The 59,394-nt window shown below is 38.5% G+C and overlaps 2 protein-coding genes and 1 pseudogene across 2 annotated transcripts; 1 reads left to right on the top strand and 2 right to left on the bottom strand.

Annotated features, from left to right (window-relative positions):
* The first annotated feature begins 9,226 nt into the window (after positions 1-9,226).
* On the top strand, positions 9,227-11,709 carry LOC131242011 (protein TRANSPARENT TESTA 1-like). Its single transcript, XM_058240364.1, has 2 exons — positions 9,227-9,634; positions 11,308-11,709. The coding sequence occupies exons 1-2, from the start codon at positions 9,227-9,229 to the stop codon at positions 11,707-11,709; spliced, it is 810 nt and encodes a 269-aa protein (XP_058096347.1).
* Positions 11,710-16,851: 5,142 nt separating this feature from the next.
* LOC131242308 (7-deoxyloganetin glucosyltransferase-like) lies at positions 16,852-21,067 on the bottom strand. Its single transcript, XM_058240878.1, has 2 exons — positions 20,542-21,067; positions 16,852-17,859 (listed from the first exon to the last, which is right to left on the bottom strand). The coding sequence occupies exons 1-2, from the start codon at positions 21,038-21,040 to the stop codon at positions 16,925-16,927; spliced, it is 1,434 nt and encodes a 477-aa protein (XP_058096861.1). The 5' UTR covers positions 21,041-21,067; the 3' UTR covers positions 16,852-16,924.
* Positions 21,068-24,643: 3,576 nt separating this feature from the next.
* On the bottom strand, positions 24,644-30,916 carry LOC131242306 (7-deoxyloganetin glucosyltransferase-like; annotated as a pseudogene).
* Between the last annotated feature and the right edge of the window lie 28,478 nt (positions 30,917-59,394).

Here is a 59,394-nt window from a genome sequence, read left to right on the forward strand (position 1 = left end):
GGGTCATGTTAGGCCAGGGGCCAGAATATGGGAAAATTTTAAGTCATAGGTGGCCCATACTTTGTAACCACGTATTGGTGATAATTCACAGTGAAAGGACATTTACAATAAATGGATTGCTAAGAGTTATACATGAGATTTTTTTCTAAAATTTATAATCTTACCCTTTTCTCTAGTCCAAACTTCCACTGTCCGCACTCCGCAACCTCACCCTCTAAACGAAGTGAAATTTGACGGGTGATTCTTATTTTATGCGCTCTTTCCGTCGCTCAAATTTGAACCCTGATCTCTCAAGGATGACTAGATTCTCTTTTAATGACTAATATATTTCAAATTTCCAAATTAAGATTCGTACACCTCTGATCAACAAGTTACCGGGTAGTTTGCACCTAAACTCTAAGATCTTCATGATGATCGGTTTACCATGATGTTTACATGGCGTGTTTGGCAGATCCAAACATGACGGATGGTCAGATAACTTGTTAAAAATAAGGGGACTTGATGGTTAGTACTCTGGCCATGTATGTTAGTAGATGTACGGTCAGTTTCGTAAATGGATGGTCATAAGGTGTGTTTTTGGAGTGATTAGGGGTATGACACGTATACTATTAGATTCGAGTGACTTGTTCACATGTTTAAGTTCCTCAAATTATAATTCTAATGGTGGGTTAAGCATATTCATCTGGGGTGAATAAGATGAATGTGTCAGAATCTTGATTTGATAAGTGTACTGACAGATGTAGAGGTCAAGTAGCTGATTTACTACGATCTAAGGCTGAAATTCAACGTGTACGGTTAATTTATGATAATTAGGCCTGGTATAAAATTCCACATGAAATGGATCATGGGAACTATGTGATCTAGAATTCAGGGGTCTATGTTAATGATATTTTCGTAATTATTGCTAATATAAGAGTTTTGTGAAATCTAATGGTTCTACATGGTCCTATACCCATTTCTAAACAATTCTTACAAAAAGACTTACATCTAACTCATTATAAATAAAGAGTTATTCACCAATTTAGTCAAGGGAAAGTACGTATATTAGACCATATGATCAACAGTCGGATGACTTGATTTATGGATGAAGATCATTCTTAATTGGTCTGATTCATATTGGAGGATGGATGTAGGGTTAGGTTGCCTACATAAGTACTGTATATGTGTACATAATAGGTTAAATTCATAGTAACACTCAAGGACTGAAACGTATGGAGTGTTACACCTACGGTCCCTCGAGCATTTATCAATTTTACTGAAGTTCTATTTTTTAAAATTTCATACCCCATGCAAGGAATGGTACTACTGTCTTTTTAATCTTGTCTAAACAAGTGTTTTTTTTTTCCCTATTGGACTATGGGGACCTTCCCATGCATATAGCTGGATCTTTAGTCTTTACTCATTGATGTAGAGCGGGTTGTAGATACTTTCATGTCCAAGATGGATCGGAGAAAGCCTGATCGGAGGCAGAAGTCATCAAGACTGTCAGAACCTTAAAGCCGACATATCTCATAAATTGAAATGAGTTACTCGACGCACCATATATGATTTTGGGTAGGAGGAGCTATTTTAGCCAACCACCCATGCCAAATTTGCAAGTCATATCGATGATTGAATTCCATGTTTATTTCCATTTTTATTACTTTTAATAAGTTTTAGTTTCATTATAGCTCTTTAACCATTGGGCTTTAGGAGTTGTGTCCAACATGAAAAGTGTTTAGAAAAATTAAGAGAACAACGTGGTTAAGCAATGTATGACACTTACTATAAATAGAAAATTTAAGTTATAAATTTCTAAGAGTTTTAATTGTAGTTTGATTCAAAAACTTCTCCCGGCTTAGTACCCCTTTAAAGGGTCATGAACTCGTTTATCTAATTCATCAATCAAATTATGAATTTTATAAAATTCATTTATATATATTTTTACTTTTTTTTTCCCAGTGGATTTGAGAAGTCCATGTGAAGAGTCCAGAGAAGCTCCATTCGGAGTAGTTATCCTTGTGGAAGAGGAAGATGGTGATCGACCTCATCATGTTCATTCCTACATCACCCATCTGGACCATCCATTTGGCCCAGACCACTTTTATTCCTCTGCAGCATAAAATTAACGGCGATCTAACATCCCTATCCATCCAAAAGTCAACTCATCTTCCACGGATGATCATGTCCATCTATTTTTGAATGTCACTGGCTAGATAGTTTGGATTAAGTGACTAGTATGATCTTTTAAAGGATGGTAGGAAGAGCGGACAAGCCCAACGTAGGATCCAGATTAGAGATGTGGATGTTAACAAAGCCCAAATGCAACTATGTGCATGGGAATGTTCCCGTACCCTCACGGGATCACTGCTCTGTATTTTACATAGAGAATGATAACGTGGTCGACTGCATGGTAACTCATAACCTAGTTGATTGGAGCTAGCTACTTTATTTCAATGATTTTGAGCGTCCATTTTATAAGGCCATATATTGGATGGTCAGAATGACCCGATTGGCATGATTTCTTCATAGACCTAATGAACAGTCCAAAATCCAGATTGGTCAGATTAGATTGGACTGTGAAAGTGTCCCACCGAACATAACTATCACCATGTAGTCAACTATATAGGCAGCCTTCTGCAAAAATTTCATGTGTTAGAAATCTTTTCCGTGCAAAAGGTGGGCCATAACATGAAATCACCATGCATGAAAATTTGTCTGATTCAATTGATGGGAAGGCCACATTGAACGTTGAATCAAACCATCGGCCCAAAAATCTAAAAACATCTGGCACAAAAATCAAGAAAAGCTACCTATCAGATCACGGGCCACACCTTTTAAATATACACGTATAGACACATATTTATACAGGGATCCGTAATTTAAATATAGCTAGATGATGTTAAAAGTAGCTAACTCTTGCACGCTACTACCTTATCTTTGTTGGGTCAACTGCCATTTCCTATCTAATCAGGTGGACCACCTGTCAAGAAAGGGGATCATGGTTTGGGACCATGGGCCAGGTCTGCACCCTTTCTTTTGGGACTCTTTTTCTTTATTCCCTTTTTTTTTTTGTGGGATCTTTTCTTCTTTCTTAGTAAATTATATTTTAAGTTGGCCAGATTAATCACCCTGGATGGCATCAACGGCTAGGATCATGGCAATTAACTATAATATCTGTCCACGTGTATCTTGCTTATCCATGTGTCCATGCTAATGAATTCGTGTACGTGTGATGGAAGGGGTTCTGCGTGCCGCATGCGGCAACGTACGCAGGTGTGTGTCATTCCGGCCGTTCCTCAGGTGGGGCCCACCATGGATATGCCTTGGTCCGAGAAGCAGGCGGTTGGTTTGAAAAGAATATCCAACATGCCCTACCTATCATGCACGCATGGAGGGATTGCAACAACGTAGAGCTCCGGTGTTTTTAGAGCACTTTATAATATATAGTGCTACTACTTTCATCAGGACCTTTTATTTATTTATTTATTTTTATAAAAAAAATTATTATCTGACACACGCGCACACACCCCCATACACTCACACCGTAGTGGGATTTCACCACCCATGGGCACTCGAACCCTGGACTGGGTGTCGAAACTCTTGAGACACTTTAAGACAACCCAAACAGTCGATCTTGGCTGTCCATCTGATCTAGGTCACATTTCATGGGCCACCATGTAAAGCTGACACACAATTGAACAATTTTAACATCGGATCAATATCCTATAAAATGGACGGTTAATATCATTACTTGAAAATAAGCCTACTCACCAATTCGAGCCATCCATTTGTTGGGCCAGTCTTAAAACCATGACATAGATCCCATCTAGTTGTTCAGTCTAACACGCCAAATATCCAACTCAAACCCAGGCAAAACTGGTGAAACGGAGATCCTGACCGTACACATGGTAGCCCTATAGGATGAAGGCAGATCAAAATGGAAGGCTATGATTGTCCTATTCGCGTGGTTTTTAGATTTTTTTTTTTAATTATTATCATTAATCCATTGGCCATCTAAGATAGAGCCCACTAAGCGACGGCCCTGATCTACACGTGGATGGTGAATGTGTGTTGTATGATGATATTATGATATTTATGGGGTCAAAACCATGACACGTGGACTTCTCATGCAAAAGGTCCAATGGGCTTTTAAGGCCCAGACCAACTAGTGCACAATTAGCGATGTGTCACGTGTGTATAAGATCCAACCCATCCAAAAAAATGGCCCCACCATGAGGGTCCACTTTGTCAAAGATTACGCCAATCCACTCCTCAGGTGGGTCACAAATGTATTTCAGCTAAACTCATTGATTGTATTTATAAGTGCATGAGTAGCATCAATCACACATTGCCAGAGTATCAACCTTTTTCTCCGTTAAAAATGCCATTTTTTGGAACTAGTTACATATTGCCCTAACTCGATCGCCAAATTGTGGTGAATCATGTATGGCGAAGATCCCATACATGCTCTCCAATCTAAACCGTTCATCTGATGGGTCCGTTGTTGATGGAACATAGATCGAAAGGCACAGATTGAGATAGCGGATGTTTTTCTCTTAATAAGCACACACCTCTTACTCAATACTTCTTATCACTTAACACAATCAAATCAACAGACTGGGCCTTAGTAAGTTCTGTTGGGCCGATCGAGCGGGCTTATAAACGTCCAAAGCCCGTTATTGGGCTGGCCCAATTCATGTTCTTATTCTGGGCTTCGATCCATTAACAGCCCTAAGTGCAATAAGCTGGCGCTTGCCACAATAAGCATATTTTAAACCAGAGGAATGGGAGGGTCCTGCTCAGAAATCATACATTTTTCTGACCCACACGATTCCTTAAATGTGGGACCATGGTATGGTGATCCAAACCATTTATTTGATGGGCCATGATGTTGATAATGGGCTCCCTTGGAATATCCCAGAAAGGAATGCTTTTCGGCAATCATTTTTGTTAGTCTTTTCACTAACCTTTATTTCTCAGCTATTCATCTACCTGATAGAATTGTTAGGTTTCCTCCTTTAACAGTAGTCCATCGGATCACTGAACAATGGGTCCTTATGCACAGGACTGCATGTTTTAACGAACTGCAGTTTGCGGATGAGCAGATCTTCTCAGCCATTCCTTGACCAAAGTGAAAGATTATACACAGGTGGCTGCATGCAAGTTCCATGCAGGTCTTTCTTGGGTGGCAATGGGTCCGGTTAGGTTTGGCTCGGACCTACCCAACGACCCATTATACCGTAGCCTGACCTGACCCACTTAAAATTTCATTAAGTGCAAATCTAATTACTGAATACAACCTCTTTAATTGTAATTGGGTCAAGCTTGACTGATTGGCATGACCACACTCAGGTTTAAAAGTGAAATATAGAAATAAAAAGGTGCACCGTCCCTTCTGAATTAATGGACACATACAAGCCTACAAGCATCATGTGTATGTATCTCTACTCATCATCTATCATTTTATTTTATTTATTTATTTTTGAGCTAGGTTAGGCCTGCTCATCTGGCCCAACCCAATGCTACATGGGCATGCAGGTCGGTTTGGGTAGGGTTCAATCAGAACTGGCTCAACCATTTATTTAAATGGACCACAGTTTCTAAACCAAGCTTGACCCACTGCTCGTATAACATTGGCTCGAGCCCTCCTCAGAAGTGGGTCGGGTTATTCGACCCGCGTGTAGTAATATGGTGCAAACGCTGACACCAAAATGCGGTAGTAAGCAATTTCCAAGAATAATCCGATCTCGACGCACTTCTTTAAACGAATTGGGTGGGCCCCACCATCCTAACGGGTTGTATTGGTCCCCACTCATGATAACCGTCTCATTGGTATTATTAAAATGTTCTTTGAATTTCGGTGTGGGGGATTGCAGTTGAGCATTCCTGTCAAGTCAACGGAGTATAGACTACTATCTGTGTTGTAGAACATTCATTAATTTAAATGTTGATGGCTCATCCAACGAACGGGTGACATAAATGTTGATCAATCCAGACCATCAAAATATGCTTTCCCACTATAGTAAATATAGGTAGGTGTTGGATTCGGATGGTTGTGGATGCTGTTAAAGATTGTGTGTTCTGGAAATAATAGAAGAGGAGGAATAAATCAATGTAGAAAATGAAACTTGGACCTGATTGAGCTGAAGACTCATGTGTGGGTACGTTCACACCCCTTTGCTGTATCAACATGCGTGCAGTGTGTTATAATTCTACTGATGTGGTCAGTGTGTTAACACACTCGCTTTTTGTTTGCATTGGTAAAAATGATACTTCTAGGTTTACATATGGATCCCCACATCATTGCATTTCATTTAGGATTAGGAGTGATCGTAATGAAATCCATTGTTACATATCTATCCTTGTTTGGGTAATCCATTTGGGATTACAAATAGGCGCATTAACTTTTTCGGGCTTTGATTGAATCAGGAAATAGGTAATCCACTCTCATACATTCTTGTCAGTTGTAATCATAAGCCAATAGAGATAAGAGCAAGCCTCAGCCCAGTTGGAGTCCCATGTGCTTCAAGCCAGGTTTCGGCACGACCCCAGGGTCCTGTGGTGGACCAGGGCCTGAGTTATAAGATTAGATTTAAGGAATGCCTCTAACTGTCCAGTTTGCGGCCATCAAATGCATTGCTAAAAATCAATTGAACAGCTAAATTAAACTGGCAAAACCAAATGGGTAAGATTATAACAGCAGTGGTTTTTATTTTTATTTTTATTTTTTATTTTTAGAGGGGCTAAGCTCATGGTTCTCTCCAGTCCTTTAAGTACTGCAGCAGGAAGCACGCTATGACTCTTTTCTTCTTCTTCTTCTTCTTCTTCTTTTTTAAAAAAAATGGATTACAAGTGAAGTTTTAAGAAAAAGAAAAAGGAGAAAACCTACAGCAGGTTGTATATGATCAGCCCTCTGTGCAAAAAGAAGACCTTTCTGGAACAGGTGGACCCGGCAAATAAGTTAGATGGTGGCGGGTCCAACCTATGTATGGACGGATGGAGATATTTATACTAAAAGAAACTTCGATACTCTGGCAGAGTGTGATGGATGATAAGCGGGCACTTGGAAATTACTTGAAAATTGAATAAGTGGGATGCCAGTAACTCAAATTAAACTGTCCAAATTATGGGTCCCAGTTTAGATGCGTCATTGACAAAAAATTTATGGCTATTTCATTTTCTGACCATCGGATTAGTTGACATTTATTGGACGTTTAAAAACGAAAATATCCAATGGTCATATTTCAACAAACAAGTGTACACGGAACAGAGTTTAGGATTGCTCCACCAACCTTATTTTTTGAACTGTAACTTAAACGACACTTGGGCTCCTCAATTTATTTTGTTTATATTGAGTTAATGCATGTGACGTGTATAATTTCTGAGGGCCTGTGTATCAAGCCTCGTATGCTGCAGGAGTATATAAAAAAAACCCGCTCATGTATTCACCATGTAAGCATGCACAATGTCGCTATCTGCGGAGATAATCCCCGCCTGCAAGTCTCGTGTGGGAATGATGAGGCGATTCGCGCGAGGCGACTCGCTGCACAAGCGTTCACGAGGCATTTGTGTGGCGGAATCCGTGCCATCCAGAAGATGGGGCCTATAATGAGAAAGCAATGGCCCCAAAAAACTAAGAAGTTATGATAATAAGTTGGGACAGGATGTAGACCGTTGAGATTTTACAAACCATACACACTTCTGGCTTACGTGTTACCTGCTTGTTTCGAGTTGCCGGAGTCATTTTTATGCCAGGGCATGTTGAAGGTGGACCCACCATATGAATGGCCCGGTGTACGCCAGTGATGAACATGGACCCTTCAATCCCTAGCGCGAATCGCTCTAGGACTTGTGTATACTATAACGGCCATGGTTCTGATGTGGTGGACTTGCCAATCTACGAGGCGATGGCCCACTATTTTAAAGGTGGGTAGCCATCGGTTCCAAAAGGAGTGAGTTTGATCGAGCAGCACCAATTGATGAAATGGCTAACGAGGTGGTTGTACTTCAACCAACACATTCTCCAGTTTTCTTCAACGTCTCCACAAAATATCGGGAGACACTTCTCGTTCTGTAACGTGTAGGTCGGGTTTGTAGGCGGATGGTCCATCGATGGTGGGGCCAACTAGATCCATGGCATTGATTACTGAACCATGGGACCCACCCGTCCAAATGAAAAGCCCAAAGCGACTGGGCAACGATTGGACGGCTAGGATCTTCCGACAATGCTGGCGCACATCAGAGCTACGGTCCAAGTCAAACATGGGCCTTATGACTAATCATTTTATTCTTGTCCTCCCATGAATTGTGGCAACCATGCATGCCACATGGCATATATTCATACAAATCCGGACCGTTAAAATGGTGCCCATTCATGATGAATCACATTTGACGGACGATCTTAAGCGTCTGGCTGGTGGCCATCGAACTAGTGAGAAAATGGAACTTTCGATATCAACAAGGGAAACCAGATGATTAGGATAAGGTGATCAGTGAGATTTCTACCTACATTTCATCCACAACGTAACCCATGATTTGGACGGTCTGGATTGACACGCAAGCGTGCTGCTCGTCCTGATACAAAAGTGTGAGGAACGCACATCTCAGCGTACCCGGAATTGTACATTTCTCGCTTGGCATTCAACCCGCGAGATATCTGGATAAATAATACCTATCATCTATATCTCGTGGTAAATACCTATTATCTAGAGAGAAGCGAGTCGGAAAAAGGGCCGCATATCTAAGCTCTGCTGTAGTAGGCTGTATTACGGAGAATAGGTTTTGATACTCTGGCAGAGTGTGATAAGTGATACACAGGCGCTTAGAAATTACTTGGAAATTGCGTAGTTGCATTAGTTGGAATAAAATGTCCAAATAACGTGTACCGGTTTAGATCTATCATGAACCAAAATTAAGCTTTTTTTATTTTTATTTTTTATTATCCCACTATTAGGTTAGTGGAAATGGAAAAAATAAAAATAAAAAATCCAATGGTCCTATTCAAAAAATAAAATAAAATAATAATAATAAAAAATAGGATTATTCAGTCATTCTGATTTTGGAACGTGACTTCAGCGATGGTGGCTTCCATGACATAGATGGTTTAATTCGAGTTAATATTTGCCACATATACAATTTCTGAGTGCCTGTGTATCATGTGTCATTCTCTTCCAGAGTATTCAATAACTTTTATATATGAGACCCTGGCAAAGATCAAAAACCACTCATTCTCTTCGGTTGGACCATGGCGTCCTGGGAAACTTCATGTGGCACAAGCTCCTTAGATTCTCATCGAGACACTGAGTCAGGAAGACTGGTTAACGAGTCACCGAGTCTCTTCTCCGACTCAACTCGGCACTCCATCGAACTGTTACCCTTGCTAAGCTGCCTGGTTGGCTCATCCCCACCATCATCAAATCAAGGAAATAAGGAGATACTGGAAGATAATGGCGATTATGGAGATGCAACGGTCGCATTGCACATAGGCCTACCAGATTGGTCGAACGAGCCCACCGAGTTGAATGAGAAGAAGGAAGGGATGGTCGCAGCTGCCCAGTATTGGATACCGAGTCCGGCTCAGATACTCATCGGGTTCACCCACTTCTCATGTCCTGTTTGTAATAAAACCTTCAATCGCTACAACAACTTGCAGGTGGAGTGCTACGTTCTTCCCTCTCACAATCTTCATAGGTGTGGTACCGTACCTTTCGCATAAATGTGTCTACATGTGTCAGCATGACACGCGTTGAGAGACCTGGTCTTTTGATCAGGTGGGCTCCATCATTATGTGTCCTAGGATTAAAAATAACCGCCCTGGCGTACCTCACGTAGGTACCTACTGAAAATCTAGCGGCAGGTAGGTGGAACTTTCATAAAATCCACCTCGTCTATCATTTAATCCACCTCATGTTCAATGTGTAGCCCAAAAAGCATGATGATCTAATACTGAGGTAGGCCACACCATAGGAAAGTTGGGTTGGGACGTCCACCATTAGTTTTGTGTAGGTCTCATCGTGGTCTTTGGATGCCATCCGATCCATTCATCTGATGTGCTTCTAAGGGATAAATGGATTACCCAAAAATCCCATTATCCTAAGATTCAGGTGACCCGCACCAAGCGATTTTTGAGTTTTTTTTATTTTTATTTTTTTTTGTATAATTTTAATATGGGTGAGTGTTGAATCAGCCAGGATGAAGGCCAAACAAGGGCGCGGATTAGGTACTACCCTGCTTGTTCCGAGCTTAGGACAGGCTGGGCTCCAAGGGGCCGCCTTGATGTATGGATTTCATCCACACCGTCCATTCATTTTTCCATACCATTTTAATTTATTACCCAAAAATAGGAAAAATCCAAGGTTCAAGTGGACCACACAATGGGTATTAAATTCCTACCATTGAAAAAATCATGGGGGCCATGGAAGTTTTAGATCAAGATGAATTATTATTATTTTTTCACTTCATCCAGGTTTATATGACCATATGAACATGTTGGATGGAAAATAAACAACACAATGGGCACTAAGAAGGTTTCAATGGTGGGTGTCTTCAGCACCGCTGTTTCCTATGGTGTGGTTCACTTGAGACTTTGATCAGCCTCTTTTTTTTTTGGACAATAATCTAAAATAATATAAAATGGATGGACGGTGGGGATAAAAGTCAAACATAACGGTGGCACCTCAGTGGCCTCTTGGAGCAGCCTCCGCCTGTCCCCAACTCGGAACAGGCGGGGGTAGCACCTAATCCGCGCCCGTCGATTTCGTGCACATTAGACCGTCTTCCACGTTAGAGAAAGTTACACCGTCGGGTACCTATGCCAGTTAGCAAAAGTTTTCCACAGACAAATCAAACTAATTCCACTCGTAGGTTGTCCTACATGCACGTTGAGTTCTGACCCTGGTTTGTCTGTTCTTTAACTGTCCAAGACCGACCACCCTGATTTTCCCGTTACGACAGACTCATTGTCAGAATGTAGTGGATGGCACTGCCCACAATCTGAAAGATTTTAACGGTTCCATCTCAATCCAAACTGTCCCCCGTGCTGTTAGTACCCTTTTTGTTTTTGGTCAGGCTAGTTTTTACCATATGCCTTACGGATGGATTGGATGTGGGCTCTACATCATGGTGGGCTCCACGCATTATGAACTTTTGGAGGAACCGGTTCCTTTCGCATTTGCATTCGGATTCCTGCCTGCCATAAACCATCAAGGGGGGAATTTTGGAACACAATCTCCTGCATGCGTTTTAATGGGATCAGGCCATCTTCATATAGTTTCTTCAACAAGATCGTCCGTCATTGCCAATGGCCTGGATTTGTTTGTAATGCAGATGCACATGTGGGGACATGGGTCTCAATACCGGAAGGGACCCGAGTCGCTGAGGGGAGCTCAGCCCAGGACCATGTTAGGTGTTCCATGCTACTGTTGCGCGCAAGGGTGTAGGAACAACATCGATCACCCCAGAGCAAAGCCCCTCAAGGACTTTCGCACGTTGCAGATACACTACAAGCGGAAGCATGGTGCGAAGCCATTCATGTGCCGCAAGTGTGGTAAGTGCTTGGCTGTGAAAGGTGATTGGCGGACCCACGAGAAGAACTGCGGCAAGCTCTGGCTTTGTCACTGCGGCTCTGACTTCAAACACAAGAGATCGCTTAAGGACCACATTAGAGCATTTGGGTCGGGTCATGGCTCGGTTTCTCCTGCTGCCCAGGGTTCCTTCAATGCAGAATAGTGCATTTGAGGATGTTGTACCTTTTCTATTGGTATTTACTATATTAGTTCATTGTGCTGTGGAGTATTGGTAACATGTCGTGGTTTTGTGGCTTCAAACAAATAAACTTGGGTGTTTTTTTTTTTTTTTTCTTCTTTTTTTTCTTTTAAATTAAAATTAAAATTTAGTCCAATGGTCTTATTTAATAAAAGAATTGTCCTCGAATCAAAGATAGGCTTGTTCAACCAACCTAGTTTTCATATAGTGTTACTTAGACTACGGTGTGTTCCACAATTTAGTCGGTTTAATTTGGGTTAATTTACACCATGTGTACCATTTCTAAGAGCTTGCATATATCAAGAGTCATACCTATTGGAATTTTGGGTCCATGAATCTACACAATGCCCAGTTATGTTCAAGAATTTAATGAGTTGGTATTTTAGCCTAAGCAAGTGGATGATTATTTAACTTGACATGCATTTTATGATATTTATGCATAGATACTCATTTCTGCACATGTATATTTGGACGATGCTTTTACTATCTTACTTGTGCTATATATGAACCATGATGAGTTCACTAATTAGCTTGGCTAGCTAATGTTGTTTGAATAACAATCGTAAAGAGGAGATCGAAACAACAAATTTGAATTAGATGCTAAAGAATAGGCTCATATGGTGGATAACATGTAGGATCAGTGGTTGTATTTAGCGAAAGATGAATTAATTGTGTTGAATTAATGGAATGTTAATATGAATCGTTATTTAGAAAATTAAATTCTTCCTCGTATATATGATAGTTAAATACTACTACGTTGCAAGTCTCTTAACTATTTTATTGGATGATATTAACATTATGAATATTGAATAAAGTTTCAAATGGATGGATTTAATTGATTGCATGTTAAATAATGTGGTTTCAGGTTAAATAATGTGATGGCAGAAAATTGTGAGAATGTATGGACTATGTGAATGCATGAATGTTAGACTTGGATGCGAACTTATAATGCATTTAAACTATGTCTCCTTGCAATTGTATGATTAGTTTGTCCATGTACACTTGTTATACGAGACAAGGACCATAATTCAAATACGAACGTGCACCTTGTATATCCAAATTATGGGGTGTGACAGAATCTCTAGAATGGAGGAGCTTCCCTAGCATAAACCTCTCTCTCTCTCTCTCTCTCTCTCTCTCTCTCTCTCTCTCTCTATATATATATATATGGATTGAATGGCTTATAGTACGGAGAAACAAGGTCCCTCGGGTCGGTCTGGTAATTGTGTTTTGAGAGCTTTGCTAGGGGCACACGCGTGTGAAATACAGCTCACGTACACTCCATACATCTCTGCCACCACGGCACGTATGTCTGGTATCCAATCCGTCCATAAGGTTGGTCTGAGCTTTTAAATGTTTATCAAAAATAAATATAGTCCACCGCTGATTTAGGTTTTAATATTGGAGACAGGTAGATGGATTAGAAAACGTCAGCCGTGTTTTTGGCATACGTGCGTTGTTTTGAAAGCCCACCTAACGAGTAGATCAACTCGATTTTGGAGTAGTGAGCGCGACAACATCGTGGTGCCGTTCTGATGGATGGATTGGACGTCTGACCCATATGTCATGCTGGCACGTGTGATATTATATCCACTGTTTCCTGTAGTGTGGTCCACTTAAACTTAGTATCTGCCTCATTTTTATGCATCATGGTGAGTCCTCACCTTGCGACCGGGTCATCAGCCGTTGCTAATTGGCCACAGACCGGGTCACCACGATCTGCGTTCATAATATAAGTGGGGACTCAGAATTTTTCTCAGCCATTCATAAATGGTCGAGGGTCATTTGATGAAAGCTTTTATTAATGTTTTAGGCAATCAAAGGTGGCCCAGACCATGGATGGTGAAAGTCGATAATCAAGTCATTATAGTCCAATTTATTGGACAGACCCGATGATTGTGTAAATTAAAGCGATCTTAACACTAGGCCAAGCCACTTTAAAGCCCGTCTGATGTATGGCCTGGATCATTCACACATGCTGCTACATATATAGGTTATCATGGATTCTAGATACTTTTTGGCTGACTGTGGAAAATGGACTAGGATGCCATTGTCTGTGGATACTTTTTTGATGATTGGGGACGATGGACTATGGAGCGCCAACTATCCATTTGAGGCTCATCAATTAGATGGATTATTATTATTATTATTATTATTATTATTATTATTGATGTGGCATTTTGTAAAATTAAGCAGCTACGTGTGTTCAGTAGACGGACGATCAGGATCACTGATCCATGTTTCCATTCAAGCAAGGCCATATATATATATATATATATATATATATATATATATATATATATATATATATATTGATGCAGAAATTTGGTTCACCCTCACTGAGCTTCCAAATGCTCGCCCCGAGCTTTGTAAGCCTGCACAAGAGGAGAGCAAAGGAGACCCTGCTTAGATCAGGGGACCCTCCGATACCAAAGTCAGGTTAGGAATATATGTCTAAGTAGTAGGAGCTTAGGGTGTGAGGTTTTACGTACTTGTTTCTATAGATATGTCTCCTATATATACCTTTCTCTTGAGATGAACATGTCCGTCATTCTTGGCACGATCTCTGCCATCGAGTGAGAATGGTGCATGCACTGATGTTGGTCGTTACCTTAAGATTGTGCGCCGGATGTTACTCTAAACATGCGTTGCTGGAGCTGATCCTTCAGTGTGATTATAAGACACTCTTTCGTCCGAGCCGACCCTTACAGTCCGAGCCCACAGACATATCGACGTTGGTTGCTTGTTGACAAGAGTTTGGTTGGGATAATCGGGCGAGATGTGTAATAGCTTCTTCCGGATTCCAGGTTGATGTCAAAGCTCTACAAAAGAACTTAGAAGTGAACCTTAATTGTTATGACCTGGTTTGTGTAGACGAACTATCACCGATCTGAGGCTCAGCTCATCGACCTCTATCATCCGTCCTGCTATGATGAGATTGTTTAACTAACCGAGCCGGGCTATCTTCAATTAGGGTCGGAATACACCTATCTTGGCGCAAGTGCTTAGTCGATCGAGCCAAGTCTACCTCTATCGAAGTCGGCCCAAATTTTCCCATAACAATACACACACCCCGTAGATGGACCCAAAATCAGTAGAAGAGAATGTGCCAAACATTTCCACCATTTGAATATCCTAACCCTTCATTCAGGGCCACACACAAGATGAAGAAAACAATGCAGCAACGGTGCAAACAAAGATCATACCCCCTATTATATGTAAATCTTGGTAATTTCTGGAGAATTGCCAGTAAAAGGTGGGGACCATCATATCAACGGTCCCGCTTGCACGTGGGGACATTTTCGTATCATTTTTTCTATTCTAAGAGCCGTCGTCATTTTGTTGGCATGCACGCACGGTTCTTGCTGTTATTGAAAAACAACAAATGAAATACGTAAGCAAATGCGACTACGTGGACTGGTGATGACACATACAGTATCGGGATCTAGTTGACTTTTTTTTCCTTAAACGAATCCCTTTGGTTGCTGCCCTTAATTAACTCATCTGCTAAGACAAAGACATTCCTAGTTTTCTACTCTGGAAGATTATGACCATCCATACACAAGCTAACAAACACTACAAATGCATCGTACTTGCGCGTCCATCAAAAGACAGTCCTATCGTGGACCCCATTGCAGCTAGAAACAACCCCATTGATGGAGGTAAGCTTGATTTGGACATTTGATCATTGTATCTAATCCGTCAAATGTTTATGGTGCGAATCCGATGGCTTAAGTTGATGTACATGTATGCCACGTGCACATAAGCAGTCTATAGTGTTGACACATGTTTATGTGTACATGTGTTTTGTGAGTGTGCCTCGTGGTTCTGTTTTTCCTCAACTAAAACTTAGTTGAACGAGTCTCTTGCAATAATTGAAAAAGACCCATTGGCCGGAGTTACACACGAATTGAGGCTATATATATATATATGTGTGTGTGTGTGTTATGGGTAAAAATGGCCTGGCGACTCATGTGGTTAGCTTGAGCTCAGGAGCATGTGCATCTGAGTTGAAGAGTCTTTGGATGAGCGTTGAAAATCTTTTTGATGAAGAGTAGATGCCCCGTACCCCCAACCACGCTAAATACGTCTCGACTAGGCTCATATGTTCGAGCTTCGACCATGTTTATATGTCCGAGATTCGACTAAGCTCATCTATCCGAGCTTCGACTAAACTTATTTGTCTAAGCTTCGACTGGGCTTATTTGCTCAATCATTCAAGGGTTCAGCTCAGCTCAGTCCTCAGCTTGAATAGTCAAAAGTTTAGCTCAGCTGGGTTCCAATCGCCCGTTGCACGATTTTAGGGTCAACTACGTTAACATTTATCACTTACACAAATCCCGTGTAACAATTGAGAAAATTATGCTTAGATTGCACCCTGGATTATGCCTAAGAGCATGAATTGACTCTAGCCAGTTAGCACTATAAATAATGGAGTCGTCTACATGAAAAGGTACACAAAATCTCTCACGTAAGACCCCTCAACACTACTAGACTTAGATTCCCATCTTGACTTAGGCATTGGAGGGTCCCCCTGCTCTAGCCATGGTCTCTTTTATCTTCTTCCTGTGTAGGTGTGTGAAGGTCCAGCAGCTCGGTAAAGGTGAATTAAATTTTTGCATTAATGGTACTAAAAAGAAGAAGAGCAATTTATATTTAGTTGGGCCCCGTGAAAAAAGGCAGAGGACACACGAATTATATTATTAAAAGTAAGAAGAGCATTATTATTAAAAGGAGAATTGAGGCCAGCTTGTTTGGCCGGATATGGGCATTAACCTTGAGAATTCGGATCCTCTACTTATCATAAGTATAAAAATATTGCTTTTTTGCATTATGGTTGGTCCACATCATCATTGACATTATCACCACTGCCACATTAATTGTAGTGTGTGATGATGTATTCCAATTAGATTGCAACAAGCGGAATCTTCCTGCATGCGGCAAGCAGAGGATCTGGATTCTAAGAAAAATCCGTATGCTCCAATTACTTATAAGTGAATATAAGTAAAAGCGTGAAAGCATGCGCATGCAATATGATACAAACAATCTACCACTGAAATTAAGACTGTTTTACTAGAATTATAATTAATAATATGAGGTAGCAATCATGCGCCCTACCACAAGGAAGCCTCATTCGACCTATGATGCTTCACATGGCCCATCGTAGCCATGGAGTAGACTAGCATTTTACAGCACAAAGCACCTCACTTATTAGTTTCTCCAGATTCATGTAAGAAGACCCTCCTTTCTTTGTGGCATTCTTAGCAGCCATCTTCCACTCCATGGTCTTCTTCCTCATAATCTTCCCTTTCTCTCCATCCATCAGCTCCCTCACAAGCCCCTCCACGCCATCTCTCCTCACATCGTTGTCGATCTCCATGCCAATTCCCCAATCAGTGCAAGCGAACCGGCAGTTGGTCTGTTGCTCAGCGAAGAATGGCCAACATATAACAGGCACGCCCTCAGATACGCTCTCAATCATTGAATTCCACCCGCAATGTGTTAGAAACCCTCCAATCGAAGGGTGGGACAACACTTTCTCTTGTGGGCACCAACTCGCAAGCAGACCCCTCTCGTGGGTCACTTTTATGAATTCTTGCGGTAACATGGCTGCATCGCCAGCAACAAGATCAGGACGAATGACCCACAAGAACAGATGGTTACTATTTGCTAGCCCCCAGGCGAACTCTTTAAGCTGCTCGGCTGATATGACAGTGATGCTTCCGAAGTTAACATAAACGACCGATCCGGGCTTCTTTTTATCCAACCACTCCAGACATTCATCTTCTTCTTTCCACAAGCTTGATCCGATTGAATTCAAGCGGCTGTCCAATATCTTATTGCATTGAAGCGATAGAGGGCCGACAGTGTAAAGGTGGGGAAGCATGCGTCTCATTGCATCTAGAACATCATGCTCCATATCATCGAATGTGTTGAGAACAACCGCTGATGCTTTGCAAGCTTTCTGTGCTTCTTCGGCCACGAAGTTGAGCATGATGTCATCGGGATCCGTCGTCCGGATAAAAGTAGGGAAATCCCTTAGACGGATATCCTTCAGGCCGGATAACCAGTCGATGCGAGTGTCGAGATATCCGTTTGTTAAGTAGCTTTCATCTATTTCCCAAAAAGAAAGGTTATCACAGACCTTGGTTTGATTTATTTAATTAAGCAGGACATCTGACGCACAGTAGATCCCACCATGAAGATTGCCTGGTGCAAAAGACCAATCCGGTCTACTAATGTGATTCAGGGAATGCGTGTGGCCCAACCAATGAGTGGGCCAACCTGATTTTTCCACCAGACGATTTTCAGGCACACCACCTTATGTGCAAATTGGACGTACGTGGTGCATGATGCATATTGTTGGATTTTGATAAAGCTTTCCAAATATATTTATATTTTTAAATATTAGTGTTTAATAAAATTATTTTAAACATAAATGGTTATGTTCTTTGTTTTTCATTGAAATTGCTAATATAGTAAAATAGTAAATATGTATGTAGTATATATGTTTAAAAGTTTCATTTTCTGCGAAAGGGACTAAAAATTGTCATTGCCATTATAAGCCCGCAAGAGTAAAACTGGGAGTAGAAAATAAGGGACCCGGATTACATCTAGTCATCTTGTCCAGCAATGAAATAACATCTTCTGCTAATGTCAACATGGAAAATGATAAAATCATCCTTTTATGTAATATAATCTTTACTTTCATCATGGGGCCATGCATAACACACATAAGGCTTTTTCATTCGGAGGCTGGATGGGGTGTGTGCTTTCTCCTGTTGGACGCACGTGAATATGTCATGCACACCGGTCATCCATTTTTAAATATAATTTTAGATTATGAAGCCAAAAATAAAGAATGTCCAATTCCCAAATGGACCACACAATGAGAATTAAATTCCTACGGTTGAAAATTTCTTACGCACCACATAAGTTTTGGATCAAGACAATATTTGTTTTTTCGCATCAAATAATCGACACAGTGGACCCTAAGAAGGTTTCAATGGTGGACGTCCTTAGTATCACTGCTTCCTATGGTGTGGTCCACTTGAGCCTTAGATCTACCATGTTTTTGGTTTAGCAATCTAAAATGATATGGAAATATGGATGGACGGTGTGGATAAAACTCATAAATCACGGTGGCCCCTCCATAATGCTTGGAGCCTCTGCCTGTCCCGAGCTCAGAACGGATGCGGATTAGCTATTGAACACGATGGTGGGTCCCTCCCTTGTTCGTTGGTGGACTGCACTTCATGGTGGGTCCCACCCTAGCTCACTAGTGGTTCAGCCAATTGGTACGGACGTGGATTAGCTATTGAACTCAATCCGATTTTACAAATTTTTAGAATTTTTTCATATATATATATATTTTAATTTTCAAAAAAATAATAATAAAACAAAAGACTCGATTGAATCGTACTCAACTCGGTTTCCTTAACCGAGTTGGTCTCGGTTCGGATTAGGCCAACTAGAAATCGGTTCAGATCAAGTCAACCGTGCTGGACTCGGGCCCGAGTTGGATCAAGTTCGGGTTAGGTAGTTGGCAAAATCGAATCGAGTTGAGTTAGACCTAACTTGGTCTGACTGGACTCGATGCCCACCTTTACATATAAGCATATACCTTATGAGTAAGTTGGATGGCAAATAAACAACAAAGTAGGCTATAAAAAGTTTTCAATCATAGTAGTTTAATGACCATTATTTCATATGGTTTGGTTCACTCAAGTGTTTGGTCTTATTTCCTTTTTGGCTCATTTACTAAAATAATCAATCAAAAGAGATGGATCGTGTGGATATCACACACACGTGTGTGTGTGTATATATATATATATATATATATATATATATCACGGTGGGCCTCACAAAGGATCTGATATGACCGTCCGTCTTTAGCTACGTCTCGTGGGGGTTGTACCCAATCCGCACCCCTTCTTTTACGCAGCGCGTAAAACACCAAGCTCCTTGGGTCCGCCACGTAGTATATCTAAAACCCTCTCCGTCCGTATGAAAGCGTCTGCCTCGACGCTACCGTCCGTCCATATGAAAGCGTCTGCCTTCACGACTTCGGTGGTGTGTTGACGACACCAAGTTATGTGGATCCTTACTCTAGCTCGGATGGTAGACTCTCAGGAGTTTCGACACCCGGTCAGGGGTTCGAGTATGCAAAGGTGGTGTGTGTGCGTGTGAAAAAAAAAAGTTATGTGGGCCCATCACGGTATATGTACTATATTCACACTTTTTATGCATTTTGCGAGACCATCAAAGAGCATTAGCCCAAGACTAAGACCGATATAAATCTCAAGTGAAACACCCCAAAGAAGGCAGTAGTGATTGAATGCCTACCCTTTAAAATTTCCTGGAGTCACAGAAGTATTGGATCAAGCTTATATTTGTGTTTTGATTTCATACGGGTCAGTGTGACGTTACGAACAGGTTGGATGGCAAATAAACATCACTGTAGATAGGCCCTAGGCAAGTTTCGACGGTGGCCATCATTGTATCCACTGCTTTATATTGTGTGGTCCATTAGAGGTTTGGATCTGCCTCAATTTTTCGCTGATACCCTAAAATGATCCCGAAATAGATGGACAGTGTGGATATAATCTATACATTATGGTGGGGACCACAGAACTCGGTGACGTCAACACACCGGTGGTCCGCGGCACACCACGCAGTCCGCTTCCCTTCCGCATCAATCAAAAGCGTACTTCAAACTGTTCTAACTTTCAAATCATTTTCATAATTAGAAAACGATAGCTTAAACGATATACAGCAGCTAAGGTTGTTTGTTACCTGTCAACGGTGTAAAGCCTCTCTCAATCAACTCCCGATAGTAGAGATAACACAAGAAGCCGCAAGCGCTCGTCGTCCAGAACAGAACTTCAGGTATGTGAAGCTCGTTGGCGACCGGCAGCGTAAACGCCATGGCCCCGTCGGCGATGATGCAGCTAACTTGGGGTATGCCGATGGTGTTGTTGAGCTTCGTCACGAGGTTACGGAAGGGCCCGAGACAGGTTTTCCTTGTGGAGTGGCAGAGAGCCGCGACGTCTTGTGTGGCATCACGATTGGACGGCGGGAGGCCATCAGGTATGGTCTCGAAGCTGAAGTCGTCGAGACAGCTGAAAGAATCAGAGCCTCTTGACCGCAAGAGGCGCCTGTGGTTGAACTCGGTGTGTATAAAGGTGATGTAGAAGCCTCTGGAATGGAGGAGCTTCGCTAACTTTAGCATGGGGTTGATATGGCCCTGTGCTGGGTATGGAATCAAAACGGCATGAGGCTTTTCCGAACCCATCTCTCTCTCTCTCTCTCTCTCTCTCTCTCTCTCTCTCCTCTGATGAAATTTGGATTGGATGGCTTGGATTTTATACAACAGCAAGACCCATCAGGGACTGGGATTGCGTAGGGTAGAACACAGCACGGACGTCGGTACTGTGTTTACGTGCACATGGAACCGGTCTGAGAACTGTATTTTGGGATTTTGCAAAGGGGTTAAGCGTGCGCAATACAGGTCATGTACACGCCACACATGTACCGTTATGGCACGTAGGTCTGATCGATCTCCAATCCGTCCATAAGTTTGGCCCAAGCTGTTAGATGTTTCCCAAAAATAAATATGGTCCATCGCTGGGGTGGGCCTCAATATTGGAGAAAGGTGGGTGGGTTAGGAATCTTCAGCCATGTTTTTCATACGTACATTTTTTTGCAATGTGTGGCCCACATAACTAAGGGATCAACATGATTTTCGAGTAGGGCGTACAATGTTATGGTAATGTTGTGGTGGATGGATTAGATGCATACTTACATGTCATGTTGGCACATATGTTGCATGTACATGAGTTGTAATGCACGCGCGTGGGCTCAGCAAAGCCCGTCTTTTGATATTCGAATTCCGTGATAAGGTCGTCCGCCGGCTACATACGGCTTAGGCTTTATTATTATAATGAGGTAAGATATTATTTTGGCATTTCTTTTCCATTTAACTCTTATTTTATTTTTTTAATTGATACATCATTGCGTCAGAGAAATTGAAAGGAAATTTAAAAAATTGAAAAATTAATAATATGAACTTTACATTTTTGTCCCTTTTTCTAAAAGGTTTCTTAAAAGCTAATTTTGATCGTGACCATTGCCTTGCATTTCTTGGTTTTGTGGGTATGCGATTGAATGCGTTGGTTGGCGCTTGATTTTTTATTTTTTATTTTTTTTTTAAAGAATCCTCAAAATATCATTGGTATGGGAATAAACATTACAAGCTTAACGAGCAGGCTTTAGCAGAAAAATAAAGCACGAGCCTCTCCTGCTCTTACAACGCATTCACATTCGGCTGGCCCTGACCGAGGGAAAGGCCCGCCTATCATATCAAAGCTAACCAACAATGGGTTGGTTGCTTGGGTTGTCGATGTTATGTACAATTCACCTTAGGGAGCGTTTGACAAGGCGCATGGGATTAAGTGGGATAGAACTGGTTTTTTTGCGATGATCATATGATATCAAGATTTATTTTTAAATTCCATGCTTTAGGGGACATTGTATGCAATGCTTGGAATGTAAATGTTGAAGAAGCAAATTTTAGGATTTAGCTTGATATTATTTTTGGATTCAAAATCAGCATAGCTTATACCACATACTTGATGTAGAACATGGTACATATACATTCCTAGTATGGTTGGATCAAAAGGTGGATTGTAAATTGATCATAACTTTTGATTTAGGTATCATTATGGGGTGCACAACTTACCAATCTTTACTGAAATGGGCCCATCTAAGATGAACCGACCCACGAAGTGGGTCGCTTCTGTCCGTTTCATCAAAAAATGCACACTTTCAGATCAAAAATAAAAATTTAAGAAAAAATTGCTATTTATAATAATTTCGAAAATTTTAAAATTTTCTTACTTTTAGAGTTTTAAATTTTTTAAAATTTTTAGAAATAACTTTTAATCATGCTAGGACTCTTCTAACAAAAGTTTATTTAGAGTTTTTATTTTTAAAATTTGGGTTTTAAAAGAGTTTTATTAAAATTATGATTTTTATTAAAGTTAGAATTTTGATATTTTTGAAAATTTTTTTATATATTAATGGTGTAACAAGGACATATAGTCAGACAATTATCAATTATCAATCAATTTACTAATTTTAAAAATTTATTTCTATTTCTCTTATTTTTCCTCATGGATTCGAGAAGTCTTTTTAAGGAGTCCAGAGAAGTTCTGTCCATTCAGAGTAGTTATCCCGTTGAGGAAGATGGTGATCGACCTCATCACGTTCATCCCTACGTCAAAACCCTTTTTAAGTGTGGTTCACTTGATCTTTATATATGTCTTATTTTTTGACTCAAGCCTTATGATGAGCTCGTCAAATGGACAGATGGTTTAGATATAACACATACCTGATGATGGGACCCACGGAACTTGGTGACGTCAACCCACTAGCCTGGTCAATGGTGTGTGGTACACCAGCCAATCCTCTTCCTATTTCCACATGGTTACTAGTCGGATAACGGATTTCCTACCAAAGGCTTTCCCCTAGGAATTCCCTGCACTGGGATGCTAGGAGTGGCTCACCATAAAGTTTGTGACAAATCCACCCCATTTATCTGTTTTGTGAGATATGTCACTGAAAATGAGGTGGATCCAAAACTCAAGTGTGCAGCTAAGCACACTGTGTAAACTCTGTGAGGCCCATGTTATTTATGTATTTTATCCAATCGGTTCATCCATTTTACCAAATAATTTTAGATCTTGAGTCCAAAAATAAGCATATCCAAAGCTCAAATGGATCACACCATATGAAACAGTGTAAAATGAACGTCTACCTATTAAAAATTACAATCTATACAATTTTATTATTTTATTAATATATTCTTTTTACTAATAATATAATCTATATTTATACTTTATTTTATATGTATTATATAATTAATAACAATTTATTAATACAAATAATCATCTATATATCATAATTTATTTTATAAACTGAATATATTTAAAATTCAACATATAATTAAATAAAAATATGTAGAATATACATAATAAGTTGATATTAGTTTTTTTTTTTTTTTTTCCCTTCATTCATGTCTGTGTGATCTTACCAATAGGTTGGATGACAAATAAACATCACCACGGCCTTAGAAAGGGGTTTCAATGGTTGAAATCATTATTATTACCACTGTTTCATGTGGTGTGGTCCACTTGAGCTTCCCACATGCTTTAATTTCGGGCTCAACCCTAAAAATTATATGCAAAAAGGGATGGCGGCATGTATAAACCATATAAATTCATGGTGGGCCCAACAGAGTTTACTGGGTACATAAAGCCAATTAAGCACGCAATCCGATTTCGAACACATTATGATGATCACCCAGCATTTTCCAATAAATCGATGGAAGCAGTTTCTTTTTTTCTTTTTTTCTTTTTGGGAGCATTGACAAAATGGTGATCAGAGTCATTTCAACAAATGATTATTAAAAGTTGTGGGCAATCAAAGGTAGCCTAAACGATGGATGGTGTAAATAGATAATAAATTCAATATGGTCCAATTTATTAGACGGACCCGATAACTGTGTAAAAGTGATCTTAACGCTAGGCCCATCCACTTTAATGCCCGTCTGAGGTATGACCTACATCATTCACACATGCTACCACATATGCCATCATGGATGCCATTGTCTGGATACTTTTTAACTGATCAGGATCACTAATCCATGTTTCCATGCAGGCAATTCATGGATATGCTAACTTTCTTTATACGGGTAACAACGGTCAGTACAAGAAGGCCATGTTTTGTGATATAGACCGCAGATGAAGAGAATGTTCCAAACATTTTCACCATCTGAAGATCCTAACCCTTCACTCAGAGAAACACACGAGATCAATAAAACAATGCAGCAACAATATTGCAAACAAAGATCACGACCATCAATACACCTGCACACCAACACTGCAAACGCAGCGTACTTGCATGTCCATCAAAAGGCAGTCCTGTCGGACCCCATCGCAGATGGGAACACCACGTTGATGGATGTAGGTTTGATTTGGGCATTTGATCCTTTTCATCCAAACCTTCAATTTTTTATGGGGCCGAAGAATCAGACAGTTTAAATTGACGTACATGTATGCCACGTTCACATAGGCTATCTACGGCCCATCATAGCCTTAGAATAGACTAGTGTCTTACAGCACAAAGCACTTCACTCATTAATTTGTTCAGATTCCCGTAAGAAGACCCTCCTTGCTTCGTAGCATTCTCAGCGACCTTCTTCCACTCCATGGCCTTCTTCCTCATCTTCTTCCCTTTTTCTCCATCCATCAGTTCTCTCACAATCCCCTCGACCCCATATCTCGCTTCATGTCGCTGTCGATCTGCATGCCTATCCCCCCACTCAGTGCAAGCGAGCCGGCAGTTCGTCGGTTGCTCAGCGAAGAATGGCCAACATATAACAGGCACGCCTCCAGATATACTCTCGATCATTGAATTCCACCCACAATGCGTTAAGAACCCTCCGATCGAAGGGTGAGACAGCACTTGCTCTTGTGGGCATTAACGCAAGAGCAGGCCCCTCTCTTGGGTCACACTAATGAAATTTTGTGGCAACATGGCTGCATCGCCAGCCACAAGATCAGGACGAATGACCCACAAGATTGGATGGTTGCTATTTGCTAGCCCCCATGCGAACTCGCTCAGCTGCTCGGCCGACATGACAGTGATGCTGCCGAAGTTAACATTAACGACCGATCTATGCATCCTTTTTATCCAACCACTCCAGACATTCATCTTCTTCTTTCCACAAGCTTGATCCAATAGACTTCAAGCGGCTGTCCGATATCTTGTTGCAGTGAAGCGATAGAGGGCCGAGAGTGTAAATGTGGGGAAGCATGCATCTCATTGCATCTAAAACATCATGCTCCAAATCATCGAATGTGCTGAAAAGGATCGCCGACGCTTTGGAAGCTCTCTGCGCTTCTTGGTCAACGAAGTTGAGCATGATGTCGTCGGGATTCGTTGTCCGGATGAAACTTGGGAAATCCCTTAGGCGGATATCCTTCCTGCTGGGTAACCAGTCGATGCCAGTGTCGAGATATCCATTTGTTAAGCAGCTCTCATCTATTAACAGAAATCAACGAAAGGTATTCTAGTCTTAGCTTTTAATTTACTTAATTAAAAGGAATGATCATAAATACAAAGGTTACCGTCCACCATTAGCACATGTGCCAACGTGTCACTTCCAGAGTACATCCGACGCACAATAGGCCCACGATTGCCCAGTGCAAAGACCAATCCGGTCATATGTGATTTAGGGAACACGTGGAGCCTATTTAATGAGTGGACCGATCAGATTTTTCACCAACCGATCTTTATGGGGATTTGAAGGATTTGAGAGTATTCCAAAATCATTGGTTGTTTGGCAGGATGGAGAGTATGCCAAATCTGGGTTAATACTTTATTGTGCACATGGCCCACAGATGATATCCTAATACAAGTAGATTATCACTTATGTCACTAAAATTACTTTATTGTCTATGTAAATCAACCGTTAAAAATGGGCAATTAGTCAACTTGGTTGTGATCCTATACTTATGGCCCATCTAAGATTTCATCATTTTTTACCAAAATATATATTTTAGTGAGCATATTATAATCATTGTGTCAAACATTACATACCTATACTAATTTGGGGTATTAAAATTGATTTAGTAATTAAATTTAAACTCTAAAAATACTACATAATTTAAGTGCATAGATATTTTTGAATTACAAGGAATTCTATATCCAGGATGCCAAACACAACTGGAGAACTCGAAATCTAGAAAATTTTCAATCTCAATACTCCAAATCCATGGTGCTAAAAGGCCTTATGTGGAAATTGGATGTTGTGCACGCTCCATACTTTGGGATTTTGATAAAGCTTTCAAAGGAAAATTATCTTTTAAAATCTTGTTGTCTTTTATAAAATTATTTTTAACATAAATGGTTTGGTTGTTTTTTTTTTTTCTTTTTTGAAAATATTGAAAATCGTTAATATAGAAAATATGAATGTAGCATACATGTCTAAAATTTTCATTTTATGCTAGATTTTTCTAATAATAATCCAGAAAAACCTAAAAAACTGAAAATCCCTCAAGAAACTGATGAAAACCTGATTTGTCACTGTAATTATACGCCCGTGAGAGTACAAGTGGGAGTAGAAAATAAGGGACAAGAATTGCCTCCAGTAGGTACCCGCAAACAGAAGATGGCTTACTGATTAACTCAAGTTTATGAGGAAGCTCTGTGGGGACCGCCATGATTATGCGTCTTATTCACACCGCTCATCCATTTTCCAGCTCATTTTAGGGCATGAGCCCATAATTGAAGCATATCCAAAGTTCAAGTGGACCACACCACAAACAAATTAAATGAATTGAACACCTGCCATTGAAAATATTTTGTGAGCCACAGAAATTTTGGATCAAGTTGTTGTGTTTTCCCTTCATCCATGTATGTGCGACACAATAAACTGAGAGAATGACAAATAAACATTATTATGAACCCTAGTAAGGTTTGTCATTATCCTCACTGTTTCATGTGGTGTGGTCCACTTAAGCTTTGGATTGGCTTCAAGTTTGGGCTAATGACCTCAAAAGTGCTGGAAAATTGGTTGAACGGCGTAGATAAGACACATTCATTCCAGGAACTTACTGAAAGGCTTTAACAGGAAAACCCATACCACACTCAAGTGGGTCATGCCCATCATGATCATGTGGCACTTTTTCACTGGCATTGAACAGGGTGCATGCTGCTCTGCTTGTCAGTCGTGACCACTCTAGCACGTGACAAAAAAAAAAATCATGTACAGGTGTCATGTATGAAAAAGCCAAAATCATCATGCTATTCATGACATCTTTATTATTCATGGTGGGGCATGCCTGATACCTTTCCATGGGTGTTGGAGGGGGTGAATCCATCATCTGTCTACTGCAAACTTGATTAACCAGGGAGCGGAGACCCGGATCCACTGGGGTGGGTGGCACCCCTGACTGTAGGGCTCACAGTGATGTATGTGCCTTGAATCCATACCATCCAATCATTTTAAAGGCTTATTTTAAAGCATGATTCCAAAAATGAAGCTGACTCAAATCTTAGGTGGACCACGACACAAGAAAAGATTATGATTAAATCCTCGCTATTAAAAGCTTCATGAATTCTACCCGAATATTTATTTGCCATCCAACCTGTTGATAAGGTCAAAAAAACCCTAGATGAAGAGACCACGCAAATATAATCTTCATCTCAAACCTTTTGTGGTTCACAAGAAGTTTTTAACCGTACGTGAATCACCACTGTTTCTTATACTATGGTCCACCTGGGATTCGAAACTGCTGCATATTTTTTTTATCATGCCCTAGAATAAGCTTTCAAGATGTAGTCACATACATCACAGTCGGCCCCACAGTGAGAGGTCCACCCACATTGGTGGATCCAGAGTCTCACCTAATCCGCTCCCATTTAACTACCACATACATGACATGTTGATTATTGTGTGTGGGACCCAATGGAAAATAAAAAATGTACAGCAGACTCGGTCATTGTGTGTGCACCTATTGAAAAACGAAAAACACTACCACACACGTGACATGTCAGTCATTGTGTGTGAGCCCGAATATATTACAACTCTTGTTTTACATAACATTTAAAACATCAAGCCCCATGCATGGGCCCAGCATGTAGCGTACACGTAATCCATTACGTGTGATCCTTGACTCTAGGCCTTGGGCCAAAATTCAGTCAGATTCACAGCTTAGGCAGGCCACACCAGATACATCAATGTAAGGCCCAATGAGGTGCATCTTTCATCAAACTTATTCACCATGTGGTTCACTAATAAGCTGGCTTGTAACAATTCAAAACCCAGGGTCGTGACTTACCCAAGCCCAACCCGGCCCAGCCCATTGACACCCTACTAATAAATCACTCGGGTGAGCTATGCCAGTTGACCACAGTATGCGGACTTAGAAGTTAGAATTTGCAGGGGCAATTTTACATGACGCGGATTGAGTCCTACCTAGGGGTGTACATTGAGTCGAACCGAGTTGAGCTGGCCTCAGCTCGACTCGGCTCGGCCACTAGCTGACCTCAGCTTGAACTCGGCTTGGCTCGATCTTCGAGCCTGACTAGCCTGTTCGGCTCGGCTCGGCCACTAGCTGACCTCAGCTCGAACTCGGCTCGGCTCGGTCTTCGAGCCTGACTAGCCTGTTCGGCTTTTGCTCGGCCACTAGTTGACCTCAGCTTGAACTCTGCTCAGCTTGGTCCTCGAGCCTGACTGGCCAGCTCGGCTCGGTTCGGTCAGCAGCATGGGCTAGTTCACGCCGAGTTTGAGCCAAGATCGAGCCGAGTTCACCATTGCAGCATTTTCACATATACCTGGACTGCACCTTCAAAATCTCATTATATTTGAGATAGCAGCAATGGTTTTAAAGGTATTTTATCAGACACCTAAGAAATATAAAAATTAAGCAAAAAATGGTGTTGGTTTCATATACATACCTTCCTTGCCACCAGCCACACTTCTTTGAGTCATTTCATCAAACACTTGGTGAGCAACATCAATATCAAAGTAATCTAGTCACCGAATTGGTTTGATCCGAGTTCGATTCAAGCTGGGTTCGATCCGAGTCAAGTCGAGCTGGGGCTAGCTCGAACTCAACTCTAACTCATTTTCGAGCTCAAAAAATCAGCTTGACTTGGCTCGAACTCAGCTTCAAACCGAGTCAAATCGAGCTTTTTCAAGTCTGAGTCAAGCAAGCTAACGGAGCTAGCTCGGTTGGTGTACACCTCTAGTCCTACCCTGCCCATCTCCAGCTGGGAACGGGCAGTAGATTTGAGTGGCCACCATGATATATGGGTCTTATCCACACCGTCTATCCATTTTTTTCGTATCATTTTAGGGTATAAACTCAAAAATAAAGTAGATCCTACGCTCAAGTGGACTACACAATGGCGATTAAACTCTTACCATTGAAAACTTCTCAGGGGCCACGGAAGTTTTAGATGGAGCTGATATTTGTGTTTTCTCTTCATCCACATCTATGTAACTTTATGAATAGGTTGGATGGAAAATAAACATCACAGTGGCCACTAGAAAAGTTTCAATGGCGAGGATCATTATCACTGCTGCTTCCTGTGGAGTGGTCCACTTGAGCATTGGATCTACCTCATTTATGGGCTTATCATCTAAAATGATACGAAAAAAATGGATAGACAGTGTGGATGAGAGCCATACATCAAGTTAGCCACTCAAAACTGCTGCCTGTTCCCAGCGGGGTCCGCATCCAATTTTACATTGTTCCAACTGGCATGGCCCATCTGAGTGGTTTATGGTGCCAGTATGACATAGTGGTTATAAGGGCTACCACACTTAATGAATGGCGTGAGTTTCACATATACAAAGTAGGGCCCAAAGAGTTTTGAGTGTTTGAAGAAACAGCTGTTGTTGCAGAGGATTCCGGTCTCATTGCAAGGGATGCAACTGAACGTGACTCTATAACAATCCCACTTCCAAATCAATCAAAAGCAAAAATCAAACGGTCCTTAATTTTCCAAAAGAAAATGATAGCTTAAACGATACAAAGCAGCTAAAAAGTTGTTACCTTTAAATGGTGTAAAGCCTCTCTCAATTAGCTGCCGATAGTAGAGGAAGCACATGAAGCCGCAAGTGCTTGTTGTCCAGAACAGAACCTCAGGTATGCGAAGCTCATCGGCGACTGACAGCGTAAATGTCATGGCTCCGTCGGCTACAATGCAGCTAACTTTGGGTATGCCGACGGTGTGGTTGAGCTTCATCATGAGGTTGCGTAAAGGCCCGAGACAGTTTTTGCTTGTGGAGTGGCTGAGAGCTGGGATATCTTGGGTGGCATCACGGTCAGAAGGCGGGAGGCCGTCGGGTATGGTCTCGAAGCAAAAGTCGTCGAGGCATCTGAGGGAATCAGAGCCTCTGGACCGCAAGAGACGCTTGTGGTTGAACTCGTTGTGGACAAAGGTGATGTAGAAGCCTCTGGAATAGAGGAGCTTCGCTAGATTTAGCATGGGGTTGATATGGCCTTGTGCTGGGTATGGAATGCAAACGGCATGAGGCTTTTCCAAACCCATCTCTCTCTCTCTCTCTCTCTCTCTCTCTCTCTCTCTCTCTCTGAGTGTGGGTGTGATGAGATATCGATTAGATGGCTTGGATTTTACAGTAGAGAAAAGGTAGCGGATTGGCTGGTGTGTTGACGTCGCCAAGTTGTGGGTTCCATCATGAGGCACGTCCGTTTATTTGGCCAGATCGTTGTAATGCTTGAGTCGAAAATAAGATAGATCCAAAGATTAATTGGACCACACCGTAAAAATTCTATCATTGAAATTCTTTTGGGTCACAGAAGTTTTGGATTAATATAATTATTTTTTAACTCTTCATTCAGGTCTGTGTGACCATATGAACAGATTGGATGGAAAATAAACATTATGGTGGGCATTATGATTGTTTTAACGGTGAGAATTATACATGCGTTCCATCCATTTTGGGCCTTAGCAACAGTAAGTCCCACAATTTAGCTGTTTTAATGTGAATTTATGCGTCTCCTGTACAATTTTGATGTGCCATTTATAGAAATAACCAATCTCTCATGAGCAATAACTCTCTATCTATGTACATGTGCACGAGATATAAGTGGCCTGGATCATTCACACATGCTGCCACATATGCCATCATGGATGCGATTATCTGGATACTTATTATGCTGATTGTGGTCTATGGTCTCTTTTTTTAAACCTTAACTATCCATTTGAGTTGTGTCAATTAGATGGAAATTTTTTTTTTTCCCATTGATGTGATATATTTTTAAAAAAAAATTAAATAGCCGCGGCTATGTTTTGTAGATGGAAATGATATAGAGTGAGTCATGGACACTTTCACGGCAAATAGACTAGAGAAGGCTTGATAGGAGGTGGAAATGATCCAGACCATCTAACTCTTAAAACAGTCATATTTCGTAAAATGGGATAAGTTTTTCAATATATCATATATGATTTTGGGTAGGAAAAGTTACTTAAGCCAATCGGACTACCTGTGTAGGGTAAACCACACTGGATTTGCGAGATTCCATCAGACTGATGGTTAAAAGTCTCATTTAATTTCATTTTTATTATAAATAGTAAGTTTTAATTAAGTATAACTTTTGATCTTTTAAGTTTTAAGAGTAGTGCCTAACATGAAAATGACTTAGAAAAGTTAGGAGAATAATGTGATTGGGTTAAATTGGACTCTTACTATTTTTGGTTGAAAGCAATTAAGTGTACTAGGAATGGAGGCCATATATAAATAGTATGTTTAATTTACTATTTGTAATAACTTACGTTTCTAGAGTGTTTGAGTTGGAGTTTGAGTCTAAAACTTTATCTTAAGTTTGAGCTTATTATTTAAAGGGTTGTAATTTCATTTTTTTTATTGTCAATAAAATTATTTCAAATTTATTAAAAAATATTTTTATCACTACCAGAAAAATGGGCAAAGGCTACGGATTTAATCCGTAGCCGTAGACATATAGCCACGGATTAAATCCGTAGTATGTCCGTGGCATGACCGTCGTCGTAGGTCCCGAAACAATAGGTCTAAAACCTATGGCTACGAATCTAATCCGTAACAATAGGTTAAAATAGCTACGGATATAATCTGTAACAAATTTTTCTGTAGCAAAAAAGCCTACAGCTACGGATATTATTGGTAGCTAAAAGTAGTGTTGGATCCGTAGCAATATATCGAATTCTATAACAGCTATGGTTAATATCCGTAGCTATAGCCTATATTAAAATTTTTTTTATAATCATTCATTCATTCATTCAATTACTACCTGCATAATCATTCATTCATTCAATTACCACCTTCATAATCATTCATTCATTCAATTACAATCATTCATTCATTCAATTATCACCTGCATAATCATTCATTCATTCAATTACAATCACATATGAGCTGCCTCAAATTGAAGCAATTACTAATGGTGAAGAGTTCAAGACCATTCAGCAATGGTGAACCAAGAACCATTCTCTGGCCTCATATGAGCTGCCTCAGATTGAAGCAAGGCAAAAGAAACACCTTCATTTCAGTTGTGGATGACTTCCATGGCTAGCTGGTGAGCAGTCTTGTTCTACAACTTTGCAAGTTCATCCATGGCTTCATATGTGTCTTTGTCAGCAAAAAACTTTAGATTAAATCGTGCCGGTGCCTTTGTTATGCCCTCCCACTTCTCAACTGTTTCTTTCAGTTTGTCAAAGCCCTGTATAGGATAAGAAGAAACTTAATGAATGCTTACTTTGCCGGTATAGAACCGTTTAGATTTTCCATTAGTTGCCTCAGGAATGATATGTAGATGAAAATGGGGCAAAACCAAGCATTGAGACACTACTGATATAGAAATTTTCTGTGGTAGTGTTCTTTTAAAAATGGTTAGACATTTGCTAAATTTGAGATCCCAAAACCCATTAAATAATTCAAGTTGCAAGTATGGCTGGAAGAAATTCAGATGTTGTAAATAACATGACCCAAATACAAACTTCGGTATTCACCAGGAAGGTTGTGAAATCACCGAAAGATTCTCCCTGTTTGCGTTTGCGACTTCAGTTGTAGGTTTAGGGATTTGAGAATACATTTACGTTTTAGGTTTAGGTTTAGGTTTTACGTTTAGGTTTAGGTTTAGGTTTAGGTTATATGTTTAGGTTTAGGTTAGATTATAGGTTAAGGTTTAGGAAATTGAATTTAAGTTATAGGTTATAGGTTTAGGTTATAGGTTTAAGGTTAAGGTTTAGGCTATAGGTTAAGGTTTAGGTTTAGGAAATCGGGTTCGGGTTCGGGATCGTGTTTATGTTTGGGTTTTCAAGTTTAGGTTTAGGTTTAGGTTAGGGAGTTGAGATTAGGATTAGGTGTAGGTTTAGGTTTAGGGATTTGAGAATACATTTAGGTTTTAGGTTTAGGTTTAGGTTTTAAGTTTTAGGTTAAGGTTCAAGTTTAGGTTTAGGTTTAGGTTTAGGTTATAGGTTAAGGTTTTAGGTCATAGGTTTAGGTTTAGGTTAAGGTTATAGGTTTAGGTTAAGGTTTAGGTTTAGGTTATAAGCTATAGGTTTAGGGAACTAAGAATAGGTTAAGGTTTAGGTTTAGGAAATCGGGTTCGGGTTCAGGATCGGGTTTAGGTTTGGGTTTTCAAGTTTAGGTTTAGGTTTAGGTTAGAGAGTTGAGATTAAGATTAGATGTAGATTTAGGTTTAGGAATTTGAGAATACATTTAGGTTTTAGGTTTAGGTTTAGGCTTTAGGTTTTAGGTTAAGGTTATAGATTTAGGTTAAGGTTTAGGTTTACGTTCAGGTTAAGGTTGAAGTTTAGGTTATATGTTAAGGTTTTAGGTCATAGGTTTTAGTTTAGGTTAAGGTTATAGGTTTATGTTTAGGTTTAGGTTAAGGTTTAGGTTTAAGTTTATGTTATAAGATATAGGTTTAGGGAATTGAGAATAGGTTAAGGTTTAGGTTTAGAAAATCGGGTTTGGGTTTAGGATCGGGTTTATGTTTGGGTTTTAAAGTTTAGGTATAGGTTTAGGTTAGGGAGTTGAGATTAGGATTAGGTGTAGGTTTAAGTTTAGGGATTTGAGAATACATTTAGGTTTTAGGTTTAGGTTAAGGTTTTAGGTTATAGGTTTATGTTAAGGTTTAGGTTTAGATTTAGGTTTAGGTTATAGGTTAAGGTTTTAGGTCATAGGTTTTGGTTTAAGTTAAGGTCATAGGTATAGGTTAAGGTTTAGGTTTAGGTTTAGGTTTAGGTTATAAGCTATAGGTTTAGGGAATTGAGGATAGGTTAAGGTTTAGGTTTAGAAAAATGGGTTTGGGTTCGGGATCGGGTTTAGGTTTGGGTTTTCAAGTTTAGGTTTAGGTTTAGGTTAGAGAGTTAAGATTAGGATTAATTGTAGGTTTAGGTTTAGGGATATGAGAATACATTTAGGTTTTAGGTTTAGGTTTAGGTTTTAGGTTTTAGGTTAAGGTTATAGATTTAGGTTTAGGTAAAGGTTGAGGTTTAGGTTATAGGTTAAGGTTTTAGGTCATAGGTTTTGGTGTAGGTTAAGGTTATAGGTTTACGTTTAAGTTTAGGTTAAGGTTTAGGTTTAGGTTTAGGTTATAAGATATAGGTTTAGGGAATTGAAAATAGGTTAAGGTTTAGGTTTAGGAAATCAGGTTCGGGTTCGAGATCGGGTTTATGTTTGGGTTTTCAAGTTTAGGTATAGGTTTAGGTTAGAGAGTAAGATTAGGTGTAGGTTTAGGTTTATGGATTTGAGAATACATTTAGGTTTTAGGTTTATGTTTAAGTTTTTGGTTATAAGTTAAGGTTATAGGTTTAGGTTAAGGTTTAGGTTTAGGTTTAGGTTATAGGTTAAGGTTTTAAGTCATAAGTTTTGGTTTAGGTTAAGGTTATAGGTATAGGTTAAGGTTTAGGTTTAGGTTTAGGTTTAGGTTATAAGCTATAGGTTTAGGGATTGAGAATAGGTTAAGGTTTAGGTTTAGGAAATCGGGTTCGGGTTCGGGATCGGGTTTATGTTTGGGTTTTCAAGTTTAGGTTTAGGTTTAGGTTTAGGTTAGGGAATTGAGATTAGGATTAGGTGTAGGTTTAGGTTTAGGGATTTGAGAATACATTTAGGTTTTAGGTTTAGGTTTAGGTTTTAGGTTTTAGGTTAAGGTTATAGGTTTATGTTTAGGCTTAGGTTTAGGTTATAGGTTAAGATTTTAGGTCATAGGTTTTGGTTTAGGTTAAGGTTATAGGTATAGGTTAAGGTTTAGGTTTAAGTTTATGTTAAGGTTTAGGTTTAGGTTATAAGCTATAGGTTTAGGTAATTGAGAATAGGTTAAGGTTTAGGTTTAGGAAATCGGGTTCGGGTTCGGGATGGGGTTTAGGTTTGGGTTTTCAAGTTTAGGTTTAGGTTTAGGTTAGAAAGTTGAGATTAGGATTAGGTGTAGGTTTAGGTTTAGGGATTTGAGAATACATTTAGGTTTTAGGTTTAGGTTTAGGTTATAGGTTATAGGTTAAGGTTTAGGTTTTAGGTTTAGGCTAAGGTTAGGTTATAGGTTATAAGTTTAGGTTATAGGTTATAGGTTTATGTTTAGGTTTAGGTTTAGGTTAAGGTTTAGGTTTAGGTTATAAGCTTTGGGGTTATAGGAATTGAGAATAGGTTAAGGTTTAGATTTAGGAAATCGGTTCGGGTTCGATATGGGGTTTAGGTTTGGGTTTTCAAGTTTAGGTTTAGGTTTAGGTTAGGGAGTTGAGATTAGGATTAGTTGTAAGTTTAGGTTTAGGGATTTGAGACACTACCAAAAAATCAAGCAAAGGCTATGGACATTGACAGCTTTTAGCTACGGATTAAATCCGTAGTAATATAGCTACGGATTTAATCCGTAGCTAAAGCCTAAGTAATCTGTAGCTAAAGCATACCTCCTTACCTAAACCATATTAAACATAGATGGTGCTTAAGGGGATCCATGGGATCCATTGAAATATATGTGTTGGATCTAAGCCATCCAACAATTCTGATATATAATTTTAGTGCATGAGCCCAAAAATTATTTAGATTAAATGTCTAAGTGGACCACACTATAAGAAATAATTAAAATTAAATTTCTACTGTTAATATATTGTGTGGTCTCCTTAAATATTCGATCTAACTCATTTTTTGTATAAGCACTTAAAATAATAATTTAAAATTAATTGACGGAGTGGATATATGAAATACATCACAGTGGGCCCCACAGTCCTAAAACACAACGTCCCCGAGGAGCCGTCTGTCACCTACCCCTCCATAATCCAAACCCCCGCCAAAATAAAAACCCATCCCCATCCGCCATTTTCTCCCGCGGTCAGAGACGCTCTCTCTCTCTCTCTCTCTCTCTCTCTCTCTCGCACTCAGTCTCTCTCTTTCCCTTGCCCTCTCTCGATCTCCCGCTCTCCCTCACCCTCTCTCCCTGTCTCTTGGCCGCGCGCACCCATCTTCCCAAAACCCAAACCCAAAACTCTCTTTCTGTCTCTCTCGCGCGCACCCTCTCCTCTGTCTCTGCCTCCTCGCACCCTCTCTCTCTCTCTCTCTCTCTCTCTCTCTCTCTCTCTCTCGCACCCTCTCCCTCCTCTCCCTCTGTCTCTCTCTTCCTCTCTCTGATCTCTCCACCCTACCACGCAATCCACATCCAGTCGGTGGTGGCAGGGTCATCACGCAATCCTCGTCCTTTCTCGCTCTCGCCATCTCCTTCTCGCTCGCGACCTCATGACCAGCAGCTCTCTCTCTCTCTCGGCAGCGGCAGTGGTATTCTCCTCTTCCTCTTCTCTATCTTCTTTTTCTTTTTCTAATAGGGCTTCGAAATTAAAAATCTCTAATTGGGGATTTTTGAAATTCCAAATCCCTAATTGGGGCTTTTTGAACTTTCAATCCGTAATTGGTATCTCTGATTTTGTAATTCCTTATTTCTGGAGGAGCTCTATCTCGGATTGGGATTTTGTATGGTTGATCATCATTTACCATGTCTAGAGGTGAGGAACTCGAAATTGAAAATCCCTAATTAGGGGTTTTTTTTTTTTTTTGTTCTCATGATGGATAATGGATTGCTTATGATTCTAATGAATCACTTTCAACAGATGATCCTAACCCTCCATATATGGCTTACAACTTAGATAGAAGATGGCTAGCTTTCAGGTGGATAGGATCATCTGACTGGTGTGATTCTTTCATGGTGTCCCATAGGTTGTAAGTTTGCAACTATGGACAGTCCAGATTCATTCCTTGAAGACAGTTGTCTAAGCAGAAATTGTTGATAGCACTATATGATGGCTGATAGATGGATTTTTACTATAGTGGTTGGTTTAGTTAGTTGATTTTGTCATAAGAAGCTCAGATTTGCTATAGTTTAATTTTAGTTGTAAGAATTCAAATGCAATTTGGATATATCTGTAGCTTTGATCTCACCTCAAAATGACCCAATCCCCCTTTTCTGCTGGAAATCTGTTGATTTATGGTTTTTTATAGCATTTTTATGGTTGAGGATTTTTTTTACCTTTTTTAATTCGATTTGATGTTGATTTCATCAGATCTGATGGTTTAATTCTGAAATTCTTTGTTCTTATTTATGAAGTAGGCAAGGTAGTAACTCCCAACTATGTTCTTATTTATGAAGACAATAAAGGAGATCGAATGCTTGTCGGCAATTTGCCATGGGAGTATGTCTATTACATTTGATTTTGCATTTCTATTATGACGCCGTGTGTTTTCCGCTGCATCTCGATCATATTTAAAATAAAAATGCAACTCATTCATACATGTGTGACAGTGTGAGTTAGGATGATCATCAAATGATTGAAATTCTAACTCTCCATTCCAGTAGGATGTTTGTTAACATCATGAAAAGGTTGTATATCATCAGTGGCTCTAGGGCACCACTTCATGATTTCCCTTTTATTAAAGTTTGCTGCAAGTGAAGTTAAATTAGCAAATCTTGAGAAAATTATATTTTAGTTGTTTGTTTATTTTTAGTTGGAAATCTATATGTGGACTGATCAGATTTTAAGCTTAAAAAAAAGAATATAATCTGCCCATTCTAAAGGTTGGAAAAATCTATTAAGATCCTGCAATGCTTTGGACTGAATATTGATTCTGGATCAAGCTCCTAGATTTAATCTCCATTACCTGTGTATGCATGTAAATGTAAAAGGACACTTCTCCTATTTGTTAATAAAAATTCTGAGCATGTGATAGTGAGACATTTATATGCATCATAATAGCTGAAACCTGAATTTGGGGATTGCTAAATGGACTCCATTTTTGCTTGCTTTGTTGTCTCAATAAATCTTTGTGGTGGGCTGAGTTTCATGGGTGCACTCCTGCTGAATTTTAGGGCAACTTGTATGGAATGACAGTCCTAATAAAAAACACGACTAATCTAGAACACTTGGTGTATATTCCATGTCACTTATTATCTAAATAAAGTGTTATTTCTGATCCCGTGAAATTCCTGCCTGAATTCATCTTTTGTTGCAAACTTCTCTAGAAAGTAGAAATCAACTATTGTTTCTAGCTTTCTATGCATTGATTATATATAAAAATCTGTTCTTTATTATTATTATTTTTTATATGGGATATGATTGTAGGATATTCATTTCCAATATATTAACTGTAGAAATTAGATGATTTATATTTTTAATCCTATTTCATCATCAACAAGGGCAATTAAATGAAAATACTGAATTGGCTTGTCACCCCTGTCATGTGTACTATGGAAAGGTCTCTGTAATCCTATATTGGTTCCACCACGACACCCCCCAAAAAAAAAAAAAAAAAGGTCAATGGCCCCCATTTGGTTAGAGGAGAATAAATGGCCCCCATTTGGTTAGAGGAGAATAAATTTGGGCTAGGATTACCTAACAAAATAAAAAATTAGAGTGAACATGATTTAAGATGGGTCTTACTGGATGGATGGTCTCAATTGACACATGACCATAACCCATATATGTGCAGTAAAGGGATGACCATAACCCAAATTTAAGTTGTGCTCTTGTCCCATGCAAGCTCTAAGCTATTCATTGGTGGGGCCCATCAGTGTTATGTGCTGCAGCATGATCATCAGATGGTCCACGTGTAGCCATTGATGAGTTTCAAATATCATCATTTTTTCCATATATAATGTGGCATACCTGGTGCTGGGCCTGACCTGATTTTTGGTTTGTGGTTAATTTGCTGGGATCTACCTGGTGAACAGCCTGGATCCCGCTTATAGGTTTGGAAAAGGGGAGCTACCTATTGTTGGAGCCTGCGTTGAATTATAGTCAGTGCTCTTGCCATTATATAAACTGGAATAAGAATTCCAACAGTCCTCAACAATAGCAGCTATTTGTCAGAGAAAAAAGAGAGGATCAAAACATTATAATTCAAGGACGAATGCTAACATCGGATGTTATCTGCACTTCCATCAGGTGGGTCCCATCACTAACATGCCCTGGCCCAAAAATCAGGCCAGTCAGCTCATCGTTGGGCCACACATGCCCTGGCCCAACAACTACATTCCCCTGGTGATACTCAAACTGGATGGTCAGAATTTTCTAACATGATCTTGACCTTTAGCTTGACTCCACCATATCAACAGTTCCTATTACTGGTTGGCCACTTGTTCCATGAAAGGTCACCAAATCACTGGTTGGCTACAAGGCACATACAAAGGTTACTTTTGAAATTTGATTTTTGCAGTGTGATTACAGTTTGTGGTGCATGCTTCTTTAGGATTTGTTGACCCACTTGGCCAATTGGGGATTCCATTATAGCTTTGTGAAGCTTTTATTTTTCGCTAAATGCAGCATTCCAAAATTGCTAGTTAGATTGCACAAGGATTTGCAGGTGAGAATCATAAACATGGTTTTAGAAGAAGTGGGCATCTATAGAAGACCCAGTTCCAAGTAGTTGTAGGATGGAGGAGTTTAAAATTTATCAAGACTCTTCTTCTAATCCAACACATTTAAAGGTTCTATTCCTTTTTTAAAATCAGTGTACATTTAAAGGTTCTATTCCTTTCAGGTGGATGTTGCATGTGTAAGGATTGGAGTTGCGTATTTCAGATTCAAGCATCTGGTACGTCTCTTGTCAAGAATGCACATGTGTAGTTCATCAAACAATACATTATGTGATATCGTGTGCATGATATCTATGTTGTAATTACAGTTATCTATAATAATAATAATTTGTTCATTATAGTTCATTCACAATAGTTATCATTGTAGTTACGGTTATTCATTATGTGACAGGTTTTCAGGTGAGATGATCGAGTTATAAAACAAAACAGTCTGCGGTTTTGAGAAGCGATTCCCAGGATGTATGTGTGTTTCAGGGGTCATCCATACCTTGGAAGCATACAATGGAAGGTAAGGAAAACTCTCGAGTTCTCTTCTTTGAATCATGATTGGAGTGGCCTGGCCATTTGGACAGGCACATGTTTGTATTTGCCCGAAATTAATGGAGCAAACCCGAATGTGCGTCGGAGCTATCCGGATGAGCGGGGTCCCTAGAAGGTGGGAACCGCTATTATGACTATGATGAAGTGTCCATTTCCTATGGATAGCATTGGAGTAGCCTGGCCATTTGGACAGGACGTGTTTATGTATTTAATCGAAATTAATGGAGCAGACCCGGATGTGCGTCGGAGCTATTCGGAAGAGTGGAGTTCCCTGGAAAGAGGGAACCGCTATTATGACCATGATGAAGCTGTCCATTTTTTATGGACATCATTGGAAGGGCCTGACATTTGTGTCGGATGGCCGTGTTTATATCTGTATTTGCTTTGTAGGGACCATACCCTTAACCAAAACCAAAACCTATGACCTAAAACCTTAACCTATAACCTAAACCTCAACCTTAACCTAAACCTAAACCTTAACTTAAAACCTAAAACCTAAACCTAAACCCAAAACCTAAACCTAAACCTTAACCTATTCTCAATTCCCTAAACCTATATCTTATAACCTAAACGTAAACCTAAACCTAAACCTTAACCTATACTTATAACCTTAACCTAAACCAAAACCTATGACCTAAAACCTTAACCTATAACCTAAACCTCAACATTAACTTAAACCTAAACCTCAACCTAAACATATAACCTTAACCTAAAACCTAAAACTTAAAACCTAAACCTAAACCTATACCCTAAATGTATTCCCAAATCCCTAAACTTAAACCTATACCTAAGCCTAATCTTAACTCCCTAACCTAAACCTATATCTAAACTTGAAAACCCAAACATAAACCCGATCCCGAACCCAAACCCGATATCCTAAACCTAAACCTCAACCTATTCTCAATTCCCTAAACCTATATCTTATAACCTAAACTTAATCAAATCCCAAAACCTAAACCTTAACTTATACCTATAACCTATAACCTAAACCAAAACCCATGACCTAAAACCTTAACCTATAACCTAAAACCAAAACCTATAACCTAAACCTATACTTATAACCTAAAACTATTCCCAAATCCCAAAACCTATTACCTAAACCTAAACCTAAACCTAAACTTATAACCTAAACTCAATTCCTTAAACCTCAACCTAAACCTATAACCTAAACTCAATTCCCTAAACCTCAACCTAGACTTAATCTTAAACCTATAGGCTAAACTCAAATCCCTAAACCTTGACCTATAACCTAACCTAAACCTATACTTATAACCTAAAACTATTCCCAAATCCCAAAACCTATTACCTAAACCCATTCTCAAATCCAAAACCTATAACCTAAACCTGAACCCATTATCAAATCCCAAGACCTATAACCTAAACCAAAACCAAAACCTATAACCTAAACCCGAACCCATTCTCAAATCCCCAAAACCGAAACTGACACCTAAACCTAAACCTATAACCTAACCTCAACCTAGACCTAAACCTAAACCTATAGCCTAAACTCAAATCCCTAAACCTTAACCTAGACCTAGACCTAAACCTAAACCTATAGCCTAAACTCAAATCCCTAAACCTTAACCTAGACCTAGACCTAATCCTAAACCTATAGCCTAAACTCAAATCCCTAAACTTTGACCTATAACCTAACTTAAACCTACACTTATAACCTAAAACTATTCCCAAATCCCAAAACCTATTACCTAAACCTAAACCTAAACCTAAACCTATAACCTAAACTCAATTCCCTAAACCTCAACCTAAACCTAAACCTAAACCTAAACCTATAACCTAAACTCAAATCCCTAAACCTCAACCTAGACCTAATCCTAAACCTATAGCCTAAACTCAAATCCCTAAACCTTGACCTATAACCTAACCTAAAGCTATACTTATAACCTAAAACTATTCCCAAATCTCAAAACCTATTACCTAAACCTAAACCTAAACCTAAACCTATAACCTAAACTCAATTCCCTAAACCTCAACCTAGACCTAATCCTAAACCTATAACCTAAACTCAAACCTTAACCTATAACCTAACCTAAACCTATACTTATAACCTAAAACTATTCTCAAATCTCAAAACCTATTACCTAAACCTAAACCTAAACCTAAACCTATAACCTAAACTCAATTCCCTAAACCTCAACCTAAACCTAAACCTAAACCTATAACCTAAACTCAATTCCCTAAACCTCAACCTAGACCTAATCCTAAACCTATAGCCTAAACTCAAATCCCTAAACCTTGACCTATAACCTAACCTAAACCTATACTTATAACCTAAAACTATTTCCAAATCCCAAAACCTATTACCTAAACCCATTCTCAAATCCAAAACCTATAACCTAAACCTGAACCCATTATCAAATTCCAAGACCTATAACCTAAACTCGAACCCATTCTCAAAACACCAAAACCGAAACCGACAACTAAACCTAAACCTAAACCTAAACCTATAACCTAACCTCAACCTAGACCTAAACTTAAACCTATAGCCTAAACTCAAATCCCTAAACCTTAACCTAGACCTAGACCTAAACCTAAACCTATAGCCTAAACTCAAATCCCAAAACCTTAACCTATAACCTAACCTAAACCTATACTTATAACCTAAAACTATTCCCAAATCACAAAACATATTACCTAAACCTAAACCTAAACCTAAACTAAATTCCCTAAACTTCAACCTAAACCTAAACCTAAACCTATAACCTAAACTCAATTCCCTAAACCTCAACCTAGACCTATTCTTAAACCTATAGCCTAAACTCAAATCCCTAAACCTTAACCTATAACCTAACCTAAACCTATACTTATAACCTAAAACTATTCCCAAATCCCAAAACCTATTACCTAAACCTAAACCTAAACCTATAACCTAAACTCAATTCCCTAAACCTCAACCTAAACCTAAACCTAAACCTATAACCTAAACTCAATTCCCTAAACCTAAACCTAGACCTAATCCTAAACCTATAGCCTAAACTCAAATCCCTAAACCTTGACCTATAACCTAAACCTATACCTATAACCTAACCTAAACCTATACTTATAACCTAAAACTATTCCCAAATCCCAAAACCTACTAACCTAACCTAAACCTAAACCTATAACCTAAACTCAATTCCCTAAACCTCAACCTAGACCTAATCCTAAACCTATAACCTAAACTCAAATCCCAAAACCTTGACCTATAACCTAATCTAAACCTATACTTATAACCTAAAACTATTCCCAAATCTCAAAACCTATTACCTAAACCTAAACCTAAACCTAAACCTATAACCTAAACTCAATTCCCTAAACCTCAACCTAAACCTAAACCTAAACCTATAACCTAAACTCAATTCCCTAAACCTCAACCTAGACCTAATCCTAAACCTATAGCCTAAACTCAAATCCCTAAACCTTGACCTATAACCTAACCTAAACCTATACTTATAACCTAAAACTATTTCCAAATCCCAAAACCTATTACCTAAACCCATTCTCAAATCCAAAACCTATAACCTAAACCTGAACCCATTATCAAATTCCAAGACCTATAACCTAAACTCGAACCCATTCTCAAAACACCAAAACCGAAACCGACAACTAAACCTAAACCTAAACCTAAACCTATAACCTAACCTCAACCTAGACCTAAACTTAAACCTATAGCCTAAACTCAAATCCCTAAACCTTAACCTAGACCTAGACCTAAACCTAAACCTATAGCCTAAACTCAAATCCCAAAACCTTAACCTATAACCTAACCTAAACCTATACATATAACCTAAAACTATTCCCAAATCTCAAAACTTATTACCTAAACCTAAACCTAAACCTAAACTCAATTCCCTAAACCTCAACCTAAACCTAAACCTAAACCTATAACTTAAACTCAATTCCCTAAACCTCAACCTAGACCTAATCCTAAACCTATAACCTAAACTCAAATCCCAAAACCTTGACCTATAACCTAACCTAAACCTATACTTATAACCTAAAACTATTCTTAAATCCCAAAACCTATTACCTAAACCTAAACCTAAACCTATAACCTAAACTCAATTCCCTAAACCTCAACCTAAACCTAAACCTAAACCTATAACCTAAACTCAATTCCCTAAACCTAAACCTAGACCTAATCCTAAACCTATAGCCTAAACTCAAATCCCTAAACCTTGACCTATAACCTAAACCTATACCTATAACCTAACCTAAACCTATACTTATAACCTAAAACTATTCCCAAATCCCAAAACCTATTACCTAAACCTAAACCTATAACCTAAACTCAATTCCCTAAACCTCAACATAGACCTAATCCTAAACCTATAACCTAAACTCAAATCCCAAAACCTTGACCTATAACCTAACCTAAACCTATACTTATAACCTAAAACTATTCCCAAATCTCAAAACCTATTACCTAAACCTAAACCTAAACCTAAACCTATAACCTAAACTCAATTCCCTAAACCTCAACCTAAACCTAAACCTAAACCTATAACCTAAACTCAATTCCCTAAACCTCAACCTAGACCTAATCCTAAACCTATAGCCTAAACTCAAATCCCTAAACCTTGACCTATAACCTAACCTAAACCTATACTTATAACCTAAAACTATTCCCAAATCCCAAAACCTATTACCTAAACCCATTCTCAAATCCAAAACCTATAACCTAAACCTGAACCCATTATCAAATTCCAAGACCTATAACCTAAACCAAAACCAAAACCTATAACCTAAACCCGAACCCATTCTCAAATCCCCAAAACCGAAACCGACACCTAAACCTAAACCTAAACCTATAACCTAACCTCAACCTAGACCTAAACCTAAACCTATAGCCTAAACTCAAATCTCTAAACCTTAACCTAGACCTAGACCTAAACCTAAACCTATAGCCTAAACTCAAATCCCAAAACCTTAACCTATAACCTAACCTAAACCTATACTTATAACCTAAAACTATTCCCAAATCCCAAAACCTATTACCTAAACCTAAACCTATAACCTAAACTCAATTCCCTAAACCTCAACCTAGACCTAATCCTAAACCTATAACCTAAACTCAAATCCCAAAACCTTGACCTATAACCTAACCTAAACCTATACTTATAACCTAAAACTATTTCCAAATCTCAAAACCTATTACCTAAACCTAAACCTAAACCTAAACCTATAACCTAAACTCAATTCCCTAAACCTCAACCTAAACCTAAACCTAAACCTATAACCTAAACTCAATTCCCTAAACCTAAACCTAGACCTAATCCTAAACCTATAGCCTAAACTCAAATCCCTAAACCTTGACCTATAACCTAAACCTATACCTATAACCTAACCTAAACCTATACTTATAACCTAAAACTATTCCCAAATCCCAAAACCTATTACCTAAACCTAAACCTAAACCTAAACCTATAACCTAAACTCAATTCCCTAAACCTCAACCTAAACCTAAACCTAAACCTATAACCTAAACTCAATTCCCTAAACCTCAACCTAGACCTAATCCTAAACCTATAGCCTAAACTCAAATCCTTACACCTTGACCTATAACCTAACCTAAACTTATACTTATAACCTAAAATTATTCCCAAATCCCAAAACCTATTACCTAAACCCATTCTCAAATCCAAAACCTACAACCTAAACCTGAACCCATTATCAAATCCCAAGACCTATAACCTAAACCAAATCCAAAACCTATAGCCTAAACCCGAACCCATTCTCAAATCCCCAAAACCGAAACCGACATCTAAACCTAAACCTAAACCTAAACCTATAACCTAACCTCAACCTAGACCTAAACCTAAACCTATAGCCTAAACTCAAATCCCTAAACCTTAACCTAGACCTATACCTAAACCTAAACCTATAACCTAAACTCAAATCCCTAAACCTTAACCTAGACCTAGACCTAAACCTAAACCTATAGCCTAAACTCAAATCCCAAAACCTTAACCTATAACCTAACCTAAACCTATACTTATAACCTAAAACTATTCCCAAATCCCAAAACCTATTACCTAAACCTAAACCTAAACCTAAACCTATAACCTAAACTCAATTCCCTAAACCTCAACCTAGACCTAATCCTAAACCTATAACCTAAACTCAAATCCCAAAACCTTGACCTATAACCTAACCTAAACCTATACTTATAACCTAAAACTATTCCCAAATCTCAAAACCTATTACCTAAACCTAAACCTAAACCTAAACCTATAACCTAAACTCAATTCCCTAAACCTCAACCTAAACCTAAACCTAAACCTAAACCTATAACCTAAACTCAATTCCCTAAACCTCAACCTAAACCTAATCCTAAACCTATAGCCTAAACTCAAATCCCTAAACCTTGACCTATAACCTAACCTAAACCTATACTTATAACCTAAAACTATTCCCAAATCCCAAAACCTATTACCTAAACTCATTCTCAAATCCAAAACCTATAACCTAAACCTGAACCCATTATCAAATTCCAAGACCTATAACCTAAACCAAAACCAAAACCTATAACCTAACCCCGAACCCAATCTCAAATCCCCAAAACCGAAACCGATACCTAAACCTAAACCTAAACCTAAACCTATAACCTAACCTCAACCTAGACCTAAACCTAAACCTATAGCCTAAACTCAAATCCCTAAACCTTAACCTAGACCTAGACCTAAACCTAAACCTATAGCCTAAACTCAAATCCCAAAACCTTAACCTATAACCTAACCTAAACCTATACTTATAACCTAAAACTATTCCTAAATCCCAAAACCTATTACCTAAACCTAAACCTAAACCTAAACCTATAACCTAAACTCAATTCCCTAAACCTTAACCTAAACCTAAACCTAAACCTATAACTTAAACTCAATTCCCTAAACCTCAACCTAGACCTAATCCTAAACCTATAACCTAAACTCAAATCCCAAAACCTTGACCTATAACCTAACCTAAACCTATACTTATAACCTAAAACTATTCTCAAATCCCAAAACCTATTACCTAAACTTAAACCTAAACCTAAACCTATAACCTAAACTCAATTCCCTAAACCTCAACCTAAACCTAAACCTAAACCTATAACCTAAACTCAATTCCCTAAACCTAAACCTAGACCTAATCCTAAACCTATAGCCTAAACTCAAATCCCTAAACCTTGACCTATAACCTAAACCTATACCTATAACCTAACCTAAACCTATACTTATAACCTAAAACTATTCCCAAATCCCAAAACCTATTACCTAAACCTAAACCCACTACGCCAAAATCGCGGATTTGCGACGGACTAAATCCGTCGTAAAACCAAATAAACGACGAATTTCGTCCGTCGCTTGGTCCGTCGCTATTTACTGGGTCATTTTTTTACTCCGACGGATAAAATCCGTCGTTGAATCTGCGACGGATAAGGTCCATCGTAGATTACCGACGGATAAGATCCGTCGCAAAAAATTTAAAAATCCATCGCTGAAATTCTGAAAAAACCACCCGAATTAGTCGTCATTTAAAATCACAGCGACGGACAAAATCCGTCGTTGATTTACAACTTTTTCAGAACTTAGCGACGGATTTGGTCCGTCGCTAAAATATCTTTAAATAGATAAAAGTGTCGGCAGATTTTTTATTTTTTTAATCTTACACCTGATAGTCATTCAAAAAATAATTCACACGATTGTTTAATAAGAATCACATTCAAAAGATTGAGCTGAATATGAAGCTGGACTAAATATTAATGTGTTTGGATGCTTAGTAGGCCTTGATAAGAAACTGAACTAAATATATAATAAATAGTCAAAATTAGATCAGCTACTGATGAAATAGGTAATGAAAATCGACCATTACAGCCCATAAAACAGTTCAACAACCACCTATTATGCTGGCCATTACCGTTATTGAATACCTTGGGAGCGACAAACCACCTTATTCTCTTTCCTAACATTAATCACTTTCAGATTGCCATGGCCTCGGTGGAACCTTGGAGCATTCCTAAAAGGAAAATGTAGAGATTAATGCCTAACCAAGAGATTTACCTTATCATGGTGAATAGAGTTATCTTTGAAAGGTGGTCGAAGCAATGATGCCTTCTTCAGTTTCTTTCTTCTAGACGCACCAATGTATAGACAAAACTAGAAACAGTATAATGGCAACAACTGCAACAGAGATTCCAGCAACAGCTCCCATTGAAATTCCTGCTTAAAAGGACATTGTATATGCAATAAGTTTCAGAAGGCATCATATAACTTGAGGGGCTGGATTTCACATGCTCTTAACTGGTTAGAAGTTATCAGCTGGGTGGAGTATAACTTGTTGTCCAACCAGTTGGACTTGAGGGTTGTGTGTGTGTTCACACACACAGTTCTATGGTGTGCCCCACCATACAAACACCATGGTGGGTCCCACATGCCAACTAGTTGGATTTTGCTAAATGTCCCCAACGTGACACGTGGGGTGCCCGATCATCAATCCGGACCGTTCATTCAATAGTAACATAGGGAGCAAGCCATGACCAAGAATCACACCGATTGGATTTTAGGCCAGGTCATCTAAAAGGTGGGGCCCACTTGACACACTGCTTGATTTTTGCATGCGCTTGCAAGGTTGGCATGTGTGGTCACATGTAGAGGTGTGGGTGGAGGACTGCATGTGAGCTTAAGAAGCTTCATATAAAAAATTCAACTCTGAATTTGAACAACAAGACGAAAATATCAAATGATAATTCAATCAGTGGATTAAATGAAGATGAGTTCTATGGTCCTATCCAATACAGGGATGTCGATTCTAATCCAACAGAGATTTTTCCGTACCTGATGTCAAAAACAGAGAAATATGTGTGGAAAGCCAAGGAGAAACTAAATGGCTTGCTGTCGAGGTTCCTAATCCGCGATATCATCGTGAGATCTCCACTCAACGCAAGAGCCACTCTAAGACGGAACTCAAAACTGAAATGCCACGGTAAATTTTTTCATTAGCAAGACATCGCATACAAAATAAATAAATAAAAGAGAAAATTTAACACAAAAAAGAGAATAGAAAAGAAACAAAAGTTTCATCATTTTTCATCTGAACTATTTAAGGGCCAGTTGGAAGGGCGACAATTCCCAAGATTTTTCATTTTTTTTAATAGAAAAAAGATTTTAATCGAACAAGGTTAATGCAAAACAGCCCCATTAAAGGGAAAACACCTTAAAATGGTCAACTGTATCAATTCATTTCATTTCGTCTCCCCATAGAAAACAAAATACATCAGGCTAATCTTATCTGATTTGATTAGTGCCGCCCACATGCAAACATGCCCTACAAAAGAATGCCAAATTCCAATGACCCGATCAAGTTTCAATTATTGCAAGTCCAATACTACCCAAATGTTCTAAAGACAATAACAACAACAGCCCAACTGTCTATAGGTACTGGGTTCATACGAGTGGGGCCAGCACTTAGATCCTCTTCAGATGGTTTCAGTAGCAAGTCTATAGCAGCTTTGCCAATGTACTCAGCAGGATGAAGAGGTGGAGGATCATCATCAATGGTCCAAATCTTGTTCCTTGCAAACCCATGTTGCTCCAGTGATCCACTGTTTCCAAACTTCAAGAGCATTAAAACATGATGTTAGTCGGGAACTTGGAATTAGATACCACAGGAAAAGATATGAGCATGCATGAACCTGCGGGAAACAAATGGGGATTCCTCCTCGCATTGCTTTTGGTGGCTTAAATATAGCCTGCAGTAGATAAAAGACAATATTTCAGCAAAAGCTAGGATGATTTCTCTAGTACATGAAGTTTGTCACATAGCTCTGCAACTGATGAATTTCATGTTCTGAAACATTATCACCATTAACTTAAATGAGTTCAAAGTTATTTTCAAGCAGCACCCAAACAGGCCTAAATTTCAATAACATGAACAGAAGATTGCTTTCTAAAAATAGCAACGCCCCCGTTAATATATCAAGTGCTAGCCTAATCACCTGAGCATAATTCCAAAATCCAGTTGGAGAATTATGCAATCCATGAGCCTACCTTCCATTGACTCGGCTTTTGTGTGAAAAAACCTCCAACTTCTGAGACAGAAAATTTGGAACCAGTGACAATCAGCGAGTTGCATAGAATGCATTGGAACATCACTCGTTCTTCACTGACAATCTCTCTAACAAAATAGAAAGAAAACAGAAAAATCTGTTAGGCAAAAAATGAAGCAGCCCCTTCTGGCTCTTGTTCTCATCCTGCAGATATTAAGAAAGATTAAGAATGGGAGTTTTTAGTCCAACATTCCACATAAGTGCAAACTTGCAACAACCCATTTCATGAGGACTTTTGAGCACTTTTGTGAGTTGCTATCTCTAGAAAATAACACATACCAGCTCTTTGAGTTCTTTTGGTGCTTTAGACGGCAAACTAGGTGCCCTTTGAACATCACCAAAATGCCCCTAAAACACCCATTCCATAATTTGTAATTGCTAGCTAACCTCCAGGCCCAGGAAAGAAAAACCAACTTTAAGATATAATTATTGAAAGATGTCAGAAGTTCGTCGATCCTTAATCTGAAAATAGAATTGGGCAGTAGAATGAGCAGAAAAATCAGCATGAAAAGAAAGGATAGAATGATTGATATAAAATAAACTTTAGTAGATATTTCTGGACTGATTTAAAATAATCTTCCCAAACTGACTGACAAAAAAAGACTAAATTCCACATTTCTATCCCCAATAATCAATACATACAACTCTATAGCCAATACATACCAATACATTACCAAGTTTGTCTCAAAACACATTACCAAGTAAAAGGATAGAATGTTGTAACCTCTTCTGTGATCACAGGAGGTGGTCTTACATTGTGCTCAAAATCCAGATCAACCTCGAGTGCACTGTTCTTCGGCCTTTTACTGGCGGTTACCTATCACCAGGAACCTAGCAGAATAATGATTTAACAAATCAATGACCAAGCATGTGAATTTGATTCAAAGGATTGTGAACCAAATGCAAATACAAATACAACAAGGTAGAATCAGTAGATAGGCTAGCTGATGGATATAAGAATATTGACAATCAATCATTAGCTCTCCCTGCATAGTCCAGGCCTTAGTTTCCAAGTTCTCTTTCTCCATCTGCTCAATTTTAGAGCAGATCTTTTGAAGCTCTTTCTCATGGGTTGAAAGAGTTCCTTCATCATCTTCTTGTTTCTCAGCTATGCTCAGTTCTTCAGATCCATCGAAGGACTTGAGCTTTGTTGAACTTTTTTTCTTTTTACCCCCAAAGAAGTCTTCGTATTTGGAAAAAGGAGATGCCACAGCCAAAGCTAATCACAACAGAAAGAGAAAAATAAAATTGAGAGGATATGACGTTTAACAGGTTTCATGTCTTAGAAGATAAACTTTCACATTTGAAGACATCACAGGCTTCAAACTAGTTGCTTCATTATATTACTTATAACATGGCCCACTTAATGGAAAGCTTTGCTCTTGCAAGTTATGCTATATTGACACGTGGCTACAAGTTGTTGTGCAAGGCTCCACCCACATGTGAGCATAGCAAACCTAACCCAGAACTTATGCCTAGGTCCAAGAATCAGGTTGGTCGCAAACTAGGTGAACCAAACATATATCAAAGATAAGGGACAGCTAGCATTTAATCTATATCTATACCCTATCAGATGATCAAAGTTTGATTCATGGGGAGCTGGACCAATTTTTCCAATATTCACCAAGTACCTTTTATCAATTTCAATACATTTCCATTGAAAAATGGTAGGAAATTAAAATATTTTCTTGTGTAGTTCAGTATCTATCTTACATGTATTGTGTTGGACCATGCATATCTTTTTCTTTATTTCTTTCTTCTTCTTTTTTTAAACTGAAACAATAACCTCTTGAGATGCACAAAAAACCAAAGAGAGATCAATGATATTTGACAGAAGACTTGTCAAGCTACCAAAATATCATGTAAAGTTTAGAGGATCTCATACCATGAACATTTGAGGCAGAGGATGAAAAGACTCGCATGTCACAAACATTAGCACATTGACTAATGCATTGATGAACAATAAAGACTCAAATGTCACAAACAGTAAAGAAGGAACTGTGAAACAATGCATTGATGAACAATAAAAATTCACATGCCATGGACATTAGTATCTTGATATTCTAATGCTGGAGATGTCAGAATCTTTTGAATTTATTGGTAAGGACTGTAACTAACAGAGTAATATGAAACAGAAATATGGTAGCACAATTAAGTGTGGAACAGTGAGAACCGGTTATAAGTATCGCGGCTTTAACTACTTTGAGGTTCATCCATACAAAATTACTAGTATGAACACATTAGCTTCTTCTTTCTTTTTATAACAATAAGTTTGAACACATTGGCATTGTTGCCAACAACGAAATTCCTTAACCAAACTATTTCCTAATATCATGTGCAAAAACAAACCAGGTTGAGATTGACTACAATTTCACTGTGGGAGAATCTCTAGTGGCAGAGACATAACCCTGCATGTTTCTCCAAATATCAATTTGTCGATATGACTACAAAGAATCCTGTTACTGTAAAAAGCTAAAACTATATTTGAAAAAAAAAAAAAAAAACCCAAATGTACCGTAGGTTAGGGATTTGTTTTTCCCTAAACATTCTAGGTAGCTTGGGATTCAACCGATGTGATGTTTTAGCATTTGAAGGTCAGGACATGCTTGCTCACAATGACATAAAATGATTTGGTGTAGTGCAACTTGTATTTGGATCACCACTATTTAAAATATTAAATCACTTTTCCTTTATAATGTTTGTACCATTTCTATGATGTGCAGGAAAGGGAAAGAAAATAGGTCATCTCTATCATGTGCAGGAGAAGATGGATCGAAGAAAAAGGAGCAGGTGGAGAGTTTCCAGAGGTGGTGGGGAGAAATTAGAAAGATATTTTTTTATAAATTTTTTTTTAATGAATTTAAAAAATAGTCTTTTGGCTCACATGTCTTGTCAAATGCCAAATTCATTAGTTGAAATTTCATTACAGCAAAAGTACAAAACAGGTTTCAACCCACATCCTGCAAGTTTTTCTTTATAAATCCCTAATTTCAGCCCATGGGTGTTGTTAGGTGGATTGTTTCATTAGTGGTATTTGATTCTAACACAGAATTTGTTGTTGGTGGTTGTGTTAGTACAAAACTCAACAAGGTAAGAAAAAAAAATGGAGAAAAAAAAAAAAAACACATCACAGAAGCTGATCGATTCAACGATCATGCATACAACCTGCTGCATTCAACCGCAGCAATGTGATGATATGCAGTGACCATCTATCTGGTACCATCAAATTCAGATTCCAGATTGTGATGAGTAGATATTATGAGAAGATGGTAATGTCTTTTGGGTTGTCGAATGCATCGACATAGGAGACGTTCTTAGCCAAGAAACAATATGCAAACTTGAGAGAGTGCCACTTGACAACAAATGCCATGTGGTTTGCATGTGTATCTGTTTCAGCTTAAAAACAAGATAAATCCAAAGATCATATTGCTTATAACATCAGGAAAAAAAAAGAAAAAAAAGTGAGCACAGGCTGCGCACCATCAAAACCCTTCAGATGTGTGTAGCTGCACACTTTATAGCCACTTAATGTGGGGCCGATGAAGCCATGGCCTTCATTTTCAATTCAGCATCACTCTTCCCACCAAGGGGTTGCCAATGTTCACGAATAGATCTAAAATCACCATCAAATAGAATCTTGTCACGAATAGGTGTGTTTGATGGATCAAAGATCGGCACCTTAAGAACTAGAGCTAGCAATGCGTGGTATCCCCACATGTGTGGAGGCAGTATTTGTGCTCATCTGCTACAATTCCATTACTGGTGGCTTAAGTTCTCAATGGGGACATGCAACACTACCTAGAAGGTTAGAAAGGGATGTAGTAAAGGAAAGTGGACGTCAACCACATTAGAGGATTGCAAGGACCAGGTGGGCCCCAAGAGTCTCAATGGCCCTTCAAATCTTTTGTTGAGAAGCATTCTCAATGTGGTATTGCGGCTTTTCTGATTTCTTTAGAAAATAAATAAATTAATTAATTAAAAAAAGATTTAAAAGAATACAAATAAACTAGAAAGACTTAAAAACCCATCAATAATCCATTTCCAATCAATATACCCCATGGAAAGTAATCGCATATCATGATATTATCAATTTTGAACATGCATAAAGTACACATATCATGTGTAAAAGGGTAAAAGGGGTTTAAAAAAATTAAAAAACAAAAAACAAAAAACAAAATAAATAAATAAATAAATAATGAAGGTGAAATCCCCAATTCCAAAAATCCTTAGATCCCCAAAATCCTAAAATCCCCAAATCCCTAATTTGTAAAATCTGAAAAACCCCAATTCGGGGTCCACATTCAAATCTGTAAGCCCTAAAATTCCCAAATCCAGGTCGGATTGTTGGGTAAGGCGGGCTACACGGCCCATTGCGACTAACATCACCGTGGGCCCCACCTAGCATATCAACAGGTTATATGGCAAATAAAAATTTCGGTGGAATCCACCCTAAAATCCGAAAAACCCCAAATCGGAATTGAGATTGTGAGAGATTGAGAGAGAGAGAGAGAGAGAGAGAGAGAAATACCTCAGTGCTGGTGGAGATTTAATCCTTCAACCACAGATTCAGAGAGAGCGAGAGGCGTTCGTGGGTAGGACGGTCGGCAACAGGATCGAGCAAGGAAGAGAGAGGAGGGAGAGAGATCGACAGGAAGAGAGAGAGGAGGGAGAGATCTGTAGGAAGAGAGAGAGAGAGAGAGAGAGAGAGAGAGAGAGAGAGAGAGAGAGAGAGAGAGATGGGACAAGCTGAGAGAGGGACGGGAGACTGGTTAGGGCCGGCGCCCTAACCCGTCCTCAAATAAAAGGGAAGTCGATTAGCAGACGTCAGCAAGTTCTGTGGGTCCCTTCATGAGGTATGTGTTAAATCCAAACCGTCCATCCATCTAGCGAGATCGTTTTAAGTCTTGAGATGAAATATGAGACAGATCTATCTATCAAGTGGACCACACTGAAAAAGCATTGGGGGATTGAACGTCTACCATTGAAACCCTTTAGGGGCTCACATAAGTTTTGGTTCAATATGAATTTATTTTTTTTCCTCTTCATCCAGGTCTTTGTAACCTTATGAATGGATTAGATGGAAAATAAACGTTATAATGAGCCCTATGAAATTTTTAATGGTGAAAATCATCTTTCTGTTGGTATTTGTGGTGTGGTCCATTTAATCTTTGGATATGATTCATTTTTTTGGATAATTCTCTAAAATGATCTCAAAAAATGGATGAATGGTGTGGGTTGATCTTGAATTTTCACAAAATCCAAAGCTCAAGTGGACCATGCCACACGAAACAGTGTGGAATAATGATCTCCACCATTGATACCTTCCTTGGGTCCACAGTAATGTTTATTTGCTATCCAACTTGTTCATAATATCAAATAGATATGGATGAAGAGAAAACACAAACATCAGCTTGATCCAAAACTTCTATGGCCTCCAAGAATTTTTCAATGGTAGAGGTTCAATCACACTATTTCTTGCGGTGTGGTCCACTTGAGCTTTGGATATGCTTCCTTTTTGTTCTTTAAACCTCAAATTATCTATTAACATTGATGAACGGAGTTGATAAACTAAATAAATAACGGTGGACCCTATAGAGTTCACTCTGATAACGGTAATGGGTAACTCCCCTAACTGTAGTGGAGAGAGGTTTCCTTAAAACATTCATAATCATATATTAGGCCTGCCTAAATGTGATTCACATATCCAACCCACTCATTATGTGTGTCCCCCTTGGATGAGGGGTTAGACCAAGTTTCAGCCGCATCCAAAACTCATGTGGGCCCCACTAAGTGCTTTTATATATTTTTAGGATGTCTTCACATGGTTTTAGATGGTATGGCCCACCTGAGTTTTGTATACGGATGATTTTTGAGATATCTCATAACCTAAAGGGGACATATCAAATGTACGGTGTTGATGTTCGACACACATCATGATGGGGCCCACAAAACTTACTAACATCAATTATTAGGTTCTCGTGAGGTCAATAAATTGGGTCACAATTTTGACTAGAATATTTGGCCCATTTTTCATGTATAGTCCACTCACTCTATTTTACTGATCAATACCCTCAATTTGACTAGTTATTCGCCCCAATCAAGCTAGCTACATGTGAGAAAGGTATTGGGAATACAAGATTGATTAACAATTTGAGTGAAATGTGATTTAAATATATGAAGTTATTTACTCTTCAATCTGGACTAATTCAATTGTCCAAAAACGGTTAAATATTCAATTAGTGGATGTGCCTAATAATTTATAAAAAAATATTTTCTTCACAGATAAATTTCAATTTCCATTTAAAAATAACATTTTTTTTCAAGATGTATATTTTTTTACTCTTAATTTTTCTTTGAAAACTTATAATAAAATATCATTTTTATTATTAAATATTTCAAAAAATAAATTAAAATACAAACTCTAAATTTTTATTTTCAAAATATCTTAAAATTTCACAATTTTAATTTTTTTTCCCAAAAATTCCAAAATGCCGATTTTTTTTTCTTCAAAAGCATCATGTTGTTTCCAACTTTTCAATTTTTTTAAATTATATATATATTTTCAAAATCTTAGTGTTTTTATAAATAACTTTTTCTTTTAATTTCGAATTTTGAACATTTTCAATTATTTTTCAAAATCACAAAATTTTCAACTTATCTATTTTTCGTTTCAAAATGTTTGTTTTTTGATAAAGTATCAATTTTTTAATATCGTTTTATTTTAAAATTTTCAATTCCTTTTCAGTTCTCCATTTTTTTAAAAGCATTTTATTCGAACTTATCAATTTTTATTGAACTTCACCATTTTATTTTACTTTTCAAATTTCAAACTCTCATTTTCTTTTTTAAAATATTTTCATTTTTCAACATTGTGAAAATTTTCACATTTTTAAAAATATTTTTAATTTTCTTTTTCAGGATATTATTTTTTTGTGAAAATCAAATGCTTTTTTTTTTTTCAAATTTATCAACTTTATTAAATATTCTTTTTTGTTCCCACAAAATAGATTTTTATTAAATCAAGATTTTATTTTTTCAAAATCTAATTTTTTTCTCAAACATTGTTAAATTTTTTAAACTTCTCAATATTCTTTTTCATGTGATATTACAAATCATTTAAATATTAGTTTTAAATTAAAAAATAAAAATAAAATTCCACTCATTTGATAAAAAACAAAATAAATTTTCTTTTTGCATTCAATCAATGGTTAAAAAATAATCTTAGATACAAGTATGTGCAATCAAACCACTGAAATTCTATTAAAAAACAATTATTAGACTACAAAAAAACTTAATTTTCCACTATATTCTTAAAAAAAATGAAAAAATAATGTCAAAGGCAAAAGTCCTTTTACGACGGACCATTATCCGTCGCAAAAGCAACTGAAAAACGCGCCATTTGGAATTTTGGGAGGGAATTTGCAACTGGTTCGCTAAATGGAAATTTGCGACGAATTTTGTCCGTCGCGTACTTACGACGGACAAAAATCCGTCGTAAATAAGTCGTAAATCAGATTTTAGCGACGGATTTTGGTCCGTCGCTAAATTCCGCGACGTAAGAACCACGGATATTCGAGCAAGATGAGTTTAGCGATGGACTTTTTCCGTTAGCGACGGATTAAATCCGTCGTTAAACCAAGAGATTTTTGCAACGGACCAAGTCCGTCGCAAAAATACGTCGCAAATTGACCATTTTGACGTAGTGACCTAAACCTAAACCTATAACCTAAACTCAATTCCCTAAACCTCAACCTAAACCTAAACCTAAACCTATAACCTAAACTCAATTCCCTAAACTTCAACCTAGACCTAATCCTAGACCTATAGCCTAAACTCAAATCCCTAAACCTTGACCTATAACCTAACTTAAACCTATACTTATAACCTAAAATTATTCCCAAATCCCAAAACCTATTACTTAAACCTAAACCTAAACCTAAACCTATAACCTAAACTCAATTCCCTAAACCTCAACCTAAACCTGAACCTAAACCTATAACCTAAACTCAATTCCCTAAACCTCAACTTAGACCTATTCCTAAACCTATAGCCTAAACTTAAATCCCTAAACCTTGACCTATAACCTAACTTAAACCTATACTTATAACCTAAAACTATTCCCAAATCCCAAAACCAATTACCTAAACTTAAACCTAAACCTAAACCTATAACCTAAACTCAATTCCCTAAACCTCAACCTAAACCTAAACCTAAACCTAAACCTATAACCTAAACTCAAATCCCTAAACCTCAACCTAGACCTAATCCTAAACCTATAGCCTAAACTCAAATCCCTAAACCTTGACCTTTAACCTAACCTAAACCTATACTTATAACCTAAAACTATTCCCAAATCTCAAAACCTATTACCTAAACCTAAACCTATAACCTAAACTCAATTCCCTAAACCTCAACCTAAACCTAAACCTAAACCTATAACCTAAACTCAATTCCCTAAACCTCAACCTAGACCTAATCCAAAACCTATAGCCTAAACTCAAATCCCTAAACCTTGACCTATAACCTAACCTAAACTTATACTTATAACCTAAAACTATTCCCAAATCTCAAAACCTATTACCTAAACTCATT

This window comes from Magnolia sinica, chromosome 4 (assembly GCF_029962835.1).
Source record: "Magnolia sinica isolate HGM2019 chromosome 4, MsV1, whole genome shotgun sequence".
In the NCBI taxonomy this organism is placed as follows: Eukaryota; Viridiplantae; Streptophyta; class Magnoliopsida; order Magnoliales; family Magnoliaceae; genus Magnolia; species Magnolia sinica.

Excerpts from the sequence above, each read along its gene's own strand:
- LOC131242011 (XM_058240364.1), top strand. The coding sequence starts at position 9,227 with ATGGCGTCCTGGGAAACTTCATGTGGCACAAGCTCCTTAGATTCTCAT. Across the intron at positions 9,635-11,307 it reads ATCGCTACAACAACTTGCAG|ATGCACATGTGGGGACATGG; the intron begins GTGGAGTGCTAC and ends TTTGTAATGCAG.
- LOC131242308 (XM_058240878.1), bottom strand. The coding sequence starts at position 21,040 with ATGGGTTCGGAAAAGCCTCATGCCGTTTTGATTCCATACCCAGCACAG. Across the intron at positions 17,860-20,541 it reads AGGCTTTACACCGTTGACAG|ATGAAAGCTACTTAACAAAC; the intron begins GTAACAAACAAC and ends TTTGGGAAATAG.